General features: G+C 33.6%; 1 protein-coding gene across 1 annotated transcript; it reads right to left on the reverse strand.

The window, feature by feature from the left end:
• Positions 1 to 5,985: 5,985 nt before the first annotated feature.
• On the reverse strand, positions 5,986 to 43,695 carry LOC106139030 (uncharacterized). The gene is made up of 7 exons (XM_060945168.1): positions 43,454 to 43,695; positions 32,625 to 32,856; positions 22,749 to 22,957; positions 18,763 to 18,898; positions 11,924 to 12,057; positions 7,406 to 7,823; positions 5,986 to 7,120 (listed from the first exon to the last, which is right to left on the reverse strand). The coding sequence occupies exons 2-7, from the start codon at positions 32,692 to 32,694 to the stop codon at positions 7,056 to 7,058; spliced, it is 1,032 nt and encodes a 343-aa protein (XP_060801151.1). The 5' UTR covers positions 32,695 to 32,856; positions 43,454 to 43,695; the 3' UTR covers positions 5,986 to 7,055.
• Between the last annotated feature and the right edge of the window lie 28,394 nt (positions 43,696 to 72,089).

Consider the following 72,089-nt stretch of genomic DNA (forward strand, 5'->3'; position numbering starts at 1 on the left):
TTAAGCATAATACCTACAAAGATACGGCATTGTGTAAAAACCCAGATATAACAAATTGATGGACGTCAATTTGTTTCTTTGTTGTTTTTAGAATCAGACTCAAAAGAAACGAACTGTTTATACAAGCAACTGTATCGATTTCCTATGGTAAATATAACCTTTCAACTCAAATAAATAAAAAGGAAGCAAGAACAAAGAGGGCTTCTGTTTTTTACGTGTGGCTTACTATGGATTAATATTTTTATAGACTTGTTTTCTTTTGGCGAAACTTTATCAAACAAAATAATACCATTCACCTTTAAAGGAATAACATTCTCGATTATTAATGTGTTTGTGATTCTCATAAAAATATTGTTATGAACCACAAATATTTGCGACTGCATATAAAAATACTCATAAACGATAGCTTGCATAAAGAGAGTATCACTACTCTATAGAATTTTCAAATATTATACTTAATTAATAATAAGGTTCGTGGCATATATGTATGTGCAAACACATACTACTAGTCTCTGCCTACCCCTCCGAGAATGAAGCATTATTTTATGTATGTAAATGTTAACATTAAAAAAACATAAATCCTACTTATAATATAAATGCGAAATTTGTAAAGATGTGTGGATTTATAAATGTAACTCTTTCATGTAAAATCGACTTGATGGATTTTGATAATGATTTTGGTACCCGAGTAGAATATAACCTGGGGTCACGAATTCCGAAATTCGCACAAAAGCTAAGTTCCGGGGTGCAGCCAGTTGAAGAATGCTACGCGAAGCTACGACGTGCTACGAAATAGCCTACTATAAAACACTGAAGAAATTATTATTAAGATGGAACTTCTATTTAGCTTAGTGAACAGCTACTTTCATTATTATAGATAGGAACCAGCTACGAAGCGATCTCATCGGGGCTACGACGCTCCGGCTAATTTATTAATGATTAAAACACATAGTTAATAATCTTATTATTATTCTTCTTGTTATAGTTGATATCTCTTGTTTTATCTTACTAGGCTTTTGTGCGGAACTTGGATTTTGTGGATTTCCAGAAAAAATTGCCTTTATCTGTGCCAAATATCATAAAAATTGGTTCTAAGTTTTTAAGTTCTATTATAACAAACAAACTACACATCTTTTCTTTTTTTATAATGAATTTTATTACTATTTACGTACACAACCATTGTTTATTCCTACATATTAACGTAACTGAACACTTACGAAAATCTTATATTCATCTATTATTATTACGACTATTAGTTCAATAAACTTAAAACACATTCAGATCAATTTGTAAATTGATTAGGTACCTTGGTGTCTTAACTGACTTTAATAAATAATTTGCAATATAATTTAACACTAAGTCTAAAACTACTCGCACTTTCGACGCTTCAAACAAAAATCATTTTTATTATTAAGAAACTTTATAATATAAAGCTGTCTCAAACTTAAAAATTTAATAAAGGATCCAGATGTGAAATATTGAAGAAAATTAATATTTACTAGAAACGCAGGTGGGTTAACGCATTTAACAGTTTGAAATATAAAACGCCTTCATTATTTGATGCCTTTTATTTGGAAGGCATAATGGAAATCGGTATAATTTTTTCAAAGTTACAAAATCATGGTAATGTATACATATTAATTTATATAATTTATAAAAAATCAAGGGATAGATTTGATATGTAAATTAAACATAAAGGTTCTATATTTATGTATGTATGTATGTAAAAAAAATTTATCAATGGCAGGAAACCCAAATTGCAAAATCTGGAAAATAAACGTAATCTTTAAAATTAATCAGAAGATAAAATTTAAGTAGGTATTTACTTAATTTTTTAATCTCAATTGAAAACCAGCTCATGGTTTTAAGATAAATAAAACCCCACCAATTTATAAAATCCCACCTAGGTATTCTTTTTATTATTCTAATTAATTTTATTCTGTTTATTTAGTCTCTGCACGCAAGTTCAAAAGAATCAAGCGTAATAAACTCAACTGTTTCGTTACAGTTTTTGAGATAAAACGTCTCATAAAATGCCAACCCATGTCACTCAACAAACAAACAGCCTTCTGCCTTGAAACTCTTGTTCATTATTAAATAAACATGGAGGTAAATTAAGACTTTTTTCCTAAATCTAATGAAAAACGGCTAATATTGTAAATGCCAAAGTAAATCTTTCTGTTCGTCTGTTACTCTTTCACGCCTAAATCACTGAATCTATTTTTATGATGGTACTGAGATAAAGTTTCGCTTTTCGTCCCGTGAAACGGGACGGCCGGCGATAGTTTTTCGTGTAATAAAAACGGCGTCCGGCTTGCCTAGCTGCGGCTGGGCTGGCTAGGCTGGGTTGCCTTTCTCCACCAAAGGTTCCTCAGCACCATATGTCGTTCCAAGCGGTGATCGCCGTTAGATAACTGTTTCAAAAGAAAAAGAAATGAAGAAGTATAATTAAAACAATGTTACAATGATAGTGACGAGGCTCTCATTTAATGATCTTATGTATCTTGTATGTGTTTATGCATTTTTTGGTGATGTATGTATTTTGTAGTATGCATGTGCACTTTATCGCACCACCTAATTTAAGTTTCTCTATTTGATCAGCTGGTTGACTGGTAGAGAATGCCAAACGCCATTAATTATTTTTATTATTCTGGCATTAGTCAAAGTTACGTCCTCTCACTGGCCCTGAAAAGCCCAGAGTTAGTCTAATACTTCGATCCAAGAGTAGTTAAGTAAGTCAGATTTTTAACAGGAAATGATTTCCTTTTGACCTCCGCCGTTGAGAAACTTAACAAGGTAGGTATCCAGTACCTTACAATGTGCCGGGTTTCACAATATTTTCATATGAAGTATACTTATCGTTAGTTAGGTTACCTTTATAATAGGCAAATAGGACTTAATATCACATTACAACAAATATGTATAAATGTACGCATATTCTGTAAGTTAATAGCAATTTTTCTCTTAAGACGAAACAGTGTTATAGTGAGACACACGTATGTATTGTTAGTACTTGTACAAAAGTCTAGACACCATTATGTTTGGCTCGTTTGTGATGGCAATCGCAATAGCATTAAGAGGTTTTATTGTTCCACACCCGTTTTAACTTGCTTTAGATACATTTCCTCCCAAGGTCATGAAACCAGCATGCGTAAGGTTACACTCAACAACTTAATAAGTTTTGTTATTGTCTACTTCTTAATTTATTGTTAAGTAATGGTATTTAGATATTTACGTATATTTTTATCTTATGTTGAAATCATCAACTGAGCATGGCCATTTAGTCTTATCAAGATTGTTGGTTCTGTTTGCCCCGTATAGAATAAATAGACGTGATGTATGCACAATTTTATACAAAATTCGAACCTGCACCGACGCTCTATCAATTATAGTGAAGAAACCAATATGAGCATTAAAAAGGATAAATGAGATGAAGTTTCGTGAAAAATTTTACGTATAGGTATATAAAATGATTATAAAATGTATGTATAATATTTTTTATTTACCTATACGGGTTTGTTATCTCAGTGTAGCAAAGTACACTAATAAATATACCCATATCCTTTTATCTGTTCACCCATTACCATTCAGACTGTTATATTATTTATGAAAAAGAACAAAATTGTGTCTTAATCCTTCCTTTGTGATTCTTATCTGAAAATGTCGTAATAAACTTGATACCTATAGCAAACTCACCATAGCATAATTTTATTACCTATGTAACTGAAAAGTGTCAAACTACGTTTAAGCAAATCGTGTTTATGTGAGCAAAATCTGCATAAAAAAATAGTTAATGCGATTAATAAGACAGAAGTGACTGTAAAAGTTGGACAGGGCCGGCCTCGTCGTCGTAGGGATTACAGAAAATGGAAATACATAGTCTCTGTCTACCCAATGAGAAATAGGCGTGATGGAATATATGTATGTATGTAACAAGACATAGCAACCTCTATGTTTGGCTGGTATCCAAAGTCACTTCTACTAAGACGAAACTAATGAACAGCTTTATCATTTTTCTCTCACAATATAATACGAAATCCTTACAAAGAAAATGCAATTTATCTTATAAACCAGTACACAGTATTATTGTCTGAATAACAGCCCTTTGTTTCTCAGTTGGCGAGTCCGCTAAAGAATGTTGAAAATGCGCGTCGATTTACCTTGTGAAATTTTCAAAAGAACACGGATTAATTCCTCTGGGCTTTTCTTTAGCTTCAGAGAGCACTCAACTTTGAAAACCATCGAGGGGTCCCCGAGGTTAACTAAATAATGAAGACTTAATTCGCAAATCGTTGATATACATAATTTAAAATAACGTTTTGGTTAACGTCCTCACAATTTGCAGTGAGAGTGCTTTAACTAAATCATTCCTTTGAGTCTCATTCAAGTAAAGATATAAACATTTGTCCGAGCTAATCTGCAATTTTACATACCTGCAAAACTTTTTTAGAAATTATATACCACCAGAACAAAGTTAAAAATAACAAATAAATATGCATAGTTATAATTATCTCTATTGAAAGAAAATCTAGATAATATGGAAATAAAAGCAATACAACATTAGTTTTCTTTACAGAGTTAAATCACTTGGATTTACCGCCCGAGGCGCTCGCTGAACAGTCGGAACAAAGAACAAACTAAAGTCGTTACTATTAAGTGCGGTTAATTATTGTAACTGAGGCCATCGACTGATACAACTAAGAAGGTCGTTTAGCAGTAACTCAGCTCAATTGCATCCAAGTGACGTTATTGAGCATTTAGCACAAGTCGGATGCATTCGACGGCGATTCACGAGCGAAACGGCCCGTATTACTACTGTACAGCAATTATCCATTAGAGATGTAGGGGTGAACCGACCCGTAATGTTCGGCGCAACACAACAAACCACAGCCCGGGCCAGATTTCGCCCGGAGCGATCGAAAACAAACTCCAACTTTGCTTTCAAGACCACAGAATTCGTTAAACACAAACCAAACTTCGTAATAATAAATTATTACAAGATTTAGTTTGTACGCGTGGTTTTCGATATAATTTTTCACCTCTAAATCTTAGCGGGGTCGCTAAAAGCCTTCACATCAAAGGGAATATTGAGTTTTACGGAACTTGGTAAGTTAGGGAGGAATGAATGGGCAGGCGAAGTAGGGATACCAACTGTGACAAATTTTTTTCAATCAGTGCGACTAGCTAAATGGAAAAAGCGTTTGCTAACGAACTCAGCTGACAATAGTGTCGATGTCAATGGACGAAGCCCTTAGAACACTGTGACGTAAAGCCGTGACGCAAATGGTTATTGGTTTTGCAGACGCCTTTTCAATGATGCCTAGAATGTTGATTTGGTGCTAGACACTCTTTCGGGTACCTACTATTTTTATCTACAACAATTACGTGTTTAATAATGAAATAATTTAAAATCTATCTAATAATGAAATTCCTTATCCTTCTTCTTAAAGTACTTAATAATAATATGATCAAATTACTGTTAACGACAGTTAAATAAATTAGCACAACTTTAATTTAAAGAAATGTTAATAAATAGTGTATACACCAAAAAGTGGCATCCGTAAATCAAAATAAGCAGAACAAATGCGTCATGCCCGAGTCGGCCCACTCGAGTATAATCTATCTCCCGGCAACGTAACTACTCAATAAATGATTTCCTCAGTAATACCAGGATTCTCTATGTTTATTGTGGACTCCATCTCGGAGTATGATTGATTGAGGCTTAGTGGAACTTTTCCAAGAGGAAATTACATCGTTATTTTTCTAAGTGAGAACGCCGCCGGTACAGCATTATTATTTTGCCCTTAAGAGGGCTATTTTATGCCTCTTATGAGGTTTATGACTATATATAATACCTACTTGATCCGCAGCTACGTCGTAATAAAAATGCAATAAAAAATTTCAACATCTTTTATTTTTATCTATCGCTTTGTAGATTCACATATCCCATTAAACTACTATTTACAAATGCTTTATGTTAAATCTATTTCATATTAGATTTCAAACGCATAGATATTCGAACAACTAATAAAATATATTTTGAAACGAGATACATATTTTAAGACAGAACAATTTGTTAGAAGAATTTATACAGTAACACCGCACCTCGATGGCCACACAGTAAAAACGTTATAAACAATATATCAGTCTTTCTCAAGGGTAGAATTTGCACTAATCATAACTTCTGTAAAGTTCATTTCTTTAGCTATAGATATAAAGGTAAATAACCTTGCTACATCTTTTTGTTGGAAAATAATATTGTTGAAATTAATTATAACCATGCGACTAAAAAGTAAAATGAAATAATATAACGTCATATTGAATTAAGTTTGCTATGTACAATATTTTATCTTACAAATGTATTTGAAGATTAAAAGATATTTAAATATTGTTTTCCTTTATATTTTGTGCCTAAAGAAATCAACTTTAATATCCCTCTCTGAGTGATCAAATAAATCTTGCAATGAAACGCAGGCAAATCTCTTGATAAATAATTTAAAATAAGAATCTTATCACATTCAAATACGTTTAATCATCATCTAAATTTATAAGATTATGAACTCTTTGAAACAACATTTTAAATTCCCTGACTGTATAATAATATCTTTGGACTTATATTGAAGATTCACGTAAACGCTTTGCGTTTTATTTTTTAAAACAAATGACTCCCTAGATTTAAATCTACATTTTGGCCAGTTTGACCTACGACTAATGCGTCTCACAATTATTTCTACGATAAGTTTAAGCAGACAGCTTTGACAATTTTTCAGTTAGCTGCTTCACGAAATTATATCTATTTTCTTCTAAACAAAACCATTTTTGATGAAGAAATACCTGTTAAGATTTAACAACAGTTAACAACGAGAAAATCGCACACAAGTCTGCTTAAACAGGTGAAATGCTTGGATGAAATTTCACAAGATTCTCATGACAACAACAGAATATTCATACGTTTGGATATGTTCTATGTATTTGTACAAAATGAGTACGTACTTTATACAAAATTTACGAGGAATTACATTATTTGTACTTATAAATGAATTAAGATAAATAAACTACCGAATGTTGTACAAAAATGGCACCAAAGACGCTGCTATTCGCCAACTACACGAAGATGGATCTGAAATATAGAAACACTGTTGAATATTTTTTTTTTTGTATTATGTATTTGTTTACTGAGTGCGTCAATGTAATCAACATTTGATCTAAGAATATTATACTAATTTTGTCAAGTTTTTTTTTGTTAGAAAAAAATCCTCCCTAATTCCTTCCATAACTTCGCTACCACGAAATGAGACAAATCAAATGCAAAAGTATTTTATAAACTTTGAACTCCACCCACGCTACTCATTCATAGTCAACCAAATACTTATTACCAATTAATACTGTAAACTCATATACTTACCTACGGCACTATTACGGACTCCCAACACAGAAGCAACTTCTGGCTGCTCCATATCGAAAATTAATTCGGCTCGGGCCGCGTGCAAGTTGTATATGCTCGCTATACAGGTCAGCCTCAGGCTCCCTCGCTCAAACGCCTCATTCCTCACTACAAAGGAAACTTCCCCCACTGTCGGCAGCCTGTTATCCGGTCCTGTTCTCTCAAACACCAACTTGGGACTCTCCTTTTGAGGCCGCCTTATCTCCTCCTTGTGTAAGTTGATGTAAGACTCGTCTAAGTACTGGACGTTGCTGTCATCATGGAATATGTTGAAGTTCAAGTCGTCTTCGGGAAGGTCTGTTGTAGTGGTCTCCGCTTTCGGCGGCGGGTCCCATTTGAACCAGTTTGGCAGTTCGTTCACCATAGATTCTATGTCGATCTGTAACAAATGTAAAAATCATGATCATGTAAGTGTTTATTAATAATTTTAATAACATTCAAAGCGATGAACGAAATTATTATTGATTTCTGTTACCATTATTGAATCACTAAACCATTGGTTAAACATGGTATTTGAGTCTTGTTATTGGCTAGAGCTCTTTAGGGATAAACACGTAAGCTTGCGTGTGTGTATGTGTGTCTTTGTTTAAGATATACTATACGATATGGAAAAATAATAACGATACAATAATATATCTGCTACAGTTATGATGCATCATTATTTTATGTTTATCATTTTGGGTAATTTAAAACAAATTTTTGCAATTTCAGCCATCTGTAAGTAGTGCCTTGTATTCGTCAAGAAAAATATTGACACAAAAATTTTAAACTTTCGCGTTGCATGATTATTAATGTATGCAAACGAGATTTACCGCGAACATACAGCTTTTTCCTGAAGTTTCGACCAGGTTGCAACGACCGTGGTCACAGGATAACTGGTGTACCGGTGTTATGGGTCTGATGGCGCGGTGGAATCTTCATCCACTGGATGGATCCGCGATCACCAGTCATCCAGAGACCACAGATCCAACCGAAACGTCAAGAAAAAACGATATGTTTATGCTTAATTCCCATCTGCATACGGTATTAAATATGGTAGCCAATGCGTGATTTGATTACTATCGAGATAAATCTAATTAACATATCATATCAGATATACGTCAGAAATACAAATAATAAATATCTTTTTCACGTTTGTGATAGAAAACATTTTTTGGAAGAAGAATTTCTCAGTTATGCCAATAAATTAATTACTTTTAAATGCCCAACAATTGTTGGAGAAGTAGCAGAGAAACCTTCTTAAAAAAGATGGTTAAAAAGCTGCAATGGATAATTGTTAGTCACCCGATGATGACCTCTACCTTTGGTTTTGTATAAATTATACATTTAGTCAGAGTGCTCTAAGGTGTTTAGTTGAGCCGTGTTCATACTCGTACAAAACTGCTTTTTAAAACAACTAAAACGATGTTGTAATTATCTTCACCCCAAATCCATTAAATTCAAATCCATATAGTGTTCTAATAGGTATAAAACGTAGCCACTCCATAGAAAATATCTAGGTTTAGTTTTAATTTTATGTAGTTAGTATCTTTTTATCTTTACTATAGAAAAGTTTTTATATTTATAGGCCATTTTGGTTAAAATACAAAATAATCATATTCTTCAATTTATCCCACTATACATACATTGGGTTGGTAAACTGTTCCGTTTCATTTTATTTAATTACTTAACGATTTTCATATTATATAGCTTTCGTTGTATTTTTTACATTCTTATTTGTCCATTCTCATTTCATACCTAATTTACTGAAAATTGGCAATTGAGGCACTTCGGTGATAGAAAACCTAATTATTTGACGGTCTTCTAATTCGCTCGGCCATCGTTCCAAATATTTCAGCGCCAGGAATATGAAAATATAATTTTTAATTTCACGTTTGACGAAATTCTTGTTTTATAATCCAGCTAATTTTTGGTAATTACTTTAGTGGGGAATACGCGCATAACGCATAATACTATGTTCACGTACCATAATCATAATGCACTAATTACGTTATCGCTGGTAAGCTAACTGATCTCTATTTAGCATAATTTTCTATTAAAGTTTATATCCATATAAACTAAGTGAAGTTGAAATAAAAAATATCTAAAAGAGGTTACTTAGTAGCCATGAGGTTGCAACTGGGAACATGCAAAGATAAGATAGAGAGAAGAATTTATATCCATGGATAAAATTTTCATAGTAATTTTTTTACCTAGCGGGTCCAAAAATTTTACAAATTTTGAATAGAAGTCGTATATTTAAATGAAATTAATATAAATTGGCTTACATTACCAAGGTAATACCAAAATTATTCATATAAAACATGTTAATATTTGGGATTCTGGTATTAATTTTGAATTATAAACTACTTATAGCATAGGGCGCGATCCTCATAAATTTTTAGCAAGTGCTTTGTCGGAAGCTATATAATTGAATATTAAATTATTTCCGCCTTACTTAGTCGAGCATCGTAAGTAGGTGTATACACATAATTAATTTTAACGATATCAGTGTATTTGAACACGTTAATTGCCAATTAATATTTGCCCACATAGTAAGTAAGTAGCAAGTAAAAATAAACGCCTACGATAATAAGCATTACTTTTATGAATAAATAATCAACGTCAATCTTTTTATGAAAGTGGGACTACCCACGATTACGATTACGATTACATGAAATCGAATCACTTATCCGACTTTTATAAATTTGAGATATTAAAAATTTCTTGGGGCATTTAATTATGTCGGTAAAATATGTCAAATTTACAATACATACATATTTATTTACTTACTTCTGGTAACAATGATCTTGTTTATTTTTCTTTCTTTTATACTTACAAGGTTTTTTTTCAATTAACTAGAAACTTTTAAACAGGAGAGTCAGTCAGTCATCGAACTGCATAACTTTAACTATGCGATCAACTTCACAATTGCTAAAAAATATCTGCTGCTTCATACTGATACTCGCAGGCAACCAAAACATATGAAACACTTGTTTTTATTTTTGATGTTTCGAGGTTGGTCGCATAGCAAAAATTGTTCAGTTTGATATACTAAATATTAAAAGTATTCTAGTGATAAATTAAAAATAACCCTGTATAGCTTGTAAGTAGTAATTTTTTTTATAAATAGGTAATGAGACATATTGTATATTATCTATTTATTTATGTACATAGCACGAAACACTATTTCTGCGAGTAGTGTAAAAATGAAGAGACGCTCTTTGCCACGATTTTAGTTAAAATGTAGATTAGGGTCAGTGGGTCGACGGAACATTTAGAAGCACTAACTTATATGATGTGACGCTGAAAATACGTAAGTCTTGAAATAACCTTAAAGGTACTCGAACTAGATTAACTAACTAGATTACAAATAGGACAAGTCAAGGTATAACTTCAATGACCAGCTGTTTTTGTGGATTTGAAATTATACTCGAAGCTTTGTCTAAAACATTGTACTGTCTAGGCAAAAGGTTATGATAGAGGTTTAGTTCTTTAAATACAGAACAGGTAAAGGAATAAAAAATGGTAAAATAAAAACATGGCACTGAAATATTTGCCTATTGAGCATAACGAATATGTATCACTTTCCGGTATAAACTTGATTAGCCCCTGTTGATTGCTTTTTTGTACGATTCTCCATTCATATATGTATTTTATAGGCCCGTTTTTATTAATAGATAGGTATGTGTATATCGAAAATTAAATAATTGTGTCAGTTCTACGTGCCCTATTACAGTCAATCGGAAAAGTTTAAGTCTTTTCGAAATTAGTGGGATTGCCTTCACCGTGAGGTTTTAAGGCGTGAATATGTTTGTGTCTACCATCAAAGAATACGTGATTGTGCGAGAAATATTACAGATCTCAGAGAAGATAAAGGGAGGTCTGCTAAAAGCTTATCTAGCACAACGCTTTGTGATTAATGAAGTCGCCTACGCAGTCGGCAGCCGGCAAAAACAACAGTAGCGTCAAAGTGAGTAGGTTCTATTGTTCCCTGGACAACTGAAAGGTCCACTGGCTGCCCACTGGTGTAAATACATTTCGAGCTCGATTTTTATATAACATTTCCGAATTAAAATTTAACAAATTTGCATGTTAGTATTTTTTGTATGAACTTTTGTAATCGTTAATAGACAAAACAGGTCGAATCCACATAACATTGATAAATGAGAATGTGTGTATGTTTGTATGTTTGACTGCTCTTTACACTTTGTCTTCTTCGCCTATGTTCATGAAATTTAACTTAGTTCTAAGAAGTAAGAATCATTCATGCGGACAAGAAACATGACACTATCTTTAAATCTCATTTCAATTCCCATAATTCAGTTATTCGGCTTATTGTTACTATTAGTTTTGTCTGTTCCGTAGGTGTGTGTTTAATCTGTAAATATATCGACAAAAGTTATAAAACCGCGTCAGAATTTTCTGTCACCATAAGTGGAGACAATAAATGTTTATTTACTTAATAAGCAAGATAAAACACATGTGTTAGACAAATACCTCTCGGCCATTAAGAGCGAAGGTGAGATTAGCCGGGGGGTGGGAGGGGGGCGAGGCGCAGGTGGCTCGGAGAGTAGACCCCACACCGTACCACGACCTGTCTGAAACCAGCTTTGGTCCCCATTCTGGAGGCTCTGCAAAGAAAAAAAAAAACAATATCTGAGTACATTGCTGGACAAATGATAAAAAAAGGCACGAAGAATCCTCTTCTGAACTCTTTTTACTTAACAAATGGCTCTTAAATATAAAAATGTAGCGATGAAAAAATTAAGGGTGTACCAATTGCCTCATAGATTGTGAAAGTCATTCAGCCTTGGAATTCTTATATAAGACGCTGTCATCATAAAGAAAAATACCGAATTTACCAGTCAGCTAAACATGCAGTTTCAGACTTTTCAAGATTGTTGGCTCTGTCTATCAGGATTTGTTAGATTTGAAGACGTAATATAAGTATAAATAAACATCTCCTTTAAGAGATTTTACTTGTTTTTATTTTATTTTTTTATTAATCCGGCCTGGGATGGAAGCTTGTGGATTAAATCAACACTAATCATCTGAATAACCTGAATGTCCCGCATTTCATAGACATCATATAATTTACTTCATCAAACGATTATTATTAACCAAATTGTTAATGACTGCTCGGGTAGATCATCGATGTTGCCGTTGACTAGTATTTAGATACTTGACGAAACATTGGGTTTAAACACATTGTGTCAAACGTAATTAGGGGACTTTCCTGATAAAGAGTTCAAAAGTACCCTAATCTGGCGAACTTCCATGAAGAAACTCATTAATTCCATAAAAATAAAAATTATAAATAATTGATAAATATTTTTGAATATCAGATGAGCAAAAGTATACATTTTCAAAAAGAGGAATTTTTAGTATCTCCATTGTGATAAGCCCCGTCTAGTACATAACTTCAAATCGAAGTCTATGTTTCCAGCTTATTACAGAAATTGTGTTTGAACTGTAATATCCAAATCTGAACGATAATCATCATGAATTTTAATCACGACTAGATTAGCTTGTAATTAGATTTCGGGAATTCCGTCTTTTTATGTAATAGATATTTCCATTGGTGGCTGTTGCGTTAAAAATGCGTTAAACAAAAAGTAATTTGATTTTTTCGCTTGATCTAGTCGCCGCTCGTCGGTTTCCAATAACTATACGTTAGTTCGGAATTGTCCTGTAGATTGTCTGTTGTTTGCAGGTGGTCTTATCTAGAGCCATCAAACTAATGCCAGTCGCCGAGTTCGTAGCACGCCTGAACATGTTTGTTTAAAACGCGACTTGCAAATTTTTCCGCTGAGCAACGGTAAATATAGTTGATTTGTTTCATTCGATGTGCACAGAGCCTTATTTTAAAATTACTGAATTAATGCTTAATGGTAGGACTGGTCACTAATAAAATTAACGATTTTCAATTTTAAAATACATATTTAATTTACTCACATTTCCAGAACTCGAATATGGATGTGGCTTTTGCATAAATAAATATAGGTACAGTGTGTTAATAAAAGTGTAAATAAGGACTTTATGTTCATCTCTACTGAATCAATTCGGATTATATTTGTATGTTATCCAGAAAATAAGCGAAATACCTTCTTAATATTCTAGAAAAGAATATTTACTGAAATTATTGACCTTTAAAAATATCCCTTCATCTCGATATTTCTGTATTTCTACACATAAACTTGTAAACCTACTCACAACAAGCCTTGTAACATCATTTCTATTTTATCTTCTGATCCAATTGCGTCTATACCAGCGTACATAACCTGTTTATTATATAATTTTGTGCCTCGTCATGAGTGTAATTTTAGTCCCGTGTAAAATAAGCGCACAATATTTCGTCCTTTTTTTCACTACACAGAGGCATCCAAAAATTTTCATTTCCGCAGTTTGCTGTCTCGCCTTTTGACTGTCGCTTTTAAAATGTCTAGTTACAAATGTATGTTCTCTTTGTTTGTTTTTCTGAACTACATAACAGAATATTATCACAGGAGTTACAACTAAACAGTAATATAAGGTCTAAGTGAAGGCTTGATTCTGGATCATATTTACGTCTTTATGGGGTAGACTGAACCATCACTCTCGAAAAGACTGAAAGGTCACTTCAAGCTTGTATGGCTTGATGATGCAATTGAGTTTTAAATGATGAAAGGTTGGCAGGTCACTGCCTAAAAGAAGAAACCTTAGTTTATTAGCCATTACCTTACTTTACTTTTACAATCGGCACGTTAAGAGAAGCAGCAGGCACACTGAAAAAGTTCCATCACTTTTTTAAAAACATTGACGGCCTTGTGCGAAGGTGCATTATCATGGTGCAAAATCCAAGAATTTTCTTTCCACAAATCTGGCCTTTTTCGTCGGATTTGCTCTCTTAAACGCCGCATAACACTCAAATAATATTCCTTATTTACCGTTTGACCTTCCCGCAAGAATTCCGAGTGCACAACACCGCCATAGTCAAAGAAAACAGTCAACATGACTTTGACTTTTGAACGACTTTGGCGTGGTTTTTTCGGTTTCGGTTCAGTTGGAAGGCGCCACTCCGAAGCTTGTTGACTAGTTTGCATGTCAAACTCGTAAACCCACGTCTCGTCACCAGTAACAATGCGTTTCATGAATGTTGGGTCGGAATTGACTCGTTCTAGCATGTCCTCAGCGACTCTCATGCGATTGAGTTTTTGAAAAAAATTCAGGTCTTTTGGGACTAGCCGAGCGGCAACATGTTTCATACCCAAATTATTAGTTAAAATGGTACGGATCGACTCGTGAGATACAGAAAGTTCGGTGGCTATCTCTCTCAAAGTTGAATGAGGATTTTCAGTCACTATTTCCTTCACTTTTGCGATGTTAACTTCAGTTGCAGACGTTGATGGCCTACCAGAGCGAGGCAAATCTTCCATCACATCTCGACCGCTTTTGAACGCTTTGTACCACTCATAAGCACGAGTTTTTGATAAAGTCGATTCACCGTAAGCCTTCTGTAACATTTTCAGTGACTCCGAACACGATATTCCATTGGCAATGCAAAATTTAAGACAAACTCTTTGTTCGATGTTTTTATCCATTATGAAATTAGCAATACACACTAGATATGATATAACTAAAAATAGCACTGTATTTAATGTAAACAACAGATGCAACTCAAACTCCGCGCCAAAATGGAAAACAGTTGTGCCAATCTAACAACAACAAAAAAAAACAAAAATTTGAATTTGGAACCATAAATAAATAATCCATTCCCGATACTTTTCTGACTGAATGTATAACATCACGCTGCAACTATACGAAGCAAAAAAATAATGGAAAATGTGAAAAAAATTATGGGGGAAATATTCATCCTTGAGGGCTTCAATGATGCCCAAAATAACTATTCCACGCAGACGAAGTTGCGGGCACAGCTGGTAGTTATACATAGTTTCATTACCTATGTGGCAAAGGGGAGGCATAAGCGTGCTTGCAACACATTTTGAACCAACTTTTCGTATGCTCTTAGGATCAACGTGCGTGATTATGCAGACTACGCGCCCTCTTCGCCTCGGCCTTAAGAACACTTACTATACAATTCAAATGGTCTTCTCGTTTCATCGTTTGTCGTATCCCGCTAGTTTGTGATATAACCTCTCGTTTGGTTATTATCGCTTAGAAGGTAGACAGTATTATGAAGGTCTATGACTCTTCCAATGTTTTATTGTCTTTTATGTCTCTCCCCCTCTAGTATTTTATAGCTATCATCTAGTATTTTACGAAATTATTTTATACTTCTCTTCGTGCATCCCTAGACTACATAAGGAATCTGCATACCAAATTTCAAGTCTCCAGACCACCTTTAGGATATGCGTTGTCCGTCACTTAGTAAGAAATGAGTTTTATATAAGTATACCTATAGGTATAAAAAAGGGACAGAGAGAAAAGTAAAACATTATATAAAAAATAGCTCTTATTTTTGCTCCTGCTGTATGCTCCTGTATTATTCATCTCAATAATCATTCCTACGTAGAAGAATTCTTAAAAAGATTTTATCAACTCCTTAAATTGAAAATTGCTTTACTATCGATTCAATATTTTAATTCTTCAATCACGTGTACCGGCGAAATGGAGACAGGTGTTATTATTACTCATTGATTCCGACTGGTAACAGACTTTGTTTGCAGACATTACAGTGCTACGCCGTCACGGCCATTTTGTAAATCATTGAGAATATAGAAATGCAATTTTTATGTTGAATTTAGTATACAAAAAGCATTAAATTAAATAAATAATCTGAAAGCTGTTTTCGCAACGCTCGCGTTCAAATTGTAGCTTGTGTGTTGAATTCTAAATTTCTTTCTATTTTCATCTTCTCATCCAAATACTTTCAGTACGTTGTATATGTGTAAAAATAAATAAAGTACACTAAGAAAACAAAATACGCCCAAATACATAGGTATTCATAATATAAGTAAACGAGATTCGAACTGAACGACTGATATTTCAAATAAATTTTATATTTTTTTCTCTTTATTTTTCTATGCTATGTATCTAATCGAAATTTTAATTCGATTTATGTAAGTCTAAACTAAGATTGGGCGTTAATATCAAAATATATGTTGATTTCTGTAGTCTCCACAATGTATGGTCCGGCTACCTTTTATAACGCGGGTCGTATCCGGCGCTCTCGGTCCTATCCATTAGGAAAAACCTACGGGCTACGGGTTTTATATATAATATTTATATGCATGTAGGCGTCGCTCCAAACGTTTCGTAATTGGTTTCTGGGCCAATTCGAGAATAGCTGATCAATATACTATTAATAATTTGCTATTTTTGTATTTGAAATTTTGTTTAAGTTGATTTTGATGAATATATTATTTAAATAAATTTATATGCTCGTCAAATTCATAATCACTACATAATATGAAGCACAGTCGGGTCTGTCCCTCTGTACGTATGTATATGTAAACTTAGATCTTTAAAACTGTACGACGGATTTTCATGTAGTTTTATTAAACGATAAAGTAATTCAAGAGAAAGATATTAATACTATCCGTGCAAAGACGGGGGCTAGTATTTTATAAATTCAATCTTATATGGACTACAATTAGCAACATCAAATCAGATGATTTAATTAGTCACCTCCTTGTAGCAAGTAAGCATTTCTTTTAGTAGAGCTCGGGGTGGTCCTGATCCTCGATAATGTCAGGATTTTACATGAAGCGACTCTCATCTGAACTTCGTAACCTTTGTAAGGAAACCTCATCTATACAGAATTATGGTTGACTAAATATGTTAGTTTCCTCATGATGTTTTCCCTCATCGTAAGAATCGGTAATCACTCAAACGAATTCAGAAAAGAGTTAATGATACAGGACCAAGTTCGGGTGCTCTCTTCCACCGAGCCCCTTCAGGCTAATGTATGTACGCGACGTACGAGTAATATTTAAGTATGCTAATACAGTATTAAAATTGAAATTCGCGGGGTGGATACAACGTCGTGAATAATTTATGTTCTGAAATAGAATTTGACGTCAACATCTGATTAGAAACAAAACAAGATTACGATCGATACGTCTACACGAATTATCTGATAAATCGGCAAGATATATACATAGATATACGAACTTCCTTCTTCTACTAATGCTATAAATCCGAAATTACGTTACCCAATCACGTTTTAAATGGATGAAGTAATTATTTGTAACTAGATTTTGCCCGAGTGTCTGATTTGGGGAATTTTTCCCATTGTACTTTGTAGAGTTTTATTTTGGTATGTTAATAGCTATTGTTACTTTTTATTCTCTCACTAGTCCCCATCGCCCCAAATCAATATAATTTTACATATGTTAACTTTCTCTTTTCTTGATGTTTGATTATATACGTTTTGATTTTGATAGACTCGAGATTCTAAGAATTATTCTTGTTTTTTTAAAATATAACGTGATATTGATTGTTATTATAAAATGCAGTAATGTTATAAATGTGACGAAACTATTAAATCATCTTCTTGTAAAGGTCAATAATGATAATTATTGTTTAACTAGAAGCTACATCCCACTTAATAATATGTATTTCGTATGTGAAACATGATCTGCACGTATTAATAGATTAACATATACATACGTGCTCATGGTAATACATAAACCTAATGACCTCAGGTCAGGTTTGCTTCTAATACTGTGTTTAATGTTTAGTTGGAAATGACTTTATTTGTATAATTTACTACCTTATTCGCTCTCGTAGAAAATTCCAAAAAATAAGTAGCCTATGTTACCTTACCAAAGAAAAATTCAAATCTTTTCTTTTTAAAAAACTAATAAATAAATAATAATTTTATTATAAAATTTCAATATAAAAAAATAATAATTAAAAAACTTTTTAAGTACAATATTCTCTTACTGTCAGATACAACATGGTGAGGAAACCGTCACTCCCCGTGCAGCGTTGCAGGTGAGATGGAAATTTTATTTCTTGTAATTTGAATTTACCTGAGTACCCCACCTTCAGATTAACACCTTCCAGAAAGGTTATGGTGACACCATAATTTGTATGATTTATTTTTAGAATCCGGCAAACTATTTTTTTAAATAAAGAAGTCTTACCGACAACTTCAAGAGACACCATAATTTGTATGATTTATTATTAGAATCTTGCAAACTATTTTTTTAAATAAAGAAGTCTTACCGACAGCTTCAAGAGACACCATAATTTATATGATTTATTTTTAGAATCTGGCAAACTATTTTTTTAAATAAAGTCGTCTTACCGACAACTTCAAGAGACACCATAATTTGTATGATTTATTTTTAGAATCCGAAAACTATTTTTTTAAAATAAAGATGTCTTACCGACAACTTCAAGAGGAGCCGAGCGGATTTCAGTATGGAAGGTGGGGGCGTCAGCTGACACCTCGCATCGAAACCGTCCCGCCATGGCGGGAGTGGCCTGCTGCAGGACTACCCGACGAGCGCCTGACCGCGAAATCTGGTAAAACAAAAACACTTTTTTTAATGGAGAATCCATGTCATCATGATTGAACATAAAACCACATCTCTTTCCAAGATTTATAGGCTATACTACATCTTTCCACTTGCTACGATCCTAGCATACTTTTTTCATTTTATAAATTTTCTTGTATATGTGTAATTTAAGTGTAAAAATGTGTTTGTTTGTTGTCTTCACGTCACGCCTTATTTTCTCAATGGACAACAAGAAATTTTGCACACACATAGAGAACTGAGACAAAGGTAGCTTAATGTTAATTTCGAAAAAGTATCTACGGTACCAATAGGATTTGCAAATGGCAACCCAGTAGAAGCCGCTCGAAAAATATTCGAATAATTTTAACTAAATGAAGAGTTCAGACTCTTTGTACCACATTTATACAGCACCGGTTTTGGTTGAATTTAGCAAAGAGATAGACTCGACTTTAGCAGTAACATAGGCATAAATAAGCCCCACGTATTATCTTCTTCTTAATACAATACGATATTTTTTACAGGAAAACGCGTCCGTCATTTAGTTAATTAAAAGAGTAAACATTTAATTACATCAGTTCGATTGATACAAATATTCATAATGCATTTAAATTGAATGTGAACAGGTAGAACTTAATTAGCAGTCTCAATTATTACTGACCATGAAAAATAATTAGTGAATTTCGCTTACATGTTTTAACATAAAAAATATAATGATTGTGTTATAATTTATTCACAATGGAAATTATATAATTGATAAACTATTTAAAGAATTTACTTAACTATTATCCTTAATTGTCAAGCCAAATTTTTTTAAAATTAAATTTGGATTAAGCAAACTAAATACGCAAGGATCGTATCAAGTAAAAAAAGTGTAGTCCTTGTTATTATGTAAAAGTAAATCTTTAACCGAACTACAAGCACAAACAATACTTTAATTGAATAAAAAGTAGGAAACAGAAATGTTCAATAAAACTCTTAATGCTAGTTCAGCGTAAACACAAAAGCCACGTATAGTATAAAAATACACGCCCTTATTGGTTGTAGAATCGCAAAACCAATATCGGCTAGTATAGTGACGATGCAATTTTCTACAGAATTCCCCTCGAGAGAATCGGAGGCTTCGAGCGTATTAGTACATTGTATTGAAAAAAAGTATTTCAGGCTGCGGTAAAGAGTAATCTAAAACAGAGACCGCGAACGTTGAATTGTGGTTAGTACTGCTCCAACTCATTCAAAAGGCCGATTGTTAGAGTGGGATGTGTGGTAAATATAACTTCAGCCTGTAAATTAAGTTCATCAGTTACAGTTTAGAGTGTTATTAGGAAGGTAATAAGGCTTTGGAGCGCGTGTTCAGACGTAACATAGTAACAAAACCAATACTGCTTCAAAGTTCTAATAATGCGAACTTAATAGGAATAGAATCGGATTTATAAAGAGAGCGTCGGTGGTGGAATCTGCAAGATGCCCGGTACGGATGCGTGATGCGCATAAAGTTACAGATTCCAATCTTACATCAACCAATAACTATTTCCGAAGTTTCAAACATTAGTTTGATAACTTACTGATGTTCTTACGTTGACAGAAAACGCCGTGAGGAAACCTTCACATTCAGGCAACAGGATGTGTACCATGAAACATTACATTAGGTTCCCCTACAAAGGTTTCGGAAGTCAGATATGAGTCGCTTCGTTTAAAAATCTGACCCACCCAATCCAGGATCCATGGTCAATGGTGTGCCTTGTGCTCCTGGTGAGGATGTAACAGGGACTAATACCAGGAAGAGAAGGGAATCCAACATACTAATTTAAAAATAGGTTTAACACTCGTTTTATGATCATTCGTGCAAAAACTTAGTCTTAAAGCGATTTACCATTAATAAATGTTGGAGCCGAAAACTTCAATGTTATGTTCGCTAAGTTTCCGAACGATTGAATAAGATAAATTGAAAGACCCGAGTGGAAGCATACCAAAAATTCACATTTAAGGAAAATAATTTCTGTGTTCTTCAAAATGCTTTAAATTCAATGAATAAGATTACGCTGTAAAAGTACTTTGTGTTATCGTTGAAATGTTGAGAAATATTAAGTCTATGCAAAGCTTTTCTTTTGGATTTGAAATCTACTTAAACCTAAATTATGACGATTTTTTCTGACTTCATTACGGAAACCAATATGAAATAGTTTATTGACAAGATTTATTTACCTTCCTATTAATAAGTACGGTTTTCAGTAAAATAGAAATGCACTCTTGACTCTTGATACCTATGTATTTAGTAAAAGGCAAAAATACTTTACTGCTCTATTTATATAAACTCCATATTTCTCTGTCGTTGACCGTAAAACGAAAAAGCTGAGAATATTTTTTTGCCTAACTGTTTGCAGTAGTAAAGTTAAGTCACATCATCTTTATAATCATTAATGTATTTTTCCACTAATCACGTTTTGTGTAAAATGAAGTCATGCAATGCCGCAGTCTTTCACCTATTTTGAGTATTTTATTAAAACATTGTGTTTACACATTTGAGAAACTATAAGTTAAAAATAAATAAAAAAACACCTGAATTACTAAAGTAATAATTATATGCAATCCCCGTAATATGAATACAATGGAAAAATTTGATGGTGATGTTTCTACTTTGAGAAATATTAGATAAATTCACTACGGTACACTGTTTAACAATGTTATTATCTCAAGTCATGCAAATTAAATAAGGCCCGTCGAAGATGCATACTTTGAACCAAATTTGACGAACTAAATATCAACAAGAGTTTACTTGTTTAAGAGTTAATTTAATTTCGGCGTAAATAAGTGACTTTTAGCGTTATAGTTAACTTCATTGTTGTGACTGTTTATTAGTCGGATATACATTATAAATTGAATTAAAATAAAAACAATATTTTATATATAGAGGAAAAATAACAATATACACTTTTCAAATTGTATGACTTTGTAGGTATATAATTACTATTTTATTTTAACTGATAATGGCTATCAAAAAACAAAACATCCATGAGACCGTGTAACTTCACACAATTTTGATTATTATTTTGATTAGTGTCAACGATTATACTGGGGAAAGCAATCGATCTTTATAATCGAAATTAAGAATCAATCTATCAGATCACACCTGCAGTCACAATCATCATGTGTGTCGTAGTAATCTTCAGTTCAAAAATAAAGCTACTAAAAGCTTTCCTTTGATTGAATTGTAAAATCTGGAACAGTAGCATATTTTACACATTATATTTTTTTGATCAGACTAAAGATTAAAATAAAACTCGAAAAAAAAGAATCACAATGCATCATCTTTGAAAACAGTAAAAATATAGCTCGCGTAGTTAACGTTAGTTTTAAATCTGGTATGTAACCAATGCGTCACGGAGCTCAACTTTCAAGATTTTTTTAAATATCTGTAATACTCTCAAATATTTTGTGTTTACAAGAAGAGAGTGATGAAAGTATGTATGCATAGATTATAGCAAGTGGAAAGATAACGCCGTTGCTTTACCCCCGGTGGAATGGGGGTTATTTTTGTATGTGTTCAAGGTTTCGAAGTTTTATCCAATTCATGTATGTGCTATAAAAAGATTTTAACATACATACGTTTTTACCTTAACGGGGCAGACAGTGCCATTAGTTCTAAAAAGACTGAAGGGCCACTTCCAGCTGTATTGCCTAATGATGGAAATGAGAACCTACAAGAAGAATCTCGAGTTGATTAGACTTTCAGTCGCCTTTTACGACATCCATAGGAAAGATATGAAGTGATCCTATTAAAGAACCTAGAGTACCGAGAACCACATGAAAAGATATGAAGACTACCAACAAAACAAAAACACAAGAAAAAAACTTACATCAACTTCTATTCCAGGCAGCGGGAACACGCGCGTATGGGGTAGTTCCTTGGGGATGTATCTGTAGAACTCTTCCCTTCCCCTGTACCATTTCACACTGTACAGTGCTTCTTCGTCTTCCAGTTGCCAGCTGCACTCCAAGGTAACTGTCTCCCCGACTAACACCGCGCTGGGAACGTTTATCTCCAGGTTGTGTAGACCCCGCACACCTGTAAATTAGTATTTATGAGTAATACATACATAAATCATGCCTCTTTCCCGGAGGAGTAGGCTGAGACTACATCTTTCCATTTGCCATGATCCGTGCATACGTTCATTCGTTTAATCCACATTTATAACTCTCCATCCAAGCTCGTCGGTTTCGGGTACTATTTACCTGATCTTTTGCCAGAACTACTTCGATTTGATCAACGTACGTTCCTCAAGCCCGTTTATTTAGAAGTAATAATTACCTTATTTGTATTAATAAATAGCTTGGTTTTGTTGTACCGTGTAGTTCCCAGCACCAATAAAAAAAAAGAACAGAATCACGCCAGTTCGTTCTCATGGATGTCATAAAAGGCGACTAACTCGAATTTCACGTTCAGTTGGATGGCCTAAGCTTAGAATTGAGATTCTTAGTGACCGGTTTCTAACGAGTCACAATAACACAAGTACCTACATATTTCCTTCGATTGACTTTTACAATATGCGCGGAAAAAGAAAGAGCTGGCACACGCTATCTCTTTTTGCCGCCTGACCAGCATGAAAACTGTGTAAATGAATGATTAAATTTTACTTCATTCAGTTAAGGCATTACAAATTACAAAGTGAAAGTGATTGAAAAGTATAAAAGCTAATGATGAAACATACAGGTCAAAAGATTACTTAAAAAGAAACAAAACAATAAGTACAAAACAATGTCAAAGAAGTCAATAAGTTAAGTAATCATATATTTATAATTTGAAAAAATCTTATGAAAGTACCTTTTTCTCTTTGATAAGAAGTATTCTATCAAAGAGAGAAATGTTTAAATATTATCATTAAAATATCGCTTTAATACTCTTTCAAAACTCAAAGGCGAATGCCTAGAGGTTGAAAACGTGGTCGTTTCATGTAAAAGAGCTCAAACAAATATCTTCACTGACTTCATTTTTTCTGACTCGCTTAATCCATTTCAAATAAGCTTTATAACGTTATGTAGGTAAATAGGAGCAGACTTTTCCTTGGTCCAATTTCGCAAATGAAACCATAAGGAGATTAGAGAATAAAAACGTTTAAAAAAAATGTTGAAATTTCTTTGAATTTATAATTAAAAGTATGTTTGTTTTAGTATGTGCCGTATGCTTTCCGGCACTTTAAGAATCACTTCATATCTATCCCATGAATGTCGTGAAAAGCGAATACGGGATAGGCATATAATCAATATAAAGTAATAGTTCGGTATTTTCAATTGAAATAGTTTCTACAATAGTTGTTGGGTTTAATATCTCACAGTACAGCAAGTACCCATAGGCCTTAGTCTTAGGGGACAAACACGCTTAACCATTTCCATACATATATATAAAAAGTCTCAAGTAGTCTCATCACGTGACAAAAAATATCGTTCAGTGTGTTCAGAATCAAAACTTAAATATTTTAAAAGCAATAGATTAAAACAATAATTTTATTGTTAAAAAAGACTGGTTGCACATCGTTTGAAATACTCTTTCTAAATCATACGATTTCTCATATGAATAAAAATCCCGGTCACGTTTAAGACCGCACCTTCCTTTGTAATAAAATTCTAAGGAACTAATGAAAATCTGACCTTTGCCATATATTTTTTCTTTTTGTCTGAAGAAGTTCCAGTTTCATTTTATCACTTTATATTGTCACCGGAGCGAAAAGCGCTTTATATTAAGGGACTTTAAAAGATTTAATTAATTCTGAAAATCTCTTAAAAATTTATTTTTAGGCTACTAGTCATTTACAAATAAATTAAGAAGGCCTTGTTTAATTTAAATAAAAATAAAATTGTTCAAGTGACTATATTTATACTTATGATTAAGAAGAGAGATGTCGAATCAATCAAAAAATATTAAAGTAAATACCTAGTTTATAAAATGAAAGACACTCTTTTTTCGTAAAGCAAAAGAGTAAAACGATAGTTTTTTTCCACTCTTCCAACATTATTATCTTTGATCAACCTGGTTTTTCTTATCTCTGCCCATTTCAGCACTCGTTTTGTCTTCCATTTTGCTAATCTACGTACGTGCTTAGAAGTTATAATCTAAATCACAAAATCATGACGATGACGTACTTATCAATTTATGTTAAGTACATAAATTGATGTGTCATCGTCATGATCATTAAAAATAATTTTTCATCATCTAGGCATCATCTATGATTGGTACAGAAACCGATTTTAATTTATTGACAGACAGTCGGGTATATAACGGAACCTAGAATATTTTATGGGCTCCCAGTTATCACGTCAAATCGCTATTCAGCCATTGACGTCTTATTTATGGCTACTTAGGAAATATTATCGATAAACCAAATATTTCGATTTTAGTGTAGCATAGTGTACATCCTTAGCGATAGTTCGCTACGATACGATTTTCTGATTAGGTAATAATTTAAGTTTTTAAACTTTATTGTTCTCTTGCGTCAACAGTTGCATCATGTTCTTTTTAATATAAATAATTACGTTTCGCGAATTTAAACTGAATAAAATATATAGCAGTAAAAACTTACGTATGAAATGAAAATTCTGGGTCTGTAACGCCACCTTTTGTTGTTATTGATGAACAAGACACTGCAGAGTACATCATTTTTCACTGTACACTAAATAAATATAAATATAAATAAATATATACGGGACAAATTACACTGATTGAGTTAGCCTCGAAGTAAGTTCGAGACTTGTGTTACGAGATACTAACTCAACGATACTATATTTTATAATAAATACTTATATAGATAAACATCCAAGACCCAGGCCAATCAGAAAAAGTTCTTTTCTCATCATGCCCTGGCCGGGATTCGAACCCGGGACCTCCGGTGTCACAGACAAGCGTACTACCGCTGAGCCACAGAGGCCGTTTAAACTACACTACATGTCTTTTACGCCAAATTTATTGATTGAAATGTAGGTATGCAAAAAAATACTAAACAACGCCAATGGAAACGTCGCAAGACTCCTTTTATTTATGATACTACGTTCGAGCTCTAATACATACGAGTATGTAGATGGTTTTTTATTCGCTACTGTAATATATTGCATCAATTTGTGTACCTAACAGCCGATTAAACACTCGGCTATATATGCAGTTTATAATAAGTTTATATTGCGATTTAATACGAAAGTGTACACAAAAACACAGTAAAATAAATTTAATCCAACCACACGCACTAATCGCAAATAATATTTATTTCTGAAATTAACGCTTCCAAAAAACGTTCGTTGGGGTAATTCGTGAACCGCTTCAAATGTTTCATAATAAATAAATCGTAAAAGAAATCCGGCAAAGAAATACAAATCACGTTGAGACATGATTTACGAGGAAAATCATTCATATCCTGATAAAAATATCCATAAATTGCGCCGTACAAATCACTTAAAAACTAAATAAGTGATAAAATATTGTGGAACGGTAGGGAGAAACTTCAATGGAGTACCTAACCGTCGATCAATCATTTGGACACTTGGGGAGTTATCAATGTGTACTGAAAGAGGCTGTGTTGGCTTTAGACATAGATTTAACGTTATTGGATACAAGCTTCTACCGATAATATGATTCAAAAGTTATAAGGCAAATATTTTTTTTTTTTATTATTTAATAGGCGTCGAATTCAAATTATACATACCAACGCATTGTTGTTTTACATCGTAGTTATTTGAGTAATTTACTTGTTTTAATTTATAGGTCATGTTACTATAAGCTTATTTCACTCAATTACATTATAAAATGAATCATATGCCTTTCAGTCTATTCGAAACAGTTTTGTCTACCCCGTAAGGGGTAAAACTGTGATTATATGGATGTATGTCTTTACTCACTTATTATTAAAAAACAATGGAATCCCTAAAACATCGTGTTAACAAAGCCGAACAATTTTATCACTCGAGTACGTTCCGTGTATAATTTGCCTCCAATTAATACTGTATAATTAACGTGTGTATTGTTGTTCCTTTATACGTTTCGCTGGGTTTGGTTGGCACAAGTCTAGACATGTGTGTAAGTGAAATAGAAACTATATCAAAATAGACTGTATATATTCTTCTTTATGCTTCGGAAGACATATTAGTCCTAGGCGCCGTCTACCTAGACTAGTAGTTTTAAAAAAAACGAAATAATAGCTAATAATTCCAGGGACCATGAGGTGGTTTAATTACAGACTATAATGACATACATATATGAATTTCGTAATACGTTACGTAAAATATTTCGTTTTCACGTCAGTCTATCTGTTCAATTATGTGTACATACGTACATGAACGAAGCGGGATTCGAACCCTCTCGTTTATGAGTCAGACACCTTATTATTTGGCTTAAACTACTTTCCCTGAGACTCTCTATAAAGAAGTAAAATTATAAAGGCGAGGGACCAATTTGATTGAAATGAGGTTTAAAAGACTTAGTGTCTGTTGAAACGAAAACAAATGACACACTCTATTCGGTGAGAGGAAATATTCTTGTAGCATCTATCTTGAGCTAAATTAACCCTTGTCTTTCTTAGAACTATTACGGAGACATTCGTATCACTTATAGCCAGGATACTAGCAATTTCTCACAGTCGGTGCCAATTGATGCGAGCTGGTATATTCTATATAGCTCGGGAAGCGATGACACATTCTTTAACATTTGTCTTTGTTCCATTGTTCCTTTTTACACTTTGTCGCTTTATGTCTCGGCTTTGTATCGACACCTATTGTGAAATAGGTGAAACATTGAATATTGAAACATAGACAATATTGAGATGTTTAGTTCTTTTATTTATAGGTAAGGATTAGGTAATGATTTCGATCAATTAACATACGGGATTGTGGATCTATGGATAATTTATGTCGATGGGTAAAGATTATAATTTTTAATACATTCTATAAAAGACTGACCGTCTTTAAAGTAATAAAAAGCAGAAATGTCAATTCATATTTCTTGAAAATTTGTAGGAGTTCATTTATGAACAAAACCCTATATCATCTGTCAAGAGACAGAAAGTGGTAAATTAAACACACACAAACATTTGTAAAGTAAATAAGTTGTAAAACAATACATAAAACATTAAAATAAACATAAAATAAAAAGTGAATTATAACTTGTCTTAACTTTGTGTAGTTAATGTGAAAAAAAAACAATTGACAATCGTCATTTAAAAGTAATCTTTTTTTATAATCTGCCAGTGCGCTAACAAAATAAACAGATAGCTCTCAGGCAGGCGACAGACAGTTAACTGAAATTAACAACTTGGAAAAAAAATCTGAATCTCATAGTTCATCATTTAGCTATCCAGTTGAACGAAGCTTTTCGAAACTGTTGGGTCCGTCGACCTCGTAAATAATAAAAACGTGGTTTATACATTTTGGAAGAACTCATTAAGTAATTATGATTGACCAATGGATCTTATTCTATCTTAAAAGGGTCAAGGGCATTCCCGACTTTGTTTGTGGATCTCATGTAAATTTATAAACGCACCACCCAAAACTGGGTCGGTGGTTCATTATTTAGTATTCCGTGTTAGGAGTGTGTTTGATTGACCAGACTATCTGCATTTTATAACCTCCAGTTAGATTGATACGCCTGTAAGCTTCATATACCTACATCATGTCACTTGTTTATACGAATCACTAAATCAATAAAGTTACTCTGCATAATATAGTTTATATATATATAAAATAAATGGCTTCACGTGTTTTGTAGCAGATTTTATAGCGAGTGAATATTTTTTTTCAATCTCTATCTCCAGTTTTCCCAAAATACTAAATCCTTTCACAATAGTTTTAGATGAGAAAACCAGAGGTTACCCTGTAAAGGTTGCAGGGGTCACAAGAGTGGCTTTGTATAAAATCCTGAGTTATTCCATATTATGTTTATAGCGGGGATTATGGTGATAGGCACACCTCGTGGACTTTACTTTAGATGAATGAAGACGCAATCAGTATGAATGCCAGGAAAAGAGATGACCAATCGTATTTGACTCTTTAGAAATATAAAAAAGCCCTCTCATCAAAAATTTTAATCATCTCAATACTACTCATTATAGATATGTAAAAATATCAAAAAGAAATTGTACAATAATTTCTTTTTGATATTTTCACATATCTAATTAGTGTCAATCATATTACATAATCATATTCATAATAAGTTAATGCTTTACAGCTTTAAGCCAACAACCGCTTCTAAAGCCTAGGAGATACAGCGAAACCACAAATTATCTTTGTAACTCTCTAATTTTGTTGAACCTAATCCGCCTGCTACGCGTTGGAAGGCTATGTAATATTTAAGTAAGACCTTTTCGACGAAGGCTTAATTCTAGTCAGCCAGGGACAAATGAAAAATGGCGGATAAATTTTTCAATATCAGGGACAGAATCACAAGGGAAGCCCGGCTCCGTTGATTAACAATACCTATATAAATCACTCAACCGACCAAAGGGGTAATATGTGTGTTGGATGTTATTTTTGCTTCCCATGAGGTAAAAAATGTGCTGAGATTCATTTTAACTAACTGTCAAAAGGGGATAATTTTTTTTATAAGATGTGTATTAATTAGTCAGTCGTAATCATAATAATATACATTTATTCCCGATTTTCTTACTACCGAATTATATGTAATAGCTTCTTATTTTACCACGAAGATTTTTATAAGTCATGTCGTGTCATAATTTCACTTTTTCACTGGTCTTCCACTTTTGATAAGATTTTTTTCCCAACTTACATAAATCGCCAGGAAATCATTACATGATTGCGACAAATAAAGAAATTGAAATAAAATATTAACTTGATCCGTTCCCCGATAAGTAATCCGATCGAGAACAAGCCGACTCATGTGAAGAGGGTCCTGTAATTGAGGAATTTTCTTATCGTGAATATTTTCGTAAGAATCCAATGCCTCCTAGAAACTAAATAAAATTCTTAGGAATTAGAGGAGCATTTCACATTGTTGTCTGTCTGCCTAAACAGACCCTTTAACAGAAAGGTAATTGAAGTATAGAGTTAATTGATAAATCCACTAGTCAAACAAAAAAAAAATATTTTACCAAATAGCAAGTATTCGTTTTACATCGCTGTTTGAATCCACCAAGAAGCATAATATTGTAAGCTGTATGCGGATTTTGATCGCCTTTAACGACAATTGTTTGGAAACCAATTTAAATTCTATTTATTAGAACGGTGATTGGTTAAGTCTTCATGTATTTAATTGAAATTTAAGGGGTTTTAATCCATCATAAGACTAGTTGAAAAAAGCGGCCAGTGCTGGAATACAAGCTAGAGTTGTCAGGACATAAGAATATTGCACTGGATGTATGGATGATGGACCACGTAAAGACTCTCACATTTTCAGCAACCTTCGTTTATCAGACATGTTTTCTTTAGATAATCTGCAACATGCCGCAAGATTTGACCATATTAGTGTAGATGACTCTTCCTCAAGATTAGTAGAAAGGGCAGTCCGTAAAAACTTTGCGTTAAAAGTAAACCTCACCTCACAATAATGGCGAGATGAAAATAAGGAAATAAATCTTTTTAATTATGCTCTATAATAGGCTCCTTTAGTTCAGGCTCAAAGAAAAGTTTTTGCAAAAGTTCGCCGTAACTTTGGAGGCCTCCCAATAAAAACAGTGATAAATTATAAGGAAGGCACTTACATCACAAGAGACGAAACTTCGTAAATCGTAATATGCCAATCTTTTATATACGCCTACATAAAAGTTCCCTTGCTGATTAAATGAATGAAGATGGTAGATAACCGAACAAAGTTATGTTAATCGGAGTATATGAAATTGGATAATTTCTGCATTGCAATATTACAAATAAGTAAATTTACTCATAAACTCTGTATTGCTATAATTTTAAAAAAAACATCAAGTCGATTTCAAAATCGACTAATTAATTAATTTATCATTTCTTCCTACCGACTTACGAAATGATAATTCTTCTTTTTAAAATGTTATACAACTAAATTAATAAAAATTTACCATAGGATAAGCGATTTTGTAATTCAATTCCACGGATAGGTAATTTATTTAATTATTGTCTACTTCGGATAATAAATAAGCAGGCAATCAATAAGCAAGCAATTAAGTTTGATTTTATATGATGCTTTGAAGATTCATTTTTCAATCAAAATACAGGAGAGGCATTTAAGTAAGTAATTGATATTTGAAGGACCAACCTCTCACGAATTTGATGAGATTTCTACACACATATATACATACATATCATCGCGTCTATATCCCTTGCGGGGTAGACAGAGCCAACAGTCTTGAAAATACTGAAAGGCCACGTTCAGCTGTTTGGCTTAATGATCGAATTGAGATTCAAATAGTGACAGGATGCTAGCCCATCGCCCTAAAAGAAGAATTCCAAGTTTATAAGCCAATCCCTTAGTCGCCTTTTACGACATTCATGGGAAAGAGATGGAGTAGTCCTAGTCTTTTTTCTATTGCTGCCGGGAACCATACGACAGTATTTATGAGATATCTATACTACTGATAGCCCCGATGTATACAGGTAACGGTATGCTATATTTGTTTTCACTTTAAATGACCATGAAAGTTAAAATGAAAATATTTGTAAGAGGAAAAGAAAATGAAATTACGTTTGCTAATCATTTAGAACTTTTTGTAGCCGCTGGATTTACTGGAGGTAATAAGCAACTATTCACTATTACTGTAATGCTAATTTCAATCTCAAGTCAAGCCATCTAAATAAACGTGCCTTCAAGTATTTTTTATACTATTGGCTCTGTCCACCCCGCAAGTAGTAAAATGCCATAGCAGATATTTTTGAAAGAGGATTATTTACAAAACGATTGTTATTAAAAGTTTGAGATTACTTTTTTAGTCCCAATGGATTATTTTTTAGGGAAAGGTTCTCGTTTTAAGGGTTTTACATAGTAATTATATTTACATTAGGCACCGTCGCCCCTTTTCAGTTAATTTCGTATTTGAATTGCGGCCTTTGTAAAAAGTGGACATGAAATTGAAAATAACTTGTTTTTAACATGTTAAAATTCATATATTTTTAACAACGTGAAAAATAAAAACTTGTAGGTTTGCTACTGATAACTGTTTATTTAAATAAAATAACAAAAAGTGGCTGCACTAGCAGACGTTTTAAAATTAACAAATGATTGGGATATGAAGTAATTATTGTTTTTTACAATAAAAGTAATTTCAGATTTGGAACAGTATTTTTTTATCCATTCAAAGTTACATTATTACAAATTTGAACCCTTCGGGAAAAGGCATGATTATGTATGTGTGTATGTTTTTTCGTCATTTCCTTTTTATTTCCTGTTCCTTTATTTTATTTACTAACTTTTTTTAATTATTAAGTAATTCTTATTTATTGAGTAATTGAAAAATGCTTTCTGGCAGATGACTTGATTATATTAAATATTGAACTTTAAGCCCTCTCTACGTGACGTGAACTCTTACATATCGTATTTATTACTTACATTAAAAATATACCCATCTATATTAAAAGTGTTAAAGTAAGTGATTTTTCCTAAATATCGTATACATAAACAGGTTTGTGTGAGTACAGAGGACGAAAAATGTTGCATTGCACGTGAGTGAAGCCGATTACAAAAGATATTATATTACAAATGAAGGCTTAAAAAAAGTTGTATTCAACGGACTTAAAAATGTTCTATCAAAATATATGTAATTTAAAAAATCACTTACCCATTCCCCAAAAGACAGTAGCAAAAAACGCCACCAAAATGCGGCTGCCGGTCGAAGGAATCACCTCCATTCCACCTGCTTTCTATCCCTCAAAAAAAATCCCATATAGCACTTTGTCACTTTTTGTATTACACGTATTGTTGGTATAATATGTTACACAAACTCACATAATGTCATTTGTTTTGAGTGTGTCAGCCGCATAGCGTTCCATTCACATTTTCATTTCTAGTACCTGAAAAAAAAAGAATAAAGCCAATCAACTTCGGGCGAAAGTTATTTTTTATGTGGGTGTGTATTCTTCGGATAACTTTCGAACCAATAGTCCAATATAGATGAATTTTTTTTTTGATCTGTCCATAGAATTAGAAACTCGTGGGGCATCAAAATCGGTCAAGTAGTTATTGAGATAGTCACAATTTTGTAACAAACTGATATGATGTTGTTTTCATTTTCAAGTACCTGAAAAATAGAAGCATGCAAATAAGTTAATGTGTATATTAGTCAATACAGGAAATTAATTATCGCAATTTCAATCATAATTATGCTTACAGACGTTTAAAAGATTAAAGAATACTTTTCTTTATATACCCTTTCCATGTTAAGATGCGACCATAATCAAGTCTTTTAAAATATTGTATTTTTGGTAGGTACTAAAGAGCAAGAATAAGTAGCTTTTTCAAAATATTATCCAAGCATTTCCGCAAGAAATGTAAAGAAAAAGTCTATTTAACAAAAAGAATCTGCAGTCTTAAGGATAGTAGTTTTTATAAATAAATAGCCAGGAAAGTTAAAGCGACTTGTGATCTCTTTGTAATGAAGTAAAAAAACTATTTGTATTTTTTATTGTTACGTTTAAAAATTCTAAAGAAAATAGTAAATGTAAAGTCTTAGCGAAATACTCTTTGCTTTTCGCTAAGACATTTGACACTTTACTGTGAAATGGTTTGGACATTTTGATGCCTGATTATCAATCTGATTTTATTAAGAGCCCTATGAGCACTGCACTCACATTATTTTAAAAATGTTTAAAGAAATGAAGTAGGTAGTTATATTTTTTAAGTAAAAGCAAATTATTTGTGATTTCCGAATTTACAATCTGAATTTTTAATTCCATCTTTAAGCCATTCAGCTGCAAGTGGCCTTCGAATCTTTTCGAAACTCTTACTGCCCATTGGCATTTGAAATAAAATGTGATGCTAATACATACATACGCACATATAATTACGTCTATATCGTATACGACTTGAAAAGACTGATAGGCCACGTTCAGCTGTTTCACTTAATTATAGAATTGAGAATGTTGCTAGCCCTTCGCCTAAAAGAAGAATCCCAAGTTTATAAGCCTATCCCTTATAATGTGATGCTAATGATGAAATATTTTTTTAAATTAACAAATTATATTTACCAAGAAAGCTGAGGCTCAGTCTAAATATATTATTACTGCACGAGTACATATACGTTTATAATAAAGATATGTAACCATGGATCCAATACGGGTTAGGTTTATCTACAAATGTTGCGGAGTTCAGATGGGAGTCGCTTAAAAACCTGACTTAATCCAGGATTCATGGTCAAAGGTGAGGATGCAACCGGAACTAAACATACATACATACATATGGTCACGTCTATATCCCTTGCGGGGTAGACAAAGCCAACAGTCTTGAAAAGACTGAATGGCCACGTTCAGCTATTTGGCTTAATGATAGAACTGAGATTCAAATAGTGACAGATTGCTAGCCCATCGCCTAAAAGAGGAATCCTAAGTTTATAAGCCTATCCCTTAGTCGCCTTTTACGACATCCATGGGAAAGAGATGGAGTGGTCCTATTCTTTTTTGTAATGGTGCCGGGAACCACCGGAACTAAAGCCAGAAGAGGAAGAGTACATAACAAAGTTTATCTACCTAAAGCAGCCTATCATTTCGGCGATCGATGAAGCTTGCCGTCTTTGATGTTTGCGTGGGAGGATGTATTGCATATGTATTGTTCGGGCCCCTTTGCACACGCAATCAAAATTGACCCCCTGATATTCCCTGTAGAGATTGCTTATGATCAAAGAGAAACATATGAGTTAATTACTCAGATTTAGCTTAAGAAATATGAATTAAATAATTCATTTCGTACGGCATGTAAATTATGAATTGTTGAGAGTATTAGACAATGAAAATTTCAATTCAAATAAAACAGTGTAAATTCTAGATAAACCTTGAATGAATAGAAATTCAAAAATGTTCGTTAAAATTTTGACATTAGTACGAGTATGTATTATTTTTATTACGATAAAAACTACACTAATAATAAAGACAAAATATTTTCATTTTTGTATGTTCGTAATGAATAAGCCCAAAACTTACTGGGCTCATTTTCACGAAATTTGGACAGATATAAAATAGACCTTCACATTACTTTTTTCTAGAATTTCCAACGGCAGCAAAGCCCCGCGCAAAAGCTAGTACACAATAATTAGATTTATTTATTTCGTTGTATTTGCGTTTCTATTTAAATTATCTGTAAATTTATATTTTTAGCTTATATCTTATCTTCCCTCTATTTTTAACTTATCAAAATCGATAAGAAAGGGGGAAAATGGGCTAAAACTTCTACATCTACAGTATATTTGTTTGTTCAACCTCCCTTTATGGAAATACGACAAGACAGGCAAGGATAGAACACGCAACCAGAAAGTGCTAATTCATCTGTTAGTTACATACGTTTTAAGGGATGGTATTTTTTTATTTGGGTTCACCTGCCATTGGGTGGGTTGGTACTGGAAGACACGCAAGCATGTCTATGTCATTCCAATAGTGTAGATTTCACTTTTTAGCTCTGGAACCCTTCTTTCCAAACCCTACTTACATAAGAATCTAAGAGGCAACGTGGTCGTAGATATTGATACTATTTTTAGTATGTACTTTCCAAATGTTTTGCGAATCGGATATAAGAAGATGCCCTAAGCAAAGCCCCATCAGTATTGATTTCATATTTCTTCCATAACTTCATTCGAAAAACTAGTTTAGATCTATTATGTAATACTTAAATGTCCGAATGTGGAGTCATCTATGTAAAAAGATTTTAAATATATGACTTTTGGACGAGTGGATATAGATGACGGACACACTCTGCCTTGATTGATTTCCACAATCTGCATGCGATGAAATATGGCTCTGTTCGTTCATGCCCATACAACGAGTAAAATATACGAGAATTTGTATATACATATATTTTATATTCAATTTATCTAAAAGCGAGCATTTGCTCGTATCGCGAAATTTTCATTTGTAAAACAAAGCTTAATGTAATGCGTCAATCACCTGTCACAAGTATCTTTTACAGCCCTCTCGATTCGTATCCATTACAAAGTATCTCGGTTTATATATAGGTACATTTAATACAACCAAGTTTGAGAATAGTTTTCATCTAGAGACATTATTGCGCTAGTCTAAGTGTCGCGGCAGCTGGTAGATTCAATTCACTAGATGAGAGGCGAGTGGGCGGCTAGTTATGACACAGAGCACTGAAGACCACCGCGTCCGGCGCTCCCTGGTTCGTGAGTTGTAATAACTAGAGCTGTCAGCGATCTGATCGGAGTATCGGACCAATCTCAATGGCTCGCCGCGCTTTGTCGCCTGTTTGCATTTAACATTAATGCCGGAGCGAGCCTTTCGCAGCTCTTATCATATTGACACAGACGAGCATTTAATCCTTAAATTTAAACCCTGCTTTCCAACAATTTTGTGAGGTAAAATTTATTTGACGTTTAGTTCGATGAGAAACTGCATTAATTTAAAATCTTTGCTTTTGTTAACTATTACCTAAGGACTTTATAATTTACCACATTATAATTTATACAACAACGAAAACAACTTTCTTTTTGTTTCATAACTTCATTACAACATTTGCTTCGCAATGTTCTCTCGCAATTTTTTCAGCACGCTTTATAAATTTAAATAGCTTCCAGGAAACTGTGCCGTGGGCGTTCTTTAGTTTTTCCTGTGGGACGCGGTGGGATGAAAACAAATTTATATTCATTTATATTCAACTGGAAACAAGATTCATAAAAGTCCACGCAAATGGTTTCATCGAACGAATCTGTTCTATTTAATATGTATATTACCAACGAGCATGTCACTCTTCCTATTTCACGAGTGAATAATCTGGCAGCCAGTGGAAAATGCAGATAGGCATTCATGCCTCCAATTTGCGAATTACTTTCACAACCGTAAATTGTAAGGTTGTCGGCGACATTTTTATTCCAAACTGTAATATTTTTTAAGGTTTAAAATTGTATGTATGGCAACTTCCACCTAAGGTTGCATGTCTTAGAGTGTATGTAACTCGATATCGAAAGAAATTGAGGATAAAAATATTGGAAACATGCAGACGTTTGGAAATCAGTATAATACACATACCAAACGTTATAGTTGCTATTAACGTAACCTGGTGTATACATTGAGAGTTTAGTCTTAGACTATTATTTTATTAATGTCTACTTGAATTTACATTTGACAAAGATCAGGTGTACGAATGTTTTTGGCACTCAAAATCCATTTAAAAATCCCTACAAAATGAAGCAAGCATAAAAATGTAATTTAGCTGAAATTACTTTGGTGATGAGAAATTTTCTCATTTAGAATTAAATAAATAGGTTGCTTAAAGTTAGTTACCCGATTTGCTAAATTAAAAGACCTAAATGTTTTAATTAAGGAATTAATTACGCGTTTGTTCGAGTCCAGTTGGAAGTTGACGAACAAAAATTGTCAGCCAGGTTCTCATTAAAAACCCTTCCATTATTCAGAGGTTACTTTAGAATCAGAAGCCCTTTTGTCTCGAACTAGGGAGAAGGAAGTCAAAACATCGTTTCTGCAAGTTGTAGATACTAAGGAAAACTGGGTCCATTGTCCGAGCGGTTGCCCGTGCGTCCGTCTGAAACGAATTAGCTTTTCCATAGTTAATAGCTATAATTATCATCACAATTCATGTTGGAGTCCGCCCCTCATATTAATTTTCCGGGTACAGGACGTAAGTGGGAGAATTATATGAATCACGGTTGCGTGAGCATTATATTTTAAGGAATGTGTCAAAAGTGAATTCATTAAAATTGAAATATGAGTATGAAAAATTGGTCATTTCTTACACATGATTCTTTAAAGGAAGTGATATTTTATTTCTTTCACAAGTGTCAAAATTATACACGTTATTCGTCTGAAATTTGATACAACGGGGAATTCAAATATCACAGCATCAAATTAGTACATTTCAAGAAAATATCTGAATTGATTTACGTTTATTTAAGGCAAAAAGTTGTCCTAATTCAAATAAAGCCAAACCTAACGAAAGACATAAACAATTAGAAACAAACTCACGTCAAAAACAAACCTTCTTAGAATGGTCTAAATAGGTATTTAGGGAGAAGTGAGTCTTGATCTAAATTATTCTGTAACAACGAAAGTCGAGTCTAATTAGGATCGTAAATGTACAATGCGATTACGCTAATTAAATCAAAGGGACATTTTTGTAGATTGCTAGCGTAGGTGAACATTGAAAAGGACAAAGTGCTCATCGTTATCAGAATTTGTATAATGTAATTTTCATTCTTATTTTTCACGATAATTTTAGCCTGCGATTCTAATTCGTATTTTTTCTGTGTATAATTGTAATTATCTCTTTTTATATTTAAAATAACAAAATCATCATAAATAGACATACTTGAGTTTGTATTGGTGTGAAGAGCGGATTTTGCTTTATTAAAATCTGAAGTCAAAAATGGTCAAAGAGAATTTCATTAAAATTTGTTATAAATTTTCCCGTAATCGCTTTGGTAACCACCTTTTACATCTTCTTTCGTTCGTAATTGAATTACGAAATTCTTTTTATTCTCTTATTCCTTTTGTTCGGCGTTTATGCAATAAGGCGAATACACGGTGGAAAGAGCAAGTTTCAAGGCTCAGCGATTTCACACAAATTCGTTGGTGATTCGTTATGAGTTTTATTAAATTTGGATTTTGGTTGTATACGGGCATTGGTTGCGTTCATTCATATATACATTCCGTCACATTTTTTTTCAGAACCTAATTATTTCAAAAACTTTCCAGATTGGCTGGAATAAAGTTTATCTAAGCGGATATCTATTTTATATTTGAAAAAGTATTCTTTTTTATATTGGTGCCGTGTGGTTCCCGTCACCAATATAAAAACGAATAGGACCACTCCATCTCTTTACCATGAATATATCGTAAAAGGGATTAAGGCTTATAAACTTGGGATTCTTCATTTAGGCGACGTGATCATATATATGAATGAAGGAATGAATAAACCGAATATCTATATACTCTACATCCCATTAATCATATTTATGTCAGTAGCAGTATTACGTTAACTTAATTTTAACAAACATAAAAAATGATTCCGTAGTTAAATTTTGAGTTGCAAAATATACATTCACCGTTACAAGCTTTTGCATTTCTCAATCAATAGGAGTACTGCAATTCCACATTAGTTTTAGTCACCAACAAAAACAAAAGCCGGCAACACTCAACGAATAAGCAATCAGTAATTTCCAACTCGAACACAAAACTCCACCTTGCATGCATGCGGGCAGATCATTCGACAAAAGAAGTCTACACAAAGAGCAATGGACACATTTTGCAGAGCGCCTCGCGACGCGTCCCATATTTTGTAACGAGATGATATGCGCGTTTATTCAGCATGCCTCATATAAAATGTATCTCATGCATCCACCTGTGTAAATACCTTATTTATAAACTGTTATCCACAAGTGTATTGTTTGTGAAATGCACGGCATTTTCAAGTGCTCGCGTTTCAAAAGTAAATCTCGTTTGGGTTTCACAATAAGGAAATTTATGCGGTACGGGTGAAATGGGTAGCGTGGAACGGTGAAATATGGATCTAATTTTTTTATATATTTTAAAGAAAATGTCCGTCACTCTGGGAATAGGAAAGAGACGAATGAGCTAAGTAAAATAAGGGACAACTAGTACAAAAAATACTTTAAAAAAGGTTGCCTGCCTGGCATTGCCGCCAAGTCCTGTATCAAGTATTCCCTGAATGAATTTTGACGCAGTTCTCACAGTTTTGGACATTTAATATGAAACTTATGACGATAATAAGATTAGTGCCTTCGTACTAACCCATATTAAATTAGATATGCCCGTATACTTCTATCATTAAAAGAAAGAGTTGTAAACAATTTTTGATGAAAATAACCTTTATTTTCAAAAGTCCCCCCGTTCGCTCCTAGCCAAAAGTCACGTAATTTATAAAGGGAATAACACATAACCGATTTGGAGTTTTGTGGCTACAATTAATTGCCGACAATTAGCCCACAGCTTCGCTGGGCCGTCACCGACGGATATCCGCCGTGCCAGCTTCGTCACACTTTGATCTGTTAAACTATAATCATTGGTGTAATTAACAACACCTTTTTAATGGGATAGATATCAAATATTTTTAAAGTTATATTAGAGATTTCCATGGTTTATTTATACAACATGTAATTTAAAGTAATTTGTCTATGAACTCAGGCAGAATGCTTAGGTAAAGTAACAGTCCAAATAATGCAATACAATTCGACATAAGGCTAGATTATAATATAACTGCAAGATGTAACTGGTTATCAAAGATAAAATGAATATCATAGATTATCCCACATTTAACCCAAAAAGAGCAATTAGGATCTTTCGGTGTTAAATCCCTGTGATATATTACATGTTGTTTGACTAAAGGTGAAATATTTTTAATTAAATTAATTAGTATTTGTCTGCCTCATACGTTATTAGTTTAACTTTGAAACTACTAAACGGATTTTGACGGGATTTTCATAGGATGAAATATAATGAGAAGCGTCGTTAAAACTTTGTTTCGTCAAAATAGGTTTAAGGAAAAAGATTGGGCATTGGAATGGATTGTTCAAAGGAAGAAGATACTATAGTCATACATACATACCATCACGCCTGTCTCCCATTGGGGTAGGCAGAGACTATAGATTTCCACTTGCTACAATCCTTACAGACGACTCCCGCTTCCTCCATACTCATTACTATTTTCATGCATATACTACTACTGCTACAATGATATAGAGTTAACTATAAGTATTTTATAGGTCTGTAAAATTGTAATTTTAATAGATTACACGAAAAGCAACTTACACAGCCAAGGGCAACAACTTGTTAAAAAAAACCAAGGCATAAACGCTTTTCTGAACTGTCCAATCTCAATCAAATAAGAATAAGTATTTTTGAATGTGATCGATAGCTGTTCTTTGATCTGTATGGCTATTGGTTTGATGAATGATTGTTCAATTCACGCCTACGATTTCGACAAATCGATCAAATAAGGATGGATGTGACATTCGGTACGTGATAAAAATACATTTTCTTAGTATTTTTTTTATGTTCAACTTATGTTTCCCTGTACTGCAGACAGGGTAACACGAGTAGAACATACTGTATTTTTATTAGTGAAAGTAAAGGCTAAATTGTATGCAAATAGGTAATGCAGGTGTATTATTTTTTTAAACCGGACTTACCCATTTAAATTGGGGTAAATGTATACCTCGGATTCCTCCCCTGGGAGGGGTGAAACTACAAAACATATATAGACTTCAGTTTCTTAAGAATTTCCAGACAAAATAGTCAATTCTTGACTTATTATAATGACGTTTATAAAAAAAAATACAATTTAATCAGTCAAAATTGTTTACCTATGAAAGCGTACAGACAGACTTGGATATTTTTTACCACTTGCTAAAAGAGGTGGTTCTCAGTTTGTATGTATGTTTTTCTACGATTATCTCGCGTTTCGCTAAACCGATGTTGATGCAGTTTCTGTTTCAGAAATTTCTCCGACTTCAAAAAAAGTAGAATACTGATAGAAGGCGGTTTTTTTTTAAAGTTATTACTACAAGCATTTATTAGCATGGATAAATCTTATTTATCTTTTTGTTACGATATTTTTTGTAGGTAAAACAATAGGGCGCAGCGCTATAAGCGTATAGAATAAACATTTCATATTGATTAATGGAAGCTTCACACAAGCCGTGACGTGTTTCATTTGATAAGTGTGCATTTAACGATCACAATGTGATGAACCAAAATATAAATGGATGTGAAATTTGGTACGTGATCAAAATTTCACGATCATAAAAATCGCTCATCTTCTGCGTAGTTCAATGTCTTTAATATTAAGGATCTTGGCAGGAATAAGCGAGTTCTTTGTCCAACGTAATTTAGGTAAGTACGAGACTTATTTTTGGCCGAAACTCCATTCACGTTTAGCGTAAACAGATAATAAGCAAAAATTCGAATTCACTCTCGCATCTATATTAATGTTCGTTTATGCAAAACAAGTGAACTTCCTCTTGCCTACATTCAGTCTTTATAGAAATCAGCGTAGCAGAATAAATCGTCTCTTACAGAAATGGACAGAACAAAACCAAACGATGTGCTACAGTTGTATCATTATCCTGCGCAGTCATCCCGAGATAATGGCAACACAAGTACCCGGGAATAGTTTGAAATGCGCCAGGTTTTAAGTTTCCGTTTTAGTCAAATGGCTAAAAAGGTTTCATATAATTTTAACGCGAATTTTCCGCGAGTGCAGTGAACAAAAACATAAAAGTTTTAGATTTCCGTATGTACTTATTTATATAAAAAAGTTAATTTTAATCATGACCAAACCTAAACCTAACCAACATGACCAAACCATCTAAACATAACCTTTTCAATTCCTGTAACTATGTCTTCTTTCACATCACAACATTCCTTCATCACGCTGTTCCTTATTCGGTCACTCAACTTCACACCGATCATACTCCTTAACGCTCTCATCTGCACTGCACTTATTCTGCTTTTGTGCTTCTTTTGCCACACCCAACTTTCACTCCCATACATTAATGTCGGGTCCAACACGCTCCTATGCACAGCCAGTCGAGCCCTTTTGGGCAGTTTCTAACTGCTTATAAAGGCATGCAAAGCTCCATTCACCATGTTCCCCGCCTTCACTCTCCTTTTAATCGTGTAATCTTCTAGTATGATTTTAAAGAAATAAATTAAGTAAATACTTACCAATTTCTTCGTTCTAAGTAAATTATTACTATCAATCTCATTTTATAATCTCTCGTGGTTAATTTACCGCCGAAACGTAAGCTTTTACCAAAAGGCACAAGGAAAATGTTTACTTAAATCCTTTGAGAGTATAAAAACAAAACGTCACTCACCACTCCTTATCCCTGGAGGGGTTTGATTTAGGATATCAAAATAATATTAAAAGATAAAAATAGTTTATTTTAGGTTTTTTTTGGCATACTGGCAATCATGACCTCACATGTATGAATACATTGTCACCTATTAAAAACGTAGTAGTGTGATAAAGGAAACATTTCATTTAAGAGGAAATTAATGGCATGAACTCACCGAGTCATAGATATAATTTTTCTCTTATTTTTGGGCACACTTATGTATCTATGCAAAAATTGATAACATAAAAAGAGAGAAATGATTTGATTTTAACAGTGTCATGACTATGTATAAAGTAGGCATATATATATATATATATATATTGTTAGAGTATGTAGTAGGTATGTAGCGGTTTGTTTTAATTATTTCGATAACAACCTGTTTCTTAGTTCCTTTTAATTTTTTTTCATCATCGTATAAAATATTTTATTTTTGCGTGATACGAGTAGAAATATGCAGACAGTATATCTAAATGTCATATGGATATCGATTAATGAATATACAGATGAATAGATCAGAAACTGATATAAAATAATAGCATACATAATAATTTTTTATCAATAAAATATATACATACCATTCAAAACACTACGTAGCAATCATTTTCATATCCAAAAGTTTCCAATCTTCAAACTTGTTCAAAAGTGCGGCAAACAATCACTTCCACGCGCGCGAGTTAGCAAAATTATATTAAAACTTCGCGGTCGCGTTGTTAATTAGGTCCGCAGTTATTTGTTCGGTTGACTTTTTGACAGCGGGTTGACGTAAATTTTAATTAGGAGGCCGCGTTTATTCCGGGACTGCGTGCGGTGCAGGCCATCGTCGTCAAACCACTGACGGAGGCGGACTGCCGCCGTCAGAAGATGCCCTGCCCGCCTGCCGCCCGGACCAGCGGCACCCTACGCGCCCATCCCGCGGCAAACTCCGATTTCCGTAGCGGGCTAAGCCGAAGCTTTCCTAGATTGTGTGGCCTTAGTGAACATTAATTACACCCAACTTAGTCTGATTAAACCTTGAGGAATTATCCGGATTGACAAAATTAACTTTTAACTCAGATTTATGTCGTTACCGTCGACGATGGGCCGAATAACTGAATTGTGAGCTTTCCTGTTATATTGTGTTTAACGATATTGTAGTTATTATTTTTCCAAATTTTCAAATTCAATTTTTTTAACGTTAAGATGCATACATAGACTTTCAAATGAATTGTTCATGACATCTTCAAATATAATAATAGTTATTATATAAAGTAAGAACGAAATTTGCGCACCAGAAAATCTTCACTCATTGAACGATACTTAAATTAGTATTTAGATGTATATTTTATTATTTTTTAATTGTATTAATGGCATCAAATACAAGCAATAACATTATTTATTTTATATTTAAAAAACCTTTATTTTTGTACTGAACTATCAAGTCGTCTGTATCATGATGTTTAGAAATGAAAATACACATATTATAAAAAACACATTCATAAAAACATTTTTCTCATGTACGAGTATTATGTTTCCTGGTAAAGCTCCCACAGCTTTTTGTATGGCGAAGTTTCCGTGACATTATATTTTGTTCCGCTCTCGCATTTTACATATTTTATATTCGGCGCCATTTAAGTTTTTCAATTATTCAGATACTTGCGAACAAAATCTTGCTTGTCTACGTAATATAATGCAGAGCCTTCAAAAATAAGTCAGACATTAGTCTTAATCATTGTTTATGCTTCATAATTTATCACTTCCTTTTTTATCGCAAAATGAGCATTATATTTTTCGGAGTTCCACTCAGTTATATTTATATCCGAATTAATATTGAAAGGTGTAATTGATGGATGAAAGCAATACTTGGATTTATTATTGTATTCAGGCAATGTTAATGTGATTTCATACGATTGTATTGCATATGTATTAGATTCATGAGGCAAAATAGTTAACTTTCAAAATAATAGTAGTAGACTTAGTTTTTGAGTAATTTATTTGACGTCAACCAATGTTGTTAAACCATACGACAATTATTAAGCGATATATAGTATCCTATAATAATGAATGAAAATTTTGAATTTGAATTTTGAATTTGAATAACTTACGCAAATTATGCGTAAGTCAAGTACGTTATCAAAATTATCTGAATCATTCTATGGATAATGATTATTACAATTTTTACTTACCATCTTCTACCTCATTTTTTAATTAAGTAATTTTTGTTTTTATTCATTATCATCCACATATGGCAAACTATCAATGATGCGGACCACGGGTTAAGGGTAAGAACAAATACTCAGATTCAGAAGTATACGAATTAGGCAAAAGGGTGGGCACCCTTTTGCCTAATTCGTACTCTCAGGATCTCACCTCCCTGATCCTAGTTTTTTATTCAGATACTTACTTGTATTCGTGTGATGAAGACCTTGCTACCTAAAACTACTTCAAAGACGCTTCAGCTGACGGGGAAGAGGTTTGTTGGTCATTTGGACTCTAAATTCCCAAAAACTACATGGAACCAATAATTAACTATATCATAAATTAAGAACTTAATATAAAAGAATTATTTATTTTCAGGATTCATTTTTTACAGTCATATGCGTACATATACATAATTAAGTAAGCAGTTGTAATTTTAAATCAAACAATTCAGATAAATTTTAACGATTACTAAATTTTTTATGAAAGCATAAAATTGTTTCATAACAATTTACCTTTCTGATTGCTCGTTAAATTTAATTAACATCACCATGTTCAGCTTTCATTTGAAAAATTCTATTTCTTTTATTTTTCCATTAACTTTTTATTTAATTGAGTAAAGATTTTCTTTGTTTCACTTTACACCATCATACCGGCTCGGGCAGCAGAGAGAATTGACTTAAAATGCAAACTAGAATCAGCCTTTTATGTCATTTAACATAAGCTTAGCATGCATGGTATGCTGGCTTTAACTACTCTTTCAAGAAACAAAGTATATTTTCCAATATTTGTCATAATAGTTTTTTGGCATAATTGGTTTTGGCATACTATTTCAATAGGCCTAAATATAGTTTAGACTAATTTATTTTTTGCACGGAGCAGATGTAGTGTAATGCGCTAAAAGGGGAGTACTTCTTAGGTTAGGTTAGGTTATGCTAATATATGCTTAAAGAAATATGCCTAAAAAGTTATGCCAAATAATATTATGCGTAACAATTTTATGCTGTAAAATTTTATGCTAATAGGTAGAGAACCATTTTTTATATCATTATATCACTTTCGAGGAGTTGTTGCTAAACCAAGCTCCTTTATTATGTCGCATTGCTCATTTCACTCCGTTCTCTAAACTAAGTCGCTTCAAAATCCGCATTATAGTCCATACAATCTCGATAGATCGAACCGCCGTGCAAGTAATAAAGCATGAACAGCTAGCATTCGCGACAATGTGCCGTTTCCCAGCATTTCACTATTTATGCGACAACATGCAGCGAGGCTGTTTCGTTGTCGGCGGAAATGTGAAATACTCGCTGTCATTCTGAAATTGACGCTTACTCTTCTCATGATTGGAATTCAGACTTTTAGTGATAAAATATACAGTTAATAGTTGTTGGGATATTTTAAAAACATTAAGCACTCTAACACTTAGTGAAAATACAATCACTAAGTGTTAGAGTGCTTAATGTTTTTCAAACAACGCTACGTCTTTAAGGAACAAAGAAATTGAGCTGTTTGATTTTCTTTTCTGCTATTATGCATTACCTTACATGATTTTAATAGAAGCCTAACTCTGAAGTAGATTCCCAAAAACGAAGATAGAAAAAATTGAAATTTATGGAAATAAAATGTTCTGTGGTGCTGTTATTAATTATTTCAAATAGTTTTCACTTATTTATTATTTTGAAGATTGAGCTATTTATAATAATTTAGATATTTGTCTCATATCTTATATTTCAACTACCTACATGTATTAGGTACTTGTATCAGAAATTCGACCCGCGAGTCTTAAACTCTTTACATAAAAGAACGCCACCGTCCCGCGCCAATATATTATTCTCCAACTATTGTTTCACAACTTACACATTCGATTGATACAAAATCATCTCAAACAATAAACTAAAACGGTATTTTATAACTTCTGAATTTCGGTTTCATTAACTTAGCAGGTTAATAATTCGGAGAAAATCAGTCACCCTGTCCGAAATCAGTTAATAGGGCACGTCCTTTACAGAGTCTATTTTGCCGGCGTTCTTGCTAAGCCTTTATTCAACTGTCAGTTGTGTAGCCATCCCTAACAAACCAGTTAGGAATATAAACGTCAGCCATTGTGACACAGACTGCCTATCTAGTTATATTGTAGCGCTGTAGTTGGAACCTTTGTCTGACACTCCGACTGTGCTCCCAGCTTTGACTTAGTGAGCTTGCTGATTAGTACTTCTTTTAACACAACTGTGAAAACTAATTTTTCGTGTCAATACTTTGTTAGTATACTATTTAAAAAGTGTATAAATAATTATTAATAAAACAAGGCAACTTTCCAGAAGTACCCATTACATGTGATACGTGTGGTCCAGGATGAGATTTTTGTATTTAAGTTGTATAATTATGTATGTAACTTTTTAATACATTACTCTTTTGCTGTTTAAGTGAATTGCTTGAAGACAAAGTTAACACAATCGGTAATATATTTTTATAAAACACAGTTTCGCTTGTAAAGTTTAGAAAATTGATGCCCTACACCGCAATTAAAAGTATATTAGATTTAAAAAATAACACAACTACTTTTACAGGTAGGTATAGAAAATTTATAAGTAAATAAATCTTTCATCTCATAATATAATGAGCGAAAATAAATAAACTTATTTCCGCATTCACAACATTAATCGCATATTCACACAACAAGCCTGTCCTCTTAGCAGCACATAAACGTAACGAATGACTACGCAGAACATTCACTGCTTCATACTATTCCAAGAAAATTCAGACAATAAATAATCACAAATAACCCACTTAAGCCTTATCACACTCTGAAAGATATAATAATGTAAGCGCATCAATTATCGAAAAAATATAGGAAAGAATACACGGAACGGTTTATTATGAGATTAATAAGAAGTAAATAAAATAATGTTTCTCCGCGGTCGGGCGCAATAATAAGTTTTGGCAGTGGATGTGACAGTGGCCTTATTCCGGGAAATATATTTGCTGAAAGAACGTGAAAAGAAGCAGAGAAATGTAGTGTCTGACGTGTCTTTGTAGTACAAGTAGCGCGATATTGTTTAAGTTTCCTGAGTAAATAAAAGGGCTCATAATATATAAAAAATAAAAAGGCTTATGTACAGTATATTAACAACCTAAAGATAATAATTATTAAGATGGAAGAATATGTATTTCTTTTGTAGCAAATAAACTGAAAAATCTGCAAAAGTAACGAAAGCTCTCGTTCATTTCGACGTTATAAAAATGTTTAACATTTAATAAATAAGGCAACACAGGTAAATTAAACGACTTCCAAAATTTGCATCATGCGTTGAAAACTTAATGGGGTAATGTAATTTACAACCGGTTCATTTTAATTCGTAATTATAATGATAAATCTTCGTTCCGCAGTTTCCGGAATAGGTATCTACTCGTAATATTTTATCGTCGGAACTTTCATATTATCATAACCCACTTTCGTTAAAGCTTTAAATTAACGTCTGTTGTTGTTAGATTGAGCATAATTAATGCGTCAATTATTCTAAGCGAGGGAAAAACGTTACGTTGTTATTGTTGTTTTAGCTTTAAGTATTGATATTTGTTGCAGTGGTTAAAATACATTGAATTTGAGTTTTGAGAGAGTTTCAAGTGAACCTAGTGACAGGTTGTCACTATATGAATCTCAACTCCATCATAAAGCCATATAAAGCTGGACGTGACCTTTCGGTCTTTTCGAGACTTTTGGCTTGTCTACCCCGCAACCGTTAAAGTCGTGTCTATATTTTGCTGTTGTATGTTTTGTAGGTATAAAATTTTCATTCTTTGTGTTTACCGCCTACGAACGGACAAAAAATGATATCATAAGATACTGATTATCTCATCACTGTCCTGGCGTTATTCCCGGTTGTGTCTGACCTGAGGTCTGATAATGACGATGCTGGAGTGGCCTGATTTTATAGTTTCCCACACAATGTTCACTGCGATGAAAATAAATATATATATACAAAAATCTTTGTCTCATTTTCAAAAGAATTAACATGTAGATAATACACATTTATGACGACATAAATCGAGCGAAATAGGGAATAACGTTATGATAGACAAGGGTAAAGTATGAGTAGGTCGTTTACAAATTGTACCCGCATATAAAATTGTACGTGATATGTTTAAGGGCCTCGTTATAAACGAGCTACATAATGTAGGTTATGCGATTTATGTACATTTCTGTAAGTTAAGCTAATGCTTGGGCCAAATTACACTTTTATGTTGTTTCTAAACAACTGCGCCGTAGTTTTTTGTCGTAATATTTCTCGCTTCTGCAAAATAACATTATATCATCACAGTACACGTACAATGTTGGTTTAATTCACGGGTTTTGCTGTCCGTTATATACTAAACATCAATTAATAATTATATATAAGATCGGAATTGATGTTTAGTATATAACGGTGAAGGAAAAACAAAAAAACAAATAAACTTCCTTTCGCATTTATAATATTAGTGAGGATATATTTTATCATCATCATAATGCTATCTTTGCTTTATGTTGTACAAGATATACGCCTGTGGCTCTGCCTACATTAAAACGAACAAAATTTACGCGGGAAAATCGGACAATCCTCTCATACTGCATCACTTAGACCACATGAAAACTTGGAAGCGTTGACTGTGCGCTGATTGTCCGTCAGTGTCCAGTTTTTATTAAATACTTACTGTTTTCAGGTAATGCTTCTGTGTTGAATATATGTATTTCTTTTCATAATCCTTACCTTTTCAATAACTAGCATTTATATAACTCAAATAATTGCACACAAATCTTGGCTATTCGCAATTCCTACACTTAATTCTAGCTATCCATTATTCAGAGATGTCCGAATTTGAAACAATGGAAATCCGTCAGTTATCAATGAAATTTCGGTATACGGGTAATTAAATAAGTATCTCTTGTGTATGTGTATATGTATGTATATAAATTTATATGTTCGGAAAGGTAATTAATCACACGTAGCCTACATCGGTCGAGACCATGTGTGAAAATGAGATATTTTTGCGATGCGCATAATTTATCGACATACCCGTCTGAGTCCCGTAACATATCAGGTTTTTTTTTCTAATTAGAGTGATGAAATACCAATATAATATTGAAATGTACCTTACAATATTATATTATTCGCGAAAAGCATTTGACGTCGCAGGCTTTTAAAATTATGATTCTTCTTTTAAACATTGGTCTAGCAACCTTATCACTAAGTCATTCCCATTTGGCTAAAATGTGGCCTTCGAATCTCTTCGATACTAGGTTTCCAGTAAAGTCAGGGATAAAGATGTGATATATTAAATATGTGTCTGTTGGAAATAAATGGAAATTCAGTTACAAAAGTATATCTTTAGTTTCAATTACTTTTTGATCTTGTCATTCCAGTTGTGTCCTTCCTAAAATGTGTCCATTTATCACCACTATCTTGGAGATCGGAGACAGGTTATGTGCAGCAACCACTGCATGTCAGGTACTTACCAAGTAAACGCCCAAACTTAAGCATCATGGGTCAATATATGTTATTTTACTGATTTCTACGCACTATTAGGTTAAGTCTTTCCTTTAAAATATAGATTAAAGACTAGATAAGAATAAAACTCTTTTATAAATACTCTTTTTATTTTTAACACCTAAAGCCGGTAAGCGTAAAATAATTGTTTACATTCACAATCTTGAAAAAATATTTTTATAAATAATTTATGAGAAAAGACGGGCTTAGTAGCAGGGAAAAAAATATAAACAAAGAATAGTTCCATAAACCCTGGCACCGATATTTTGTATTAAAGAAAACAAATAACATAAGGAAGTCTAAGCTGTCTTAATCTGCTGTTTTTATAAGAAAGAGTCAATCTCTAGGGCTTCTGTTACAGAAAATTCTCGGCGTTTCTGCCAAGGTGGCTTGGACTCTGGACCTGAAATTTTATTTTGAGCAGCCAATAAGAGGCAACACATTAAACCTGTTTATGATTTAGTCGGCTGTGTTTATAATAAACAGGAGATTAATGGCTCAAGAGCTGCCGCGGCCGTTGTCCTACATCCTCGTTACTTTTTATACACTTGCCCTTTTACACATAATAGACGAAACACAGAAGTTTAGCTTTGAAGAAATTAGTAAATCTAGCGTTTTTGATCAAAATTTACTGAGAAAAGTCGGCTATAGTCAAGTTATCATGACATTATACTAGGGAATTCATCTAGAGTTTAACTCAGTTTAATGTAATTGGCCACTTACTAATTCTTTTTTAAAAATATGGGTAAAAAAATCTTTTCAAAAGATAATATCTAATTTCTATCACAAAAATGTGTTTCATAACATGTTATATCATGTGTTAATTTTCATAAGTTTCCCTTCTAGCTGTAATATTGTACTTTTGTCCTTTTATTTGGAAGCCGACCGCACATACCTCTCGCTTTATATTGCCCCTCTTTCGATCTCGGAGAAGACATAAAAATTTCGAGGTTATTTTTCTTCTATATTAGCCCAGCGGCTAACCAGCTGAACCAGCGTTCACACGAATAGAGCGCGTCGGTGGTCGAATTGTAAGGTGCCCGAAAAATGCGTAAAGGCACCGATTCGAATCCCATCTCGGCCATGTACCAATGAGTATTTTCGAAGTTATGTACATATCTAGTTTATTACTAACCGATGCTCTTATCGTGAGGGAAAACATCGCAAGGAAACCTGCACATTCAGACAACTGGATGTGTAACAATAATCCAATACAGGTTAGGTTCCCCTACAAAGGTTGTGGAGGTCATATATGTAGGTGTAAAAGCCTGCTTCACCCCATCCAGGGTCCATGGTTCAAGGCGAACCCCGGGCTCCTGTCCAGAGTGGTGAGCATGAAATAGGGATTAAGAAGTAAGAAGACTCATACAAAAAGGTCTAAGAAGCATAAACTCACTTAAGAAAACTCACGGTTGGATTAGTCGAATATCAAAGTTGTTGTGGGTTTTGCTGCCTTTGTGCTGGCAAGTTACTAGTAAACGTCATACACAGTGAACTTTAGAGGCCGGTCTAGTGGCTCATTCGACCGTAAATCATTTTCGTAACTTCGTGAAATGGAATATAATATATGTATGTTTAGTGTTTATGAAAAATTACTTTTATGAAAACTTACGTAACATTTTTGTCAAAGTACAAAAAGATCATTGTAATAGTCGATCAACTAGATACTAAGTCGATGATTGCAATCAATAATTCTGCTCCTAGGATTTTAATTTTTGTTTCTAACTATCTCTCAGCTTTGCGTGTTCCTAGTTTCTCTATGCTTCGGCACCTGAGTCCTGTCTCCGACATTTCTAACGAACTTATTATAACACAGGCGACTCTTTTCGTCAAAAAGATATGTATGTAGTCATAGAAAAAAAATCTTGTAGGTTTTATGAAGAAAAGAATAGACACGGATTACCGTAAACTAAATTTAATTAGACAGTCTGACTCCGAACCCGGTGACGTCTCTAGCAGTCACGTGGTGGGGTGCGAAACATCAGGAACCATTATATTAACGTTAGACAAATAGGCGATTCATTGTAGTTCCCTCACGCAACCCAAGTTTTCCGAACGATTATAGAAACAAAAGATAATGTCGGCCTATTGTGGTTCTGACACTGACAGTCGGGCGAAAGGGCCAATATTGTTTTTCATTGCGATTTCTACTCGTATATAAAAGAGGACTGAAGACTAACTGATTTACTGACATATCAACGCACAGCCCAAACCATTGGATCTAGTTTTAAAATTTCTCATGTATCTGAAGGTTTTGTAAGTGGTCCAGATTCTAGGTGCACTATGAAAGATTTGGCCGAAATTCCCGCGGACATGGTATTTAACGAGATTTGTCGATGAACACGGTTAGAGCAGCTGACTTTCTCTAGTAAATGATAAGTATAGAGTTAGCATAAGATAATCCGATTTTTTTATTATTTTTAAATCAGAATATTTTAACGGTCAAACTTACCAAACTGAAGGCATCATACATTTTGTTTTAATATGTATGTAACTTATGTCATAAGTTCTCATTCCATAGAATTTAGATCTTTAAAAATTTTATTTAACAGTTTATGAAGCTACTTAGCAAAATGAATGTACTAGATATACTTTACAACTAGTAAAAAAATATATGAAATCGCTATCGAAAGTATCAATATTTACTTTCAAATACACCTCCGCAACGGAATTTTCCCAAACGAGTGATTCCATAAAGCGTTGGAACATTTTATTGGCCCCTCGGAGGTGCACACTTCGCTTTCAAAATATTCCGTGAAAATTTCAATAATTCAACCACCGTAGTATACGGTTCGGCGAATCTGTAATGGCTGTAGTTTCAAGGGAGAATTTAATTCCGGAATACCACACAATGAGGAATTTTTAAATCAAATTATTCCAATAATAACCTCGAGCGATCCTTAGGGTCTTACTTTGACATTTTAATGAAGACAATGCAATATAAACGTTAAGGAAATTTAATAATCACTGTTTACATTATCGTCTTTACATTTGTGTGTATTTTTGAAATCGTATTATATTATACGTTTTGCCGTGTTGTTCGCGGCATCAATAAAAGAAAGAACAGGACAAATTCATTTTTTTTCCGTGGATATCGTAAAAGACGACTAGAGAATAAGCTTGTAAACTTGGGTTTCTTATTTTAGGCAATTTGCTATTATCTTTGTTTAGTAAAAGAATTCTAAAAAATAAAAAGACACTGCTTGAAATATTGAAGTATTTATAGCTTTTAATAACATGCTGTCATCTTCAACAGCTGTAAAAGCATTGAAATAAATACGGCTTACTAAATCATACATGATGACCAAAATTTATTTATGAAATCCTTAAAACTAATGAATGAAGAAATGCAACAAATAAAGATAGACAAAAGGTACACATAAAATTAAAATCATCTTTTACTCACTCACAGATCAGATCACGAAATCTCAAAAACTTTATGCCAATAAAAATGAAATTTGACAGGAAAGTAGATTGTAACTAGGAATCGTTCACTACAAAAGAATTTTTGGAATCTCTCGCGAAAAGGCGAGATAATTTTTCGTTTAAAAGTGTTCTAGTACACACGTACATACATATGGTCATGTCTATTTCCCTTGCGGGGTAGACAGAGCCAACAGCCTTCAAAAGTCTGATAGGCCACGTTTAGCTTTTTTGTGCATTAAAATAGTGACAGTTTGCTAGCCCATCGCCAAAGGGAAGAATCCCAAGTAAAGTAAAGTTATCTAGTACATTGATAAAAACAGAAACAATAACGGTTGTAAGGCAAAAAGCCATAGCTCAGTAATAATACTTTTTGCACTGTTATACAAATATAATCATTTCCGTCTCTTAGCCATGATACTGGGGGTATTTCGTAACATCACTTAATACCGCCTGTCATCAGCATCTTTCACTGGCCTTGCTTGAAGTCGTTAGTGAGAAGCTAATAATAAATTCACTTTCTTGCTTCCTTTTGAAAACTTTGAATCATCTTCTACTGAACAACACTTAAGCTATAAAGTGCAAGCCGGTTCAAGTTACTTTGCATAAATATTCTGTAAGTATTTATATGAAATAATTTTGTTTGTGTATAGTTACAGATTGCTTTAGAATCCCATGTTTACACATAAGCACATCTACAAGTCATCCACAATAACAACCACATCAGACGAGCAAAAAAAGGATCAATCTTTATTTAAAATAGAGACTAAGTATGCCCTCGACTCCGCCCATGTATACGAAAAACAGTCAATTTCTGTTCCCGCAAGAATTTCGCGAAATCTTTACTTATTGCACATCTAGTTTGGACTTTATGTTGACGTGTTAGTCAATTAGTAAATATATTAAGAAGATAATTACATAAGTAAGTAATGTTCACGGTCTGTTTAAATCAAGTGAGAATATGTTTTACATAAACTTTTGTGTAATGTTTGTAATTAAAACAACTAAACCGATTTTGTTGAAATTTGGCACAGGAATAGAAAAAATCACGACCTTTAATATAACAAAGGCTACTATAATTTCTTAGAAGTGCTCTAGCACGTGAAAGCTGAAGCCTCGAGCAAAAACTATAGTGTAAAAAAAAATTAATAAAGAAAAACTGTTTTTACTGCAACCGTCGAACTCTAGAAAGCTTTGTTAGATTTTCTCTAGATGTCGAAAGTTAATTTGTATTACTCCTTTGTGGTTTGAAATCTATAAAAGAGAAATTCTTATTCTCGAGTGGGCAAAGTTGATAACTTTTTTAGATACAATACATTGAATGTGAAACTCAAAGTGAATAAAGAATTGAATTCATTTATGAATGGAAGAGATTTATTTTTAAAGAATATATTTGTTTTTATTTTGATTAAACAATTTTCATGCCTGTCACCCCTTTTTACCAAGGCGCCTCTTACGAGTTGGCCTTAAGAATCATGTACAGTACTGCTCATACTGTTTCATCCAATCTGTTTTCATCTAAACCTATAAGTTTTCTGTAAATATGATTTGGTAAATAAATAATTAAAAATTAAGTAATATTAGAATACTGTGCTCGAAAATATTGTGACAAATCAAACTATTACTGTTACAAATAATTACTCGCGCCTAATTAAATTCAAAACTCAGACATAAATAAAGAACATTAACCATAAAATTTCAGATTTACCATCGGGAGTAATTATAAAAGTGGTGACTGCTATAATTACATTTTGTTGAAGCAACTGCTGGTAGCTAGTAGCGGTTAGGTAACGATACTCGTATCTCACGCCTTAATTATGTCTGAAGTATGATGCATGTTGAAAGTGGCACCTGAGACTGAAGCGAGGGCCGCGAGTTTATTTCGGGAGCATCCGGCCGCCAAAAGTTATTATAAAGAAGTGTGACTTTAAAAAAAAAGTATTGAAATACACCAAGAATGAGTTTTTGCTTTGTTTTACTACATGTTGAGTTACCATGATGTAAGAAAATCTGTCGATTTATTAATGGTGAAAGAAGTGGAAACTGGACTTTTTAATGAGTAAATAGAATTGTTGTTATAAGACATCTAAACAAATGACCAGGTTAACATAACAATACCAAGTCAATATTATATTATGTGAAGGTAACTAACAAACCTACATAAATTAAATTTGACAATTCACTTGAACAAAATCAGTATTAGAAGTTTTCTTAAACTCAATTACTTAACTCTTCCTATGCATCAATATGACTAGTTTTTATAACAACCGTCATAAATAATAGCTTGGAAAGGAAACACGTATAAAATTCGATGACTCTGAAAGCATATTGCATCATAAAATTGTTACTAAAATTTTTTTTTCAAAAAAAGTTTTACATTTATATATTAGTTTCAGACAACATCAATATTCTGTACCCTCCATACTTTGTGATCCGGCGGCGGTGGCCAGCTGCCCGCCACGTTAATATGACGACAGCGCTGTCACTTCGGCCCAATCTCTGAAAGCATAAATTAAATGTCAACTTTGGTAATATGAAAAAAGTAGCAATGGAACGCGGCTTTCCAACGATTGTAATAGAAGGGCGATAAATTAAGCAGATAGAATTTTTAATTAACCATTCATAATCATACATATGATCACTCATATATCCCTTACGGGGTAGACACTGTAAACAATCTCGAAAAGTAAAAGATTGCTAGTCCATCTTTTTAAAGAAGTCCCAAGTTTTTCACTTTCACTTGATTGACTTTTTTCTGATCAGAAGAGTAGCAGTTGACACACGCTATGTTTTTTTTTTGCTACTAGACCAGCATGGATATTAAATAAGCTTCTAATTATGTTTAGGGAAAAATTTGCGGAAGATTTTACGTCAAATGATTTTGTAAAGTGTATTACTTTTCTAAGAAATTTGAACCCTTTTAATGCGAGTCGAGGGCATATCAGTAATCGCTAATTTAAATAAAGACAAAATATACATTTTTAAATCTGGTTATCCATATTACACAATTTCCTTATTTTTTTTAATTAACATTAATCACTGATAAAGATTTTCCTTATTTCTTTATTGTTTCACCGGTTTCGTGAGTACCTACTTAATATTTCAAAGATGTTTGTGCTCCACAGCTAGAAGTTATCTTCTCAACAAGCGAAAAGTTTATGAAATGATTTTACTTTTTAATCGTTAATTAATAATGTTATTATGATAATATTCAATAGTTAATATCAAAAACGAACAATATTAAAATAGCAAACTTAAATACTTAGTCAATACACCATCAGGCAACAGCGGATGCCGAGAAAATAATATTCTGTCAGAAATTGTCAGAAAAAATATGTAAATACGTAAGTAAAAAAAAAGAAATAAAAAAAAAGAAATAAATACCAATATTTACCGAATTAAAAATAAATACTTAAATATACATACAATCACGTCTATAGCCCTAACGAGGTAGACAGAGCCAACAGTCTTTCAAAGACTAAAACGCTACTTTCAACTACATGGCTTTGCGATGGAATGGAGATAACAACAGTAATAGGATGCTAGACGATCGCCTAAAAGAAGAATCCCAAGTTTATTGGCTATCCCTGAGTAGCCTTTTACGACATTCACATACAACATACAAGAGATGGACTTGTTCTATTCTAAATTACATTCAGCAAAATAAAAATACAGACAGCTTAATACTCTCAGTCAGTATGCGGCACACACAGCTAATGATATCTCTCAACATAATTCTAAAATATGATGTACATTCCCAACAGTTCAAAGGATTAAGAATGCATCTAAGTAATGTGCACAACGTGTTTCCGTAGTGACGTGTATAGTATAAATTATAGTAACCAGCATATCCTTAGACACGATAAAAAAATTGACAATGACTAACAGTAAACATCTTTAAAATGGCGGATATAGTTTTTAACCTTTTTGATTAGTTTTGCACTCATCTTTGAATCTTGTATAAAGTTGATTGAGTGTGGTTCAAACCTACTGCAGCTATGTACAAACGACTCTCTTTTGAGGTACCTACCTATACTAGTTTAATTGTTAGCCGATGAAATGAAGAACAATTCAGAAAAAAAAGATGAGTAAACCTGCACATCCAGACAATTGGAATGTAATGTATAAATGAGTCGAAATGGATTAGTCGTGCTAATCTTGTTGACCTCAAATGTGAGTCGCTTCGTATAAAAACCTGACTTACCTTATCTGTGATCATGGTAAAAAGGCGCAGACCGCGCACTGCTCTCAAGAGCGGTAAAGTGATTTACCGAAAAAAATGCTACAGTGCAGTTTGTTACCGCTTCTTCTGCACTGTCGCCTTGGAAGCGGCAGTAAACTTAGTTTTTAAGTAATTTATTTGACGTCAACCAATGTTGTTAAACCATACGTTTTGACAATTATTAAACGATATAAATAGTATCCTATAGTAATGAATAAAAATTTTGAATTTTTTGAATTTGATATTGACGGGACTTACACCAGGAGGAATGTAGAAAAAATGCTCATCGGAGGAGGTTGAAAAAGTAAGACAAAAAATATCTGAATCTAGTTAAGCGTGGCGCCCGCGACTTCGCCCACATTAAACGATAACCCCTTATCTCCCGGGAATTTCCAAATGCAGTTTGGTAAGCGGACGTCACCTAGTCACAATCTACCTTCCTGCCAATTTTCATCTTTGTTAGTCCAGTAGTTTTCGAGACTTCGATAGATATAAAGATACGTGACTTCTGCATCATGTTTATTTTGTACGGAGCTTACGAATTGAAGGAATTAAGCCGAATGACGTTCATTCCTGTGCTATGAGCAACGCCGGATGGCGCTCTTATCCCTGGTCGTCTATAAATACCCGCTTGTATACTCATACGTGTAGCTGTCCTGTGTCACATTTATATGACATTCATATCAGAAATATACTGTTTTCTCTCCATAGCGTTCTTAAAATGATGCATTTTACTCTCAATAATTCCTCTAATTGTGAATAAAACTTACCGGTCGTAAAATGGTCATAATCATGATAGATACATATACACATATAATCAAGTCTATATCCCATTGCGTGGTAGACAGAACGAATAGTCTTGTATAAACCTATCCCTTAGTCGCCTTTTACGACGTCCATGAGTACGAGATAAAGTGGTCCTATTCTTTTTTTTTTATTAGTGCCAGGAACCACATGGCTGTGTTATTTTCCAGCCAATGGGAACTCTTATCACTCTATTTAAGTAAATTAAACGACACAATCAGACTATGTCATTGGTTCCTATAAACGAATCACTGCATATATCATCTGCAAATTAAGCCCAGCCTATAAAAAATAGTGACACATCCAGTCGTCTGAAGATTAAGGTTTCCCCACGATGTTTTCCTCGCCATAAGAGCATCGGTTAGCAATCAAACTAAAGTACCTCACTCACAAAATTCGACTTAAAAGTACAACAAAACTCATAAATATACATTGTATGCTGAATACCAAACACGACCGAACATTCCTTCGATAACTGAACGTGCAATGTAAATCCAGAACTTTAGACAGTCTAAGCTAGGATTAGAGACTGGCTTCGTAATAGGCGTGGTCTGCGAACAGACCAGAGATCAAGTTAGCCAATAAAGCCGGTTACAGGGACCAAACATGTTCCATTATCTGCATTACGGTAGCGTTGTTCGGTTTAAGTAACTGTGAAGACAAGACTATGAAATGCTAAAAGGCAGTTTCTCTCTCTCAATCAACGTTTCACTTTTTCAAATTCTTATCTTTATACGATTTTTCAGCTCTTACAGATACATACATAAATCACGCCTTTTTCCGGAGGTGTAGGCAGAGACCACATCTTTCCACTTGCCACGGTCCCTGCATACTTCTTTCGCTACGCCCACATTCATAACTCTCTTCATACAAGAGTCAGTTTTGTATACTCTTGACCTGACCTGTTGGTAGAACGTCTCCGATTTGATCAAGGTACGTTCGTCTAGGCCTTTCCGCTCCAACAGTCCCATTCACACTTTATACATACATAAAATCACGCCTTTTACACGGAGGGATAGGCAGAGACTACATCTTCCACTTGCCATGATCTTTGCATACTTCCTTCGCTTCATCCACACACACACGATTTATAGTCAAAATATTTCTAAAACGACTACAATAAAACAAGAGAATAATTCACGGGAATGAAAGATATAGGCGCTGCCTTCCTAGGTACTTGGCAAAAGAGGTGTGGTCATATGTATGTCAAAACATCATTGGCTCTGAAGTTAGTCCATTTGCTAAAGCTCGTAAATGGTTCTTTTTTAAGATTTTGATTATCTAAAGATAGAATATCGATTTATTGACAGGATGTTGTTATTTTATCTCAATAACAAAATAATGTCATGTTAATTTTATGATGAATCTGTGATATGAATTAAATGTGACGTTCGCGGAATTTTTTGCGCCTAAAAATAGGCTTGGTAAATTTGAAGCGCCAACATTATATTTAGAAATACCTTTTACATTATGTATGTGTATGGCGAGCTCCGTCGTGGTTGTTTCATTTCAATTTATTACTTTATTTCATTACTTTATGCGTACCTACCACAGTGAAAACCCATTAATATTTCCCCTTACACGTTAAAACTAATCCACGTAAGTAACTGGTTACCATAATATGATGGATACCAAGAAACTGTAATATATTTCAAGCGCTACGTCTGTAAAATTCACACAAAGTAACATTTTCAGTGCGCCAAGTCTCGTGGCTATCACGATGTGTCGTCATATAACATAAATACGATATTCATTCTATTTTATATGAAAAATTTTCGCCGTCTCAAATCCAATTTGTAGGAATTGTTATAGCATCTGCAGTAAAAGTCCACTGAAATAAGAATATGAGCCTTTTTGTGTCGTCCGACCCGAGAATATGGGCATAGGAAAAAATACTCAACTTAATGCAATCTACCTACCAACCAGGGAAATTCATATGAAATAATACTTTGCAGGCAAAGCGATCGGGGCCGTCCCCAGGGGATCATAAAACTGCTAAGCCTTCGTCTAAATTGAGAAACTTGTTGAAAAATCTCACATGAGGGATATAGTCGTAAATGTTCGGGCCGATATTTTTACAGAATAATGAATAATTTGGATTTCTCGGTAAATTATAGAAGTTTAGCTACCATTTAGTTTCCAGACTATTTCAATTTGATGGGTTTGTGCCCCACAATGATGCGAGTTCTATGGAGCACTCGACTTGGGTTGAGTAGGTAATATTTACCTGTACGAAACTTAAATACTTAAAAATTTTAAATAAAATGTGTCAATTTATATTTACTCTTTTTCAGTAAATAGAACATAAGTACATATATGTGTAGGTATGTATGTCTGCCGTGATAAGTATATACCTATACGATATTCCTACATCGTGTTAAAACCAACATACACAAAAAGGTCATAAATCATTCAACTAGTTATTAATTGTTACGAATTACAGTTCTTTTTTTTTTAAGTTTATTGCTATCTCGTTGTTTATCATTAGGGAATAGTTGGGAAATTAACGTAAACGTTGTTGGAACTGTTATCGCGATCGGGCGCCACGGAAACACAAAAGGAGTGAAAAAGTTAATTGATTGAGCGCCGCCCACAATCGTGCTAGATATACTGTTGGTAATAAACAGCCTTGTTAGATGATCAAATTACTAGTTTATAAGATCATTTTACCACTAAAATTGGGTTAAGGGTATTTAACAGGCAAACGGAAGATTTTAATTGGTTGGTGGTTGAATAATAGACGTACCATTATTTTTTACATAGAATTACTTTTGACAATTAATTATAATATTGTAAATTTTGGTAGGTATTGTTGTCGAATTTATAAACCTACTTTTTGATTGAGATAAATATGTATTGAGAAACCTTAGATTCATAGAGACAAAATAGAAATAATATTTAATTTTTCGCATATAACTCATTTCTACACAATATTCGAGCACGTATCTCAACAACTCTTGAACAATCTCGATATTTCAATGAATATTGTTCAAAATGAGTATCATATAAAAATATATGGTACATTACTCTATAAGTATCTTTTAGCTTCAAGCCATTATAGAGTTGAGTATGACGTTTTTTGGTTTGGAAGAAATAGATTTATAATTTCATACGTCTTTATGTTATGGAAGAAATGGTTTTTAGAGTTTAGTCGATTGTTGCTGCAATATTATAAACATGTAACCTTGCTGTAATTTATTCTGGTGAAATAATAAGTTATTGTATTGTATGTTTAGGTTGAAAATTTATATACATACATTCAAAACTTGATATGATAAGACATAAAGTAAGAAGGATACTTAGTGCCTCTTATAAAATTACTATTTCCGTGGTTACTTTCATTATTTTATTAAGCCAGACAGCTAAACGTAGCCTTTCAATCTTTCAAGACTGTTAGCTCTGTCTACTCCGCAAGGGATATAAACGTACATATTTGCGACAAAAGGCAATTGCGTGAACAAAAAGTTCCTTCCTGAACATATTTTTCAAGATCTACTTGAGCACAAAAGCGGTATTTATACTGTATTATTACCTACTACGCGAGATAGCTAGTCTAATAAAAATATGTGCGTGATATCCTTACTTAAACAATATTGGTGGATTTTGTACGCGTGCCACCCGCGTCGTGACGAAAATAGAAAATATCTGATAGAACCGCCTGCATATAACATACATCACGGCATGACAGTTACATGACTAACGTAACAAACATACAAGCGCCAATATTGGAATTTGGGCTATGAGTCTTAGAATGAGTAGAGTGTACTATCATATTACCCTGTCCTTAGCAGACAACGCGCACAACAATACTCTTGGTATTATTAGCAATCTATTAAGCGTTTGCGAATAAAGCAAATCTTAAAAAATAAGATAGGTTTCATTTGACAAAATAATATTTTTTTGAGATTAGTATCTGTTTTCGTGTTAGGGTAGAAATAACCTCAACTCTGCTCAGTTTTAGCTCATCTAGCTGAACAAAAACAAATTGGAATGTCATTTAAAACACTGAAATAAAATAATGTAGTTACATTATTTTATTTCAGTGTTTTAAATGACATTCCATACCGGCCAGGGCAACTAGTTAGTTAAATTTATTAATAAGGTAACCTGAGTAAAATTTCTTGATATTTCTTAACATGGATGCTCTATAACAAAAATACACTCTTAGGGTGTTCCTATATGTTTTGATATCTCGTCATCAGCAGACCGTCTGTATTCTTGATAATCTCTGAGTTGGAAATGTGTCAATCATTCTGAAAATCATAAACAATTGAGAAATAGATTTATTCCGGTCCTGTAAACAAATTCGCGCATTTCCATAAAACACGATAACACAATAACAATCAAATTTAACCGCAATGAAAACCCCGCTGCGTTTTATATTACTCTGAACATTTGTTATGAAGGGAAGTGTTGTGGAGTACAATAAATTTTAAAATTAAATTCCTATTAATTGTGACGATTCGTACTTGTAAAACTTAGGGATAAGCCCGCTTTTGTACTGTACTACTGTTTTATATTTGTAATGTACTCCTTTAGTGAACAATAAAGCATTAACTTACTTACTTTATAAAAAAAATTCTGGTTTTCAATATTTAACAACAAATAACTAGCGTGACATCAATTAATGTGATCCAATAGTCGATCTGATTCATTGAACCGGGATTCTAAAATCAAACGAGGTACGGAGGTGCAAATCAATAAACTAATTCAATGCCAAGTCACATGACCTGACCTAACCGGATTACGTATATCCCTCAGAAATCCGACTACTTGATTGGCTCCTCTTCTCCATTAAATTTGAGCCAATAAACTACACAGGCTAAGTCGAGCCAATCCCCTTTATTAAGTGTTTAAGCCTGATATATTCCTCACTTCCCAATATCGTGTGGTTCCTGGCACTTTAGAATAGGACCATTCCATATCTTTAACACTAATAGGTTAATAAACCTTGTATTCTTCTTGTAGGCGATAAACTAGCAACCTGTCACTATAAGAATCTCAATTCCATCATCAAGTCATACAGCTGACTGTGGTCTTTCAGTTATTTCGAGACTATTGGCTCTGGCTACCCCGCAAAGGATATAGATGTAATAGTATGTTTTATTTTTTTGACGGCCTCTGTAGCGCAGCGGTAGTAAGCTTGTCTGTGACATCGGAGGTCCCGGGCTTGAATCCCGGCCAGGGCATGATGAGAAAAGAACTTTTTCTGATTGGCCTTGGTCTTGGATACATACATACATACATATAGTCACGTCTATATCCCTTGCGGGGTAGACAGAGCCAACAATCTTGAAAAGACTGAATGGCCACGTTCAGCTATTTGGCTTAATGACAGAATTGAGATTCAAATAGTGACAGGTTGCTAGCCCATCGCCTAAAGAAGAATCCCAATTTGGTCTTGGATGTTTATCTATATAAGTATTTATTATAAAATATAGTATCACAAATCTCGAACTTACTTCGAGGCTAACTCAATCTGTGTAATTTGTCCCGTATATATTTATTATTTTCATCGATGCGGAATTGCTAGTCCACAGGAACACGCATCATCAGTTGACATCCAAAAAGCAAATTTCACGCTGAAATAAGTAAGTGAAAGATTGCTAAAGTAATAGATGGCCTTTTGTTCCCTCATGACAACAAGCACAAATATTTTTCTTTCAACAGTCAATGATCTTGTTTTTGTAGAATCGAATAAAACATGCCGTGTGGTTCCCGGCACCGGCATAGGCTTACAAACTTGGGATTCTTTTTTAGGCGATGGGCCAGCAACCTGTCACTAGTTGAATCTCAATTCTATCATTAAGCCAAATAGCTGAACGTGGCCATTTAGTCTTTCAAGACTGTTGGCTCTGTCTACCCCGCTAGGGATATAGACGTGACCATATGTATGTATGTATGTAATAAAACATTTACCTGAATAGTGTAAAGTAAGAAGCAACACTGTCACTGTTGCCAGCATGTACTTTCGGAGTAGAATAGGTAATGATGAAAGAAGTCACAAGAAAATACATACATTCAGTCAGAAAAGTATCGGGAATGGATTATTTATTTATGGTTCCAAATTCAAATTTTTGTTTTTTTTGTTGTTGTCAGATTGGCACAACAGTTTTCCATTTTGGCGCGGAGTTTGAGTTGCATCTGTTGTTTACATTAAATACAGTGCTATTTTTAGTTATATCATATCTAGTGTGTATTGCTAATTTCATAATGGATAAAAACATCGAACAAAGAGTTTGTCTTAAATTTTGCATTGCCAATGGAATATCGTGTTCGGAGTCACTGAAAATGTTACAGAAGGCTTACGGTGAATCGACTTTATCAAAAACTCGTGCTTATGAGTGGTACAAAGCGTTCAAAAGCGGTCGAGATGTGATGGAAGATTTGCCTCGCTCTGGTAGGCCATCAACGTCTGCAACTGAAGTTAACATCGCAAAAGTGAAGGAAATAGTGACTGAAAATCCTCATTCAACTTTGAGAGAGATAGCCACCGAACTTTCTGTATCTCACGAGTCGATCCGTACCATTTTAACTAATAATTTGGGTATGAAACAAGTTGCCGCTCGGCTAGTCCCAAAAGACCTGAATTTTTTTCAAAAACTCAATCGCATGAGAGTCGCTGAGGATATGCTAGAACGAGTCAATTCCGACCCAACATTCATGAAACGCATTGTTACTGGTGACGAGACGTGGGTTTACGAGTTTGACATGCAAACTAGTCAACAAGCTTCGGAGTGGCGCCTTCCAACTGAACCGAAACCGAAAAAACCACGCCAAAGTCGTTCAAAAGTCAAAGTCATGTTGACTGTTTTCTTTGACTATCGCGGTGTTGTGCACTCGGAATTCTTGCCGGAAGGTCAAACGGTAAATAAGGAATATTATTTGAGTGTTATGCGGCGTTTAAGAGAGCAAATCCGACGAAAAAGCCAGATTTGTGGAAAGAAAATTCTTGGATTTTGCACCATGATAATGCACCTTCGCACAAGGCCATCATTGTGAACGAATTTTTAACCAAACACTCAACAAATACCATCGAGCAACCACCATATTCACCAGATATGGCTCCAGCCGACTTTTTTCTTTTTCCTAAACTCAAATTACCACTTCGTGGCACCCGTTTTCAATCGGTAGAAGACATAAAAGAGAATTCGCGGCGAGAACTGACCTCAATTCCGGAAACAGCGTTTAAAAAATATTTTGATGATTGGATTATTCGTTGGCGTAAGTGTATCGTTTCTAAAGGAGCATATTTTGAAGGTGATAAAATAAATTTGGATGAATAACAAACAGTTTGTGTATTATTGATCTTTTCCTGCTACTTTCTTGACAGAGTAGTACATATATAAAATCACACCTCTTCCTTCGCTTCCACATTCATAACTCTCTTCATGCAAGCTTGGCGGTTTCGGGAAAATCTTGAACCAAATAATTATTTCTTTTTTTAATTTCGAAAAAAATTCAGAAGGAATAGGAACTGCAAATACCACAAGCATGCATAACTTAAAAAAAAGCAGCTATACATTATGTGTCGTAGTAGACCAAAGTGGGAATGTAAAGGCCTAACGCCAAACTTTTCGGCATGTGAAAAGTGATCAAAGGACGATGGAAGGGCAACGTCGCACGTGCGCAAGATTTCTTTGAAAACAAAACAATTTACTTGTTTCCGAAGAGATTCCGTACAACGGTTAGGTGTTGATACTTCGTGAATACAACATGAATGGAAATGTAATTTAATTTACAGGAAGAATTTAAAAAAATCGTACCTCAAGAATCGGGACGAATGGTCAAATATCCGAATCATAATAGTACATAGATTCGAATCCGATTTCCAAGTACTAATTAATTGTTTCTAAGTTAAATATGTACATACCAGTTACATATACGCACACTGTTTTCTCTGTTTGATGTATATCTTAATGTCAATAGACAAAAGTAAATTAAGAAAATAAAGACATAAACATCACTAATAAAGAATTATTTTCTTTTACTGAGTCGGTTATTTATATTTTCATAAAAAGCCATGTCGCTGTGTAAAGTCGACTCAAAGAAAAAATATCAAAGAAATTGGTTATGAAAATATTTATGAAGAAAATATTTACACAAATCAATTTCATTGCGGATTTTGCTATTAACATTAAATGACCAAAATTACTTAATGAGAATGCTAATGACAGGGAAAATGCGATTAAACCGTCACAAATTACGATTTAAATTCTGTGTCGCTTCACTTTGATGCTCAAAAATATAAACATACATATAAAAACCTCTATATGCCTTGCGGGGTTGATAGAGCCAACAATCAGTAACAGGCTGCTAGCCCATCGCCCAGCCCACTTTTACAGCACCGTATTTAGCGCCTCCCTTCTACGAAATCCATGAAAAAAATGGTTCTATTCTAATATGCCGGGAACCACACGGCACAAAAATTATAAAATATTTTCCTATCTACTATTCTGAAAGCATAATACAAACTATATATAATCCATAGACGGAGGTAGTGCGTGACTCATACTGCAATCTTCCAATATTTGTACCTAGCCGTGCACCGTTCCGCAAATGGACAAGATTCTGTTACAAAATAAAGAAGGCAGAGAAGAAAAACTTCGCTTTGTTTAGAAAGTAGCGTAGAAATGTCGCTTCTATGAGGCGCTATTAACTTTATACCGGTAAAACTTTTATCATACGCTAGTGGAAAAGAATATAAAAGGTGTCTAAATTCAGCTGCATCCAGATTCGAAAAGTCCGACATAAAATAAATGTACTCGTAAGTGACGTACGCGTTTAATACCTGTATTCATTATAAATGCGTGCCGTGTGGTTCCCGGCACCAATTAAAAAAGGATAGGACTCCATCTCGTTCCCATGGATGTCGTAACAGGCGACTAAGGGATACGCTTACAAACTTGGGATTCTTCTTTTAGGCGATGGGCTAGCAACCTGTCACTATTTGAATCTCGATTCTATCATTAAGCCAAATAAAGCTGAACGTGGCCTATCAGTGTTTCCTATCAGTTATCCCGCAAGGGATATAGACGTGATAAAAGGAATGAATGAATGAATAAATAATTATAAATAGTACAATGCAACACGAAAGTTTAAAATCAGTGTCTTCCATATTCTCTTGTGTGATCAGTCTATGTAGCGTAGTGGGAGTGTTTCTCTACTTTGGTATTGGTACCAGCATAACATGATCTGAGTCACAAGAGGCCGGGGTCGACCTTCGACTAGATTCTTCTTCTTCTTGGTCTTCGTCTTTTTCATTACTCGGGGTCTTTCTTTATCATGCGGCTCCATGTAGTCTGGCTGGTTGATATTTCCTGCAGTCCGAGGCTTTGCATATCCCTCTGGGCATTCGTTAAATCGACCTTCAACCAGATTATGATAAAAAAAAGATTTTCTGATTCTTCTAGGCCTTGGATATTAATACAATATAGTTTTCGTTATTTTTGTATTAGTAGGTTTTCTTTGTCACAAGTTTCGAACTTACTTTGCGCCTACCGCAATCGGTGTGATTGGTCCCGTGTATATTTATTTATATAAATATTTTTTTATCTAACGTCGGGTTTGTGCTATTACTATTTTATGATACAACCGCAGAGATCACTAATTCCGTTCGCGGTTCGGTAGAGTACCGTGATTGCCAATTCAAAACTTTGTATCCATACCACGAGTGCATTTCCCAAATGTTATCTATCCCCACATGTGTTCAAGTAAATTAACATTGATGCTGCTTCCGTACACACTGGGTAATTCCATTTATACATTCTTACATATAATAACGGATATATTCCTTGCGTGGCAGACAGATCTAATAGTCTTGAAAAGGCTCAAAACCACGTTTAACCAAGTGTGGCTTAGTGGTGGAATAAGGGAATTTAGATGAAAATAATGGCAGATTGCTAGCCCATCGCGTACAAAAAGAAACCCCTAGATTATCAGTCTTTCCCTTAGTCTCCTTTTACAATGTATATGATCTAATGCGCCATTACGTTCCCGGCACGTAAGAATGAATCTATCTCCACCCTATATATTTCCCATAGATGTCCAATGTTCAAATGAGTGCAGTGAGTGTAAAAAATGCAGTATAGGAAATTAAAGAAAATTTTCCAAATATTCTAAAAGTATCACGCGTCGGCTAGAATTTAATATGAACAGATTTTTGCTACCAGATAAACGAGTTAAAATACATTTATGCAGATTACTACGATCAATCTGAAGTTATCAGGAATGAAACGTGAATTTTAAAACGTTTTATTGAAAAATTACTGCCAGCTTTTAAAGGGCAGTTTTGCAGAATTTTAGATTCTCGGATCTGAAAATTCGGTTATAAAATGTGCGCTCTCTGACACGGCATATCGAGATTTGATTGAATACGTTTCGTTCGAAAAAAGTTATGGAAAAAGAACGCGCGTCAGTACTAGTCACCTACATTATATAACGTAAAAGCTGTTGCCCGTGGGATCGTGCGCGTATAACGTTTAGAAATTATTAGTAAAGCGTTTAGTAATTCATTCTCCATCAAAACTAAACATTAGTTTTGATGAAGAAGGCTTAACAACTAAAAAAAAAGCTATATCCAAATCTGTACAGTAGGTAGTCTTCTAAAAGATATTTTTCTTCTTCAGCATACACGACTATGCCTACTGCTGGGCATATACCGCTCCAATATCTTTCCACCTAGCTCTATCAAAGGTTTTTCTAGCCCAGGTTATCCCGGCGTAGTTTTTTATGTTAAAGGTCAGTATTTCTCTTTCCAGCTCTTGGTCACCATTCCAGGAGTCAAAGAGATTATCAATTTAAACAGATATTTCGACAAACCAAAAATATGTCTTTTTTACAAATTCCATTCTACCATTTTAAAATACTATTAATATCCAATATTTGTATTTAATAAGGCGCTGACAAATATTTCTGCTGTTATGTGAGGTAGTTACATCTCAATATATTTCTCCACGACGAATAGAATTTATGATTGCTCTCGGGCTTATCGTATTAATATTATGGAAGGACGGGGACCGCCCGGGAAACTGATCTCAAAACAAACCCAATTAAGTGAGCCGCTTCGTCCCCGGAGCACGCGAAGAATGAACGACTCTACGATTTGGTTACTTTACGATACTCTGTCACGTTGGACAATTCATTATAATTAGGCTGTTTTTTTTGCCTGCAACTTTGATTTCCACTCTGTTTGCCATTTTTTAAAGGTTCATGCTTTATGTATGTTACCAATTGTAGCTAAACAGGCACACTGAAATTAAAGATGTATTATTACTGTGACAACTTCATGTCGCAAGAACCGTAGAAAATGATAAAAATACAATCATGTCTTTATTCTTTACAAGTTAGATGAAATAAACAAATATTAAATAAGTCCACAGCTATTTCATGGGCGCTGACCTGACACGTCTCAATTCAACTACGAAATTAAATGCATAATCAATATCAATTCATATAATAAAACTGAGGTACAAAAAAAATATGTACTCTGGATAAATATTTTATTAATTCTTAGTTTTCGATACAGACGAAGAAATTGCAAACCGAAAAAGTTACGGTCGCAGCTATTAATAAAATAAAGTAGCGTAGGAAAAAATAATTTGTTTATAATAAAAAACTGAAACTGTGTAAAAAAGGAACGTATTGCACTGGTCAATGATTTAGTTTACAAGAAAGTACATAAATTACATACATGTGGAAATATGAAAATTTGCATGACTCCAGTGGATAAATATGGCGAGGATGGGGAATATTTATGTAAGACGCGGGCATGGGCGTACCCGCGGGCAACAGGTAGTAACTAACCAATATAATTTGACGAGTTAGCGTAGTAAGGGTAGAAAGCGACCGGCACCCTTTGCCGTCTGTTTTACTACCCTAAATAAATTATCAGTGCTCCAAATGAATCAACCTTGTTAAATTTTCAAGGCTTTCAATGAATAATATTTAGATTGCCCTCAATTTCCCACGCTGTTGTTATTTAAAAAAATATTTTTTAAATATGCAAATTGTGTTCGGAATTCAAGTTATTTTTGTGAATTATTATTGACATTGGTTTTCAGCAGAAGAAAAAGAAACACTTCATTATAATTTTAATGATACACTCTTTCGCGGAGGAGTAGGCAGAGACTACATCTTGCCACTCCCCACGATCCCTGCATACTTTTTTCGTTCCATTCACATTCATAACTATCTTAATGAAAACTCGGTAGATTCATTTCATCTTGATCTGACCCTCCCTCTGATGTTATTTCGAAAAAATGGATACATTCCAAAAGTAGTAGTAAGTACTTTTAAAGCTTTGTTTTTAGATATGATATTGTAGGTATCATGGAATCCGAATAAACAAGCACATTGCATGTGACATTGATAATTACAATGTGTCGAATGAGATTAAATTCATAGATTTTAATTTATCATAAAAATCTTACTTTCCGATATCAACACTTTAGAATGAAATCGTGATACAATTTCTTACATATTTGTTTGTAATGAAAATATTATTCAATCACAGAAAATTTCATATAATCCTCTCTAGAAATAGGTGTAATATTTCCATTACGGAATAATATTTCGATTACGGAGAAACATTTTAACGAAAATATCTTGATTGAAAATATTGCAAACTATTTTCAATAACCAATACTCGAAGTATAAACGAAACCTACGTAACCTTTTCATTACTTGGTAACCGTAAAAAGTTCAATAACTTTCATGAAATTATCGAAATTTGTTGCTTTAATACCTTTGGTGTAAACAACAATGTATTATGTAGTTTTATTCTTTTAGTATAAAATTTGTTCAAGAATGCGCCTGATGACATTAATAAGCAACAGGATATATTTGGACATTTTTTGATAATTAGTCTACCTAATTTTTTTTATTCAAATTCCAACGTGTCCACTATGAGACAATATTTTTTTCTTAATACTCTATATTATAACTTAGAGGATTCTCCTTACCTATAGACTAACAACATTTCACTATGTATTAATTGTTATTCCTTAACTAAGCCATCCAGCAAAATGTTGCCTATAGGTCTTTTGACTATTGACTCTATCTACC

Source organism: Amyelois transitella, chromosome 7 (genome assembly GCF_032362555.1).
Source record: "Amyelois transitella isolate CPQ chromosome 7, ilAmyTran1.1, whole genome shotgun sequence".
Classification (NCBI taxonomy): domain Eukaryota; kingdom Metazoa; phylum Arthropoda; class Insecta; order Lepidoptera; family Pyralidae; genus Amyelois; species Amyelois transitella.

What these genes read in the sequence shown, in the direction of transcription:
- LOC106139030 (XM_060945168.1), bottom strand. Translation starts at nt 32,694, where the DNA reads ATGGAGGTGATTCCTTCGACCGGCAGCCGCATTTTGGTGGCGTTTTTT. An exon ending in TACTGTCTTTTGGGGAATGG is followed by an intron (nt 22,958 to 32,624) that starts GTAAGTGATTTT and finishes ACTAATTTACAG; the next exon opens with GTGTGCGGGGTCTACACAAC. An exon ending in TGCCTGGAATAGAAGTTGAT is followed by an intron (nt 18,899 to 22,748) that starts GTAAGTTTTTTT and finishes TTGTTTTACCAG; the next exon opens with ATTTCGCGGTCAGGCGCTCG.